General features: G+C 39.5%; 1 long non-coding RNA gene across 1 annotated transcript; it reads left to right on the top strand.

Moving 5' to 3' along the window:
- Positions 1-13,353: 13,353 nt before the first annotated feature.
- LOC143930299 (uncharacterized) lies at positions 13,354-68,560 on the top strand. The gene is made up of 3 exons (XR_013262748.1): positions 13,354-14,491; positions 17,548-17,608; positions 55,305-68,560. It is a non-coding gene; the product is annotated as an uncharacterized LOC143930299 (long non-coding RNA).
- The last annotated feature ends 3,529 nt before the right edge of the window (positions 68,561-72,089 follow it).

Here is a 72,089-nt window from a genome sequence, read left to right as displayed (position 1 = left end):
ACCAGGAGGCAGGTTAAAGCAGATCTTTACTGCATATGGACCAAATATGTAATTTAATTCATTTTAATATTCAACACAAACCCCCCCATTCTTCCGTGTCTCCATGCTTTATTTTCTTGAGAAATCACATTGAAAAACAACCACCTAGCATTTCCCGCCATTGCTATCTTGAGTAAGGGCGGATGATTCAAGTAGCATTTACTTCCTGAAATCTATAAGCCCTTAGCTCAAGTATGCATGCAGGAGGGAGCTTAGCTGAGAAAACCCCTCTGAAATATTTCATTATTCCCAGACCGCCATTACTGCGCATTACCGGCATTACTGTGCAGGCGCAAGATCCGGAGGTGCATGCTGGGTAGCCAGCTGCACCAAATGCCGGAAATGAAGAGAAGAGGACTTCAGATGACCACAGCTGACATGGAACTTGCCTGCTTCCGAGATCTAGTTACTATTCAAATATATTAACATAAACTAAAAGGACCACAAATAGGGCATGTTCTAAATGTTGCTGTATATGTGTAGACAAGTACAGGGAAGTTTAAAAAAAAAAAAAATTATTTGTTGGGCCTGGAACTCTGCTTTAAAGTGTTACTAAACCCACTACAGTAAAATCAGTCTGTATATCCAGTAAAGCATGATTGTTATACTGTGGAACCTAAGGGGTTAATCCTCTATTTTGTGTAAAAAAAAGTCTGTTTGATCCTGTCTTCCCTGTTCTTCACATTCTTCCAGTGGCTCTGACTCATCTCCGGATAGTACAGAGTCTAGGGGACAAACTGCACATGCTCAGTTTGGTGTGTATTACTAGAGAATATTTTTTTTCTTGGGAGGATGCATGTGATCAGTACAGAGCCAATCAGCACGGTCCAAACAGAGGTTTAGGGCTCCTACAGCCTCATAGGACAGCAGTATGAAATGCCTCCTACAAGACTGCTATATACTGCTGATGGGCAGAACAGTGGTGTAGAGGTAGCAGGAAAAAGGGTCACTGGTTTGAATCCCAACCATGCCACTACCTGCCTGCAGTTTCCATGTTATCCCTGTGCCTGCATGGGTTTCCTCCAGGTACTCCAATTTCCTCCCACACTCCAAAGACATGCTGATAAATTAATTGGCTTCTGTCTAAAGTGGCCCTACTATATGAATGTGAGTTAGGGACCTTAGATTGTAAGCTCCTTGAGGGCAGGGACTGATGTGAACATGCAATGTAAATAATAATGAGAAAAGGTATTTAGCAGTTTATATTTACTAAAATAATTGTATTTCCATGTACTGTGGGAGATCAGATATAGCGAATGCAGGGTCCTGGGTTTAATAACACTTTCATTCAGGCCTGAGCAAATGTATATAGCATAATCACTGATATGCAAAATTATAATATAAAGTTGTAGCATTTTTGAGTAGCCATAACCTCAGGTGGATACATAATGTTGAAGTGAGAAGCTCACTGAAAGGTTAAGAAATGTACAGTATGGGGCACAAGGCTGGGTTTGTTAGTGTTCTGTCACCAGAGAAGTTATGCCAGTGACGCTGCAGTTGAAGCGAGAGTAAACCCAGTTTCAAAAAACACTTACATTCCCGGCATGCTGGAAATGCTAACTTTCACATTGGTTGTGCTCTCAACCAAACTTTCAAACCATCCAATGGCTGGTGTCATAACTGATCACATGTGCAGCATTATGGCAGTTGAAGAATTATTAGAGGCCAAGATGGCAGCTTCCTTGACTGAAAACAATAGAAGGGTTTACTTCCACTTTAATGGGGTAACAAATGATTTTTGAGGGATTTGGCAAGGCATAGAAGGCAAAATGGGCAGCTTAGCATGCAGGTAGCACACAGTTGACTATTACAGTCTTTCTCCAGCTGGCACTATGCAAGTGTTCATGCACATGTATAGAGCTGCAGTGTTTGCTCAGGGATACTCTATAATTATATCTGCATTTCAGTGAAATGGACAATTTATGCAACTACTCCATACATCTTCATGAATGTATTGAACTATTTACATTCTATAAGATAAATGAATTGTGTTTATTTCTTATTGCCCAAAATAATTTATTATTTGACAGCTGGTCACTCTTTGAAATGCTGTCACCTCGCAAAACCACACCTCTATGACTAAGCAACAATGATGTTGTGAAACGTGTCAGTGGTTTGTCCTGCTTCTGTTGTCACATGAAAGTTTACTATTCATTAAAATAAAGGCTTTTATCGGAGTGCGGCTGTCCAGAATCCGTTTCTTCAATATTGCTCATGCTGAGCCTGTACATTACCTGGCTTCCACTGTGAGGAGGGCGTTGTCTTCAGTACACCACCTGGAGCGGTTCACCCTTTTGTTTTTTTGCACACCACTCTACTCGGACTAATACCTAGCCACCTGCGGCCTGCCATCACCTCTGCCCCCACCACCACGATTGGTGAGCCAGAGAATGAAATGGCCAGCAGCAGTTTATCATAGAGCTAACCATGGACCAGATGGTCCCTGGCCATCTCTATGAACTTGGAAGGCCAAGAGTAACGTCACTTCCGGTGCCAGCAGATGTAAGCACTGGCGTTTTTTTTTTTTTTTTTTGTATCTCAGGCTTTCCAGCCTAGAGGACCGATGGTAGGACTTATAGACCCCAGGTCTCTCTGTAAAGAGGACCTGTCATTCTCTATTCCTATTACAAGAGATGTTTACATTCCTTGTGATAGGTATAAAACTGATCAAAATAAAAAAAAATTAAAGGGAAAGTGTAAAAATTCGAAGCACGTGGGGGTGTTTACACGCAAAAGTGAACGCATATGTAGGTCGCATATCTAAATGGGGTTCAAACCACATATGCTGATATATCGCTGCAAACATTAGAGTGAGAAGAAAAGTTTTTTTCCCCCTAAGTGGACTTCATAGGCAACATATATTAAACAATATCAAAAAAGTATACAAACATTAGAGTGAGGGCAATAATTCTAGTACAAGATCTCCTCTGTAAACTGGTAACCTGTAGAAATTTTTAAAGCATCATCTATGGAGATTTTTGAGTACCGAAGTTTAGCGCCATTCTATTGCCCTGTACACACGGTCGGACATTCCGACCACAAAATCCAACGGATTTTGGCCGAAACTTGTCTTGCATACACACGGTCGCACAAAGTTGTCGGAAAATCCGATTATTCAGAATGCAGTGACGTAGAACGCGTATGATGGGTCTATAAAGAGGGCAGTAGCCAATAGCTTTTGTCTCGTAATTTATTCTGAGAATGCGTGGCACTTTGTCTGCACACGATCAGAATTTAAACGATCGGATTTTGTTGTCAGAAAATTTTAGATCCTGCTTTCAAACTTTGTGTGTCGGAAATTTCCGATGGAAAAAGTCAGGTAGAGCCCACACACGATCAGATTTTCTGACAAGATCCGATCTCACATTTTCCATTGGAAAGTCCGACCGTGTGTACGGGGCGTATGAGTGTGCGCAATTTTAAAGTGTGACACGTTAAGTATCTATTTACTTGGTGTAACATCATGTAGAAAAAAATTGGGCTAACTTTAATATTTTTTTTTTTTTTAATTCATGAAACATTTTTTTCCCCCCAAAATGCTGAGCAAATACCACGTGTCATAAAAAATTGCAGCGACCATCATTTTATTCCCCAGAGTCCCTGCTAAAACAACATATATGCTATTTGGGGGTTCTAATTCAGACATTGTACACTAATATTATTATTTTTTCCCCGATAAAAAATAGTCCTTTTTGTATTGCTGTCATAGTAAACTGTGCCAAACACTTTTCATTGCGGGCCTAATGTTTACTGATCAACGTTGAATAAATTAAGCCTCGTGCTTAATGCTTGTTTATTGTAAGTAATTGTTAATTCAATTGACTTGTACGTTTTCATCTAGAAAATGATTTAGGTCATAATAAAAGAGTTGGAATTAATAGATCGTTACATTTTAGCAAAGTCTCTTTCTGTAAATTGGAGTGAAAACATGTAAACAATTAATCAAGTCTGAAAAAGGCTCTTGTATAGAAATGATAAAATAAATAACTTTTATAATAATTATTTAAAGAGTAACTCAAGGGGAAAAAAAAAGGAAACTAGATACAGTAAATGTACTTAAACCACAACGCTTCTCTGATTTAGCTTTAATCTGAAATGTATTTAATCCATTGTAGCTTGAATTAGTGTTCTGCTCTCAGCAACCTGCCTCTCAAGCTTCATTTTGTCTGGGTGAAGCTGCAGTTGGCTCAGAAGAAAATATATACTGTAGACATGGGGCACTTATTTTCTCTTCCTCCTTCACCTTTTTTCTTTGCTTTGTAAAAGCTGCCTTGCCTACCTGGGCTCTCACACAACAATCCATTGACCTCCAGAAGATGTACCCCCCTTCATGACCAGGCCATGTTTTGCGACACGGCACTGCATTACAGTCCAAGGTATTTAGTAAGAGGCATGGCGAGTTTTTTGAAGTTTTAATTTTTTTGTCACAATATTTTGGAACATTAATAAATTAAAAAAATAAAATTTGCCATTTTTTTTTTAAATTACATACCAGTGCAGTACAGCGTAATGATATAACTAATGTGGTGGTGATCAGGCACACTGACTGGTGACTGTATGTAAAAAAAATGTAATACAATTTTTTTTTTATTACATTTTTTTTATTTTTTTTACAACTTAATTTTTTACATACAGTGAGCAGAACAATACAATGTTACCACAGAATAGGTATATGGGGAGGTGATCAAGATTTTTATTTTTTTATTTTTTACACACTACGATTGCTTATAACTGTGCATTTTGCAGTTACAAGCAACCATTTTTTTCTGAATGAAAACTATTCATTCAGTGTTTACTATTGTGATTAGCTGTGATTGACCACAGTTAAAGCGGAGGTCCACCCTAAAATGGACCTTCCGCTCATCGGATTCCTCCCCCCCTCCGGCGCCACAATTGGCACCTTTCAGGGGGGAGGGGGATTATCCAGGTAACTGCACCCACTTCCGGGCTAGCTCTCTGCGGAAAGGGGCGTACATTACGCCCCTTTCCGCAAGTGCCCGCCCCCTTCCGCAAGTGCCCCGCTGCCTGCTGGGAAACACACAGATCCCAGAGGCAGCGGGGACCGTCCTCATTGCGCAGCACGGCTCGCGCATGCGCAGTAGGGAACCGGGAAATGAAGCTGAAAGGCTCCATTTCCTGATTCCCATACCCAAGATGGCGGCGGCAGCACTCGAGTGTCAATCTAGAGATAGGCTTCGGGTGCCGACATCGCGGGCGCGCTGGACAGGTAAGTGTCACTATTTTAAAAGTCAGCAGCTGCAGTATTTGTAGCTGCTGACTTTTAAAAAAAAAAAAAAAACGCGGAGTCCCGGCGGACTCCCGCTTTAATCTCATGGAACAGATGGGCTGTGACTGGCCCTGTCTGTACCAAGTAATGACTGTGACCAATCACAGAGCTCAGCACAATAGTACACAAGGAAAGCCATGTAACAGAGATTTTCATTGTGTACAACTGTCATGTGATCTGCTGTGATTGGCCACAGCAATCACATGGTACCAGCAGTGGGCTGGTACAGTGGACAAGGTGGGTGACAGATTCTGCCGGAATGCGGCCAGTGGGGCACATGTGAGGGTGTACAGGTTTTTCGTTTTTACTTTTTTGTCTGAGTATAGATCTATGTTTGTCCCAAGCATGTCTGAATCCACTTACTGTTGACTGACTCACTACCTCTGCTGGAAGTTAATTCCAAGCATCAACTACCCTTTCAGTAAAATAATGCTTTCTAAGATTAGTTTTGAACTTTCCTCTCGCTAGTTTGAGGTCATGTTTCCGTGTTCTTGATTTTAACTTCATACTGAAAATACTGACCTCCTAAATCGAATTTACCCCTTTGATTTATTTAACCCGCCTGGTGGTATTCCCGAGTCTGTCTATTATATTATGATTTCATTTTTCAAACTTTATCATCCCCGGGATGTTTACTAGACTCTGGTTTGGACAGATTTAAGTGAGTTATTCCTAAGAATTACAGGCCTACCATACAAAACACCAAATTTTCATGCAAAATAATTGTACCACTTTCAGCACCTAAAATCAGAAATAATCGTACCGCCAGGGAGGATAAAAGCTTCAATCATGCCCCTGTCCCTTTCCCTTTTTTCCTCCAGACTGTAAATATTAAGTTCCTGAAGTCTCTCTTGATATGTTTCATCCCCCCAGACCTTTCACTATTTTTTGTTGCCCATCTCTGGACTCATTCTATCTTATCTATATCTTTCTGTAAGTGAAGTCTCCAGAACTGGGCACAGTATTCTAAATGAGGCCTAAATAGGGGAATCAGAACCTCCTTCTTGCTGGTGATCCCTCTAATGATGCAACCTAGAGTTCTATTTACTTAGAGTTGGTAGGAAGATGAAACAACCCTCAGCAGATAGCATAAAATAAGCTAAAACAAAATTTAGATCCAATTCATGATTACCAATCATTTTTTTTTAAATAATAATAGGAATGTAGACAATATATTTAACATTTTTTGGGTACTATTAATTACATTTAGAGGAAGATTCCTGAGAATGAGCAGTTTTCTTTCTTTTGCCAAAGTACAGTCTTGCACTGGGTGCCAAATTTATATATATATGCACTCACCAGCCACATTATTAGGTCCACTGCTAGTATTGGGTTGGACCCCTTTTGCCTTCAGATCTGCCTCAGATCAATTCTTCGTGCCATAGATTCAACAAGGTATTCCTCAGAGATTTTGGTTCATATTGACATGGTAGCTTTACAAAGTCGGCTGCATAAACATAATCTGAACCTCTCATTCCATTGCATCCCAAATGTGCTCTATTGGATTATGATCTGGTGAGTGTGGAGGCCATTGGAGTACAGTGACCTCATTGTCATGTTCAAGAAACCCCTTTGAGATTATTTGAGCTTTGTGACATGGTGCATTATTCTGCTGGAAGTAGCCATCAGAAGATGGGTACACTGGAATCATAAAGGGATGGACATGGTCATACTAAAGGGCCCAAAGTGTCCCAGGAAAATATCCCCCACACTATTGCACCACCACCACAAGCCTGAACTGTTGATACAAGGTAGGATGGATCCATGCTTTCATCTTGTTTACGCCAAATTCTGACTGTACCATCTGAATGTTGCAGCTGAAATTGAGACTCATCAGACCAGGCAACGCTTTTTCCAATCTTCTATTGTCCAATTTTGCTGAGCCTGTGTGTGAATTGTAGCCTCAGTTTCCAGTTCTATCATCTCAGACCAGGCTGCACATTCTCCTCTGAACGTTGATATCAAGAAGGCATTTTTGTCCACAGAACATCTGCTCACTGGATATTTTCTCTTTTTTGGACAATTCTCTGTAAACCCTAGGGATGGTTTTGTGTGAAAATCCAGTAGATCAGCAGTTTTTGAAATACTCTTTCTAACCGTAGCCTTAATGTAGTGCCAAACCTTCACCAAGCATAACCGTAGTCTTACATTTAGTCATAACCCTTGTCCAAGCCTTTACACTAGGCCCACCCCTACTCCTAACCCAAACCAAACCACAGGGGTAAAAATATACCCATGATTAGGGTTGAGCAGAGGTATTTCATAGAAAGTGATTTTGTCATTGAATTATCAGTCTTGCATTGGGTGAGATTTTGATCATATTTAGGGGTGCTTTTTTTGGAGGGGGAGGAAAAGAGGGGCGTAATTGGGGTAGTTTGTTTAATATAGCATTCTTTCGTGTTTTTTTTTAACTTTTTAATTACCGTATATACTCGAGTATAAGCCGAGATTTTCAGCCTCTTTTTTGAGGCTGAAAGTGCCCCCCTCGGCTTATACTCGAGTCATCGCTGTCTGCCCGCTCGATCAGCGTGTCGAGCAGACAGACAGCGGCCATTCTATTCAAAAGCCGCGCCTCCGGCTCCGCCTTCGCCTGTGATAGGCGGAACACTGAATTTCCCAGCAGCCTGTGTTCCGCCTATCACGGACATCGTATCATCCTCGTACTACGGACGAGGATGATACGACGTCTGTGATAGGCGGAACACAGGCTGCTGGGAAATTCAGTGTTCCGCCTATCACAGGCGAAGGCGGCGGCGCAGCTTTTGAACTTTACAATGGCCGCCGACGAAGAGGGCACGGGACGGCACGGCACGGGACGGGACGGGGGCAAGGCAAGGCACGACACGGGACGGATGCAAGGAGGCAAGGCACGGCACGGGACGGAGGCAAGGAGGCAAGGCACGGGACGGAGGCTCGGGACAAAGGTAGGCTGGACACACACACACACACACACACACACACACACACACACACACACACACACACACACATGGATGGAGACACACACAGGGATGGATGGATGGATGGATGGAGACACACACACACAGGGATGGATGGATGGATGGATGGAGACACACACACACAGGGATGGATGGATGGATGGATGGAGACACACACACACAGGGATGGATGGATGGATGGACACACACACACACAGGGATGGATGGACGGACACACAGGGATGGACGGACACACAGGGATGGACGGACACACAGGGATGGACGGACACACAGGGATGGACGGACACACACACAGGGATGGACAGGCATGTCTCACCCTCGGCTTATACACGAGTCAATAAGTTTGCCAGTTTTTTTGGGGGTAAATTGGGGGCCTCGGCTTATATTCGGGTCGGCCTATACTCGAGTATATACGGTAATTCGTATTTGGCAGTTATTTGCATACTCTTGCTTTAAAATGTAAACTACGGAGGCCAACACGGGCAGTTTTTAAGCAATGCCCAAGGAGGAAGGGTTATATACTAAGCCAACTATAAAGTATTTGTATCTTGGAAGTTTTTGACATACTGGAAAAGATTTACAATCTCTAGAGGGTTTTATTGTTTTATGAACCCCTGTTTAGTAGGATTGGTAAGGTATATAGCATATTTTTTTATGGAACTCTCAATGGACTGTATGTGAATCGATTCTTAACTATGGGTTCTTCCTACTGGGTGTCACTGTTGTGTGGAGTTTTGCCATATTAGAGCCAGTGTTCCCAGTAATGATTTCAGTGACCCATTGAAAATCTGCATCCAGCCCCATTTGTACTTGTGTTCTCCCCTTGCAAGGCTATATTTTAAAGTGAAATTTCAGTTTTCTTCTAAATAAAAAACAATAACCCATTTTATCTAAAACCAATACTTATTTTTAAAGAGCAGGGAAGGGTTACATATTTTTTTTTGCTTTGTTCTCACCTTTCACATTTACTTCCTATCGAGACACAACCTCGCAAAGTCTTAGTTTGCACAGAAAAAAAAGGACCTGACAGAGTCAATACCCCCTCCCCACCATAGCTTTTGCAGAATTTTAGCAGAACCCATTGCAGATTCGTGCCTTTCCCTGATTTGAATGTGATGTATGTGTAGGAGGAGAGTCTGCCTTTATTAGCTACACCTTACAGTTACTTACAATGGTTTATATATACACTGTATTACCAAAAGTATTGGGGCCCCTGCCTTTACACACACATAAAATTAAATGGCATCCCAGTCTTAGTCCGTAGGGTTCAATATTGAGTTGGCCCACCCTTTGCTGCTATAACAGCTTCAACTCTTCTGGGAAGGCTTTAGGTTTAGGAGTGTGTCTCTGGGAATTTTTCACCATTCTTCCAGAAGCACATTTGTGAGGTCAGACACTGATGATGGACGAGAAGACCCGGCTCACAGTCTCCGCTCTAATTCATCTCAAAGGTGATATATTGGGTTGAGGTCAGGACTCTTTGCAGGCCAGTCAAGTTAATCCACCCCAAACTCGCTCATCCATGTCTTTATGAACCTTGCTTTGTGAACTGGTCCAGATCATTTGGTGGAGGGGGGATTATGATGTGGGGTTGATTTTCAGGGGTTGGACTTGGTCCCTTAGTTCCAGTGAAGGGAACTTATAAGGTGTCAGCATGTCAAGACATTTTGGACAATTTCATGCTCTTAACTTTGTGGGGACAGTTTGGGGATGGCCCCTTCCTGTTCCAACATGACTGCGCGCGAGTAACATCACAGTAACCTTTAAGATATATCTTTGATGTATTTAATATATATGTAAAGGGGAATAAAAAAATTAAAACCATGCGCCGAAAGTTCAGAAGGAAAACATAGAAACTTAATTTGTTCCCTTACACATGGTTGGATGTTGCATACAAGCGCTGATTCTCTAAAGAACCGTAAGCTCCTTTTGTAAATTAAACAAAAATCTTAATTTTGGGCTATACATTTACTTAAACCCATACATGCCAAGTCATGAAATTAGGCACGCTGGTGATATTGAAAAATATAAAAGTACCTAAAAATCTCCATAAACAACACTTACAGCTCGTCAGTTTAGAGTTAAAGTGGTTTTAAAGTTACATTTTTTTTTACCTTAATGCATTACCTTTCATTAGCTTTTTGTCCCCCCCCCCCCCTTCTAAATGCTTACCTGAATCCTGTCCTGATCCAGTGCTGTGCACATCTACAGCAGCTCTCTCTCCCTAGTCTCACAGTGCAGATTGAGAGAAGTGGGAGCCATTGGCTTCTGCTGCTGTCAATCAAATCCTGTAAGCAGAGAGCGGGGCCATGCCATGCTATGCGTGTCTATGGACGCAACCAGCCCAGCTCAGGAGCCTACCTGCGTGTGCCCCCAAAGCAAGCAGCTTCCTTTAGGGGCACACTCAGGGAAGGAGGAGCTAAAAGCGTTGGTGGGGTCCACACAGCAGTTAAGTATAACATATTTTTTCATTTTAGGGGGAAAAAGAAGACTTTATTATTATTTTAACTATGAATTATGGCCCTGGAATTATTGCTCCCACTCAAATGTTCGCAGCGGTATTTCACATGTGTGGTACAATCATGGTCTACATACCCTACCCATGCGCATCCTGTGTGCGCATTTGTATTTGCAGGCATGTACAGGGCGACAGTGTTATATTTAATTTTTTTTTTCTTTTTGAATTATAACGTATATTTTGTTTTACTTTTTTTATTTTTGTTTTCTGTTAACCATTCCATTTCAATCTTTAATTTATCCTTATTGCTATCACAAAGGAGCTAACAAGCCCCCTTTGTGATTGCATTGAGCAGGTGATACGTCCTCTGTATAAAGCAATGTTGTCAACCAACCAGATTAAATTTTACTGACTCAATGCCCAAAATTCACTGGCACGGCCAAGTTTTAACTTGCATTTCCAAAAGTTACAAAATTACAATTTTGAGTGCAAATTTCAGTATTTGGGCTACAAACAAGTAAAATATGCAATTAGCAATATTATTTAAGGTAGATATTAAAGCAGAGGTCCACCCACTGCTGCTAAAAATTAAAAGCCAGCAGCTACACATACTGCAGCTGCTGGCTTTTAATAATAGAAAACTTACCTGTCCTGGAGTTCAGCGATGTCGGCACCACAGCTGATGTTTCCATCAGCCATTGCGGGTACGGAAAGCGGGCAACGTAGCCTTACGGCTTCATACCAGGAACCCCACTGCGCATGCGCGAGGCTCTGCTCCTCTCTCCTACTGGCCTGGTGACAGGAGGAAGAGGAGAGAACCGAGCAGTGATGTCAATAGCCGTGGCTGTGGCTCCCGGAAGTGGGAACAGGATACCTGTCAAAGACATATATCTTGTCCCCCTTTTCTCCCTTAAGGTGCCAAATATATCACCAGAGGGGGTGGAACTCTGCTTTGAGGCAAAAAACATATTTATTATTTTATTTTCGATAAGTAAGTAGCTCAGGGATGGGACTCAGGAGGGCAAGAAATTAGAATGGGCGGCACACACACATGAAATGAACTCTTATTGGCGGACTTTCCGCCAACAAAACCGTGAATTTTTGTTCGAAGGATGTTGGCTCCAACTTGTCATAAATGTTGGCCAACAATTATGAATGTGGGAACATGGTGACATACAAGACGTACAGCAAGCCAAGAAAAAGGAAGTTCAATAGCCAGTGTGGCTCCTTCTGCTTGATTCCAAGCATATGTCACACTTGTGTACACACGATTGGAAATTCGAGCAACAAAGATTTGTTGGCGGAAAATTTGAGAACCTGTTAGCCAACATTTGTTGGTGGAAAGTCTGACAACAAATGTTCGATGGAGCATAAACACAGTCAGGCTTTCAGCCAACAAGCTCACATCCAACATTCATTGGCGGAAAATCTGATTGTGTGTATGGGCATTACAGTGACACTGACAGCAGTGTGCAGAATCACAGATGATGATGACACCACACTGACATGGCAAGTCTCCTCCTGACTTACAGTGACAGTCTCTGTCCATGCAAAGTGGTTCCTTCAGTCTACTCCAGTCCAAACAGCACTAAGAGTTCTGCTTCCAGCTTGCCTTGTTCCTCTTCCGCAGACCCACACACGAGGCTCCAGCTGCTCGGGTGGCTGCCTTGAACCATAACATCAGACAATGCGCTCAGGCACCCCCTCTGCCAGACCTGCCCCCCACCAGCGTCACCCAAACATACTATAGCAGGCACTCGGATGGTCTCAGCCGGCATCACGGCTGCAACCTTTTTCCAGTCACTGGCATTTACTGGCAGGAGAAAAGTATCCTTTTTTACTGGCTGTCAGTAAAAATACTGACGGCTGCTATGGAGCATTATGGGTCTATTAGACCCCTAATGTTTCCCATGTGCTTTAATACAGATCTTGCTTGATTAGCTGCTTTCCTGGCTGTAGAGACAAGGGATGCCACACCACTTGCACTGTAAAAGCTACAGCAGCCATGAGCTGGTTTTGAATGCTTCACTCTGTGGACATACATAGTACGTCCAAAGAGGTGAAGTAGGTAAGTGAATTTCACTTTCTCACTGTAAGTTGCTTTTAGTTCAGTAATGGATGTAATTATATTGTATGAGATGGTAATGATTTTCGCTTTGATTACTAGCATGTTTTACTTATCTACTTTTTTTTGGTCTGTTAAACATACCATTGAAAGTGTTTTGTTACGTATGGTGAAAAAGTGCAAGAAAAATACTTGTTCATCCTTCCAGAAGTCTAGTGAACTCAAAAGTTCTTGTGTACTTAGCATTTTTCCTTGCTTTCTCTGTGGACATAAGAACCTCTTATGATTACAGTATAACGGATGGTTGTGACAGACCCAACCAGGACAGGGGCTTTTGGAGAGGACTGCAGGGTAGCCTTTCCCCTACTGACTATGAGCCCTGGCTTTTGAGGGGGCTCCATTGAGAGTTTTCAGGTCCATGTCTCCCTGAAGCACACAGACTCTGGGAATCCTTGCCTGGGATACAGATTTGGGACCTTTTGTGCCCAAACCAGCAATGACTGCTTTAGACTGTGAGACTCAGAGTAGATGTTAATATAATCAGCTCAAATTAACCTGATGCTGGGGTGTCTTGCTATAGTCTGTTTTCTAAGGTGTCTTTCTCCCATGGTATCATTTCCCCATTGTGGGTTTCCTAGGTGTGAATTCCCATTGTTAAGTGAGTGACCTATTATCTCTGCCTGTCTGCTAATGGTGATTATCTTGTGTCCACTTTACATTGTTACTGAACTATTGTGAGATGTTATATGCTTATCTTGATTAGCTTACTGTTTAATTAGATCACTGCTTATGTTTATGGTAGCTGTTCCTTAGATGTGCTGTTTACAGTTTGCATTGGTTAGGATAGTGGTCTCCAAAATGTGGCCCAGGAGCCGGATGCTGCCCTTTGCTTGCCTTTACCTGGCCCTTGGGGCACTTTTCCTCCCACTGATGCTAGACACTATTCCTTACAGTGACCCCAACAATGAGGCATAATTACTGCTACTGACGACAACAACAGGACACTATTTCTCCCATTGACACCAACGATGGGGCACTATTCCTCTCTCCAATGCTAAAATTGTACTGTTTACTTCCACTGACTCCAAGACAATTTCTACTCCCAATGGCCACAGGCCGGCCCCTCTAAAGTCTGAAGAACAGTCAACTGGCCCTTTGTTTAAAAAGTTCGGAGACCCCTGGGTTAGGATCTTGCATGATATATATTCTGTGTGAGTTTACAATAAACACTTCCAGTTTGCACCTAAGCTAGTATCGTCTAGTCCTTGGGTGCAATATTCATCTATAATACCTGGTTCCTGGCTCCAGACTGGAGGAAGCTAAATCTTGAAGGAGGCACCCAAGCTTGGTGCTTGATGGTTCATTACAAAGGTGTTCTATAGTCCTAACACACAACATGACAATATTGATCATCAATAGATACAGTACAGTGAGGGAGCTTTGTGAAGAGTGTAAAGAAAAAAAAAAGAAAACAAAAGCAGCCACCACATCTCAGAAATAGTAAGCTGCATTACATTTTTGTTCTTGGGTTCAGGTACACCATAACACTAAAACTTTTTTCCATCATCCCACTAGAGCGAAAGCCATAAACCTAGTGAAAGACCTACAGTGAAAGACCGACTTCAACTCATCCGCACAACGATAACTGGAGCAAACTAGGATTTTTGTTGGACTCTATTCAGGTGTGAAAATTGAATAGCGTTTTTTTTTTTCCCCTCATGAAACTGAATGCATTAATAACAGGATGGATTCATCCCTGGCATGAAAGTAGAGGTCATATTGAGGAAAATGACACCGAATGTCTAAAAATGTCATCTACTTTAAGAGATCCTGGGCACGATGCCAAGAGCAGCATTTAAGGCAGCCCTGAACGTATGCTCCAAAAATAACACGCCAGAGGATCTGGAGGGTGGAAATCTTGAAGTGACACCTTAAGCGGTGCAAGGTATCATTTGCGGCCTATCGTTTCTTAATAAACATATTCGTATGGCTTTAGGTTAATCAGCCAGGGGGTTCTGCTGTCTTAATCAAAATTCAGAAAATGATAGCACCCTTCCAATAAGCAATAAACTAGCCTGTCTTTTGCAGCAATAGCAAAGGCAGCTTTAAAGCTTTACCATCTAAGGTAAACTGGCTGAGTCGTCTTTTAAATGTAGAAAGACTTATCGAATATTCCCAATACAGTTTTCCAGTGCAACAAGGACCTCCTGGGTGCAAGTTTCAATAAGCCCCTTACATTAAATGGGACCAAGCAAAGGTTCATTGTACATAATCTTTTCTGATAAAGGGATCGCAGTCTGAAGACTATAGAACATTTACCGATAATCTCATTTTCTAATATTAAAAAAATGGAAACTATTTTGAAGAGGAAAAAACAAAAACAGAAGTGATGACTCAATAAGTAACTAATCCTTTTGGTAAATAAAGATGAACAACTCTTTAGGTTGAATTACAAACCTATCCCCTTGCCTTGAGAAACACTTATAGCAACTGCAGCACAAATGGTAAACTGATCCTTAAAGTGCAACTCTGTGCCAGACATTCATTTTAAAATAGGTATTTTTTTTTTATACATGCATGCAAACTGTAATCGAACTATACAATTTATGATATTATTTTATAATGTTATTTTTATTATTGTTCCATTTTTTTTTATTAGTAACTACTAATAATGTTTGTTATTGTTTGCAGTATACCATACATTTTACTTTTTATTTTATATTTTATTGCATATTTATATTCTTGTTTTATTTTTTATTCAGTTTTTTTTTTTTTTTTTTAAATAAATGCTAGGGATACTACACTACAATTAGGGTTACGCTACAGTTAGGGATACGCCACTACAATTTTACATAAAATATGATATATAAAGTGCAACTATGAGACCAATTAAAAGCTGCTCCCCAATTGTGTAGGAATGATCCTATACTGTGAATCATTTAAACAAAAAATCATTAGGGAGGGCTAAAAAAAAAAAAAACTTAAAGATTAACTTATACCAAATATCCAGTAGAGTGCAATAATTCAGGAGCCATACAGCAATATATATATATATTGCTGTATGGCTCCTGACTTACACATATATATATTAATATATTATACTATTATAATATAATATAATATAATATATATATATATATATATATATATATATATATATATATATATATATATATATATATATATATATATATATAATATTATTTATTTATTTATTTATTTTTATTTTATTTTTTTACTGTATAGCTTGTGCAATTATTGCACTTCACTAGAGCGTTTGTATTAGTTATTATTCAAGTTTGTTTTTTAGCACCCCCTTAATTTTTTTAGAAACGACCAAGCTTAAAAAAGAATGCACACTGGTAGCTTATTCACTTATTCTACACATTGGGGTTGATTTTCTAAAACTGTCAAAATGCAAAATCTGGTGCAGCTCTGCATGATAGCCAATCAGCTTCTAACTTCAGTTCAATTAAGCTTTGACAACAAAATCTGGAAGCTGATTGGTTTCTATGCAGAGCTGCACCAGATTCTGCACTCTACAATTTTAATAAATCGGTTCCATTTCCCCCCCAACGATTTTCTAATTCAATTTCCTTTAGATTTACTTTCAAATATGTAGTGCAAGGGCCTGCCTGATTGCATACAAATTGAAAGTGTTTAGGTTTGACCTCATATTATATGATTTTGGTAAATCCAAAGGAACATTGTAGAAGACAATTGTATAATGTATGGTCAGCCTTAGCTTGTATAAGCAGGTGAAATCTATTGATGACTTACAAATAGAAAATCATAATAATAATAGTCAGGGCAAGGCCGACAATTATTTTGTGTTTTTATAAGTATTTTTACATTTTTAAACTTTGTCAAATTATACATTGGAACAGAACACAATGACAAATAAAGAATGTCATTTGAAATAAAGTAGTGGCGCGCTAATATGCAGAATAATTGGATAATATAACTAATAATAATAAACCTACAACATCAGTTGAAGGAATTGTTTTTTGCTTTATTATTTGGACTTTTATTTTTATTTTTATTTAATTATATATTGCGCAAGTCAGCTGGAGTCTTATTTTGTAGATTGTCATATTGCAGCGCTGCCACACTTTTAATTTTTCGACAAATAAAAAATGCTATGATAGTACTGTAATAAAAAATACATTTAGAGATTATTATGCTGAGTAAGCCCAGAAACATTTATTAATTTTAAATAATTTAAATGATCAATTTAAAATAAAAACAAAACCAGTGATCTGATTTTTTTAGTGGTCTGTTTTTTTAAAGTTATTATTATTATTATTCAGGATTTATATAGCGCCAACACTTTGCTCAGCACTTTACAATATAAAGGGATACAGTATAATTGCTATATAATAAAATACAAGGGGGTCAAGAGTTCCCTTTAAAAAATTACACTTTAAACAACTCTGTACCTTAGTAAATTACTTTCTTATTTTAAATATTAAATCAGTTATCAGCTTATAAATTAATACAAAAATCAGTAAACTATCCATCTTTAAAAGTTGAAGAAAAAACAAATTGTTCAGCCAGCCAAGGTCTCTGAAGTGGTTAACGTTTTGATGAATTCCAACTGTACCATGTTGTATAAATGTTTTATAATACGAGACAAAATACAATCACTGTATTTAGGTGCTGTAAGTATGAGATCTCTCTGTATTAAGCTGTGAATATTCATGAACTCTTGTTTCTTTTGATATATCCGCTCGCCCAGGTACACTCGGGAATCTTCCACATCGGTGATGTGAAAATCGTTGATGCCTGAAGTTCAAAAGGTACGTCTTCACTTTACATTCCGTGTCGGTATAAAGAAATAAATAAGGAGGGCACACAGTACATGTAGCTCAACAAATAGCTATTGAATGCGCTAAAATGTTATATCGAGACCGGGATGCTGGAGGTTCACGTACAGACAAACTCTTGGGAGGGAAGAAAATTCCAACTGAAAAAAAAAAAAAGCAAAAAAAAAAAAAAAAGCACAAATCCCAGGTGAGCTTTGATTTAGCAAGATATACTATCTCTGTGTGTTAATGGGAAGAACAGAGCAAGGATTGGACTAAGGAAAATTAACCCTAAGTTATCCCATCATGCCCTGCAATTCAATTATATGTACTGGCAATATTTTCACAGTTTTTGTAAAAAACAATGCATTTTCTATATCCTATTGAAATGTTATGTATTTGTTTATATATTCATTTATTTCATTGTGTTGTTGATAGAATAGGCCTTTAATGTACATTGCAGGCCTCTGTACCATGACAAAGGTTGAGCCAAGTTAACAAAAAATACATCTCTCACTCACTTTTAATTTTATTGTTTTCCCATTCAGCATTTTAAAAATGCTTATACTAAATAGCAGAAGTATTTATTTTTATTTTTAGCTGATTTATACTACCAAGTTTCAGAGCCAAAAAAAAAAAAAAAAAGACTGATTATTGTCAGTGTTATGATGAATATTTTTCTTCTTTCATTTTATTTAATGAACACAATGGACCACGACTAAAAAGCAAGACAGCAAATTAAGATAAAATTCACAGCATTTTTGTAACAAAAATGACATATGATAATAAGAATTTAAAATTAATAATTATCCTATGGATTTTTGTTTTTTTATACTTAGAGTAAGAAGCAGACTTACCTGCTACATAGGTGACTTTGTTGACATTGATGCAGTATGGCAATTGTGAAGGTTACTGATCTACTAACACTGATGTAGAAATTTTACTCAGTGTAAAACAAATTGACATCGGCCTGTGTTTTCACCAACTGCCCAGATAGTTCAGGGGTATATATATATATATATATATATATATATATATATATATATATATATATATATATATATATTCTCCTGAATCTGATTGGGTATTGAATTTTGCAATGAACACCGGCTTAAAACTAATTTAAACTACTATAAAAACAAGACAAAAAAAATACTTTTATTATAATGAGATCCCAACTGTATTGTCTTTTATATATATGTTTTTCAGTAGTAGACATTCGTAGAGCACCACTGACATGAAAATATTGCTCATTCTATTTGTAAGTGATTAATATATTTAATGACAGTATTTAGTTTAGTTTTTCCTATTTTATTTAGCATGAATTTATGCATATAGTTAACCACAGATACTAATTGAAACAATTACCCTTTATTCATCTTATTCACATTTTTTTTTGTGTTTTTCTTATTTTTTTTCTCTTTTTTTTGTGTATAGCTGCTCAAACACCCTATTTATTGTATGTCCGAACACTGTCAATTTTGCAGGGCAGCTTTATCTGCATGTATACGTGGAGAAAGATATACATCAAGGCAATAATGAATTAATATAAATACACTATCATAGCAGGTACAGATGCATCCAGATAACAGAATAGAGTGGGGTTGATTTACTAAAGGCAAATAGACTGTACATTAAACAACAGCTTAGTGAATGAGGTGAAGGCCTGCTGACTTCCATCATCCAATCATGTGTAAGCAAAAATACTGTTTATTTTTATTTTCTTTGCACATGATTGGGTATTCCTTTTTTTTTTTTTAATCAGATAGAAATTTATTTAAACAATGTACAATGTTACACCTCATTCACTAAGCTCTGAGTACATTCCCTTGTAGAGTGAGCAGTGTATTTGCCTTTGGTAAATCAACCACAATATTATTATTATTTTTTAACAAAACTGGAGCAGTTGACCATATACACATGGCTGTTGGCAGGCAATTTCAACCACTTTCAACCAGCTGTCTGTTACAAAAATGACAAACCAATAAAAAAAAAAAAACCTATGGCCACCAGTTTCAGTTTTTTTCAAACTTTCAAAAAACATTATTGATGCTAGATGTGCTGTGAACAAGGCTTATCGCCGAAACGCGTCGGCACTGTCTGTGTACTCACTGGTATGGCAAAATAAAATACTTGAAGACTATGGAGTGGCCAGCTGTCTTTTCTCGATGACTGTCTTGTCTTTTGGTGCATGGGAGGACACCACAGCTTAGGCACCTAGATTGTGACTTCTAGTCTTTAACTAAACTCCACTGCTCTGAGCATCATTTTATTTGAATAATTGATGGTAGGTTACATGAATTGGCTTAGTTGTTTTTGTTAAAATTGTGCGAAATTCAAAAATTCTTGAGAAATGCAATGTGTGAATGGCCATTATAAGGTAGATAAAGTACGTCTGTTGGCTGCTGAGCAAAGACGGCTAGTTTCATATTATTAGAACATGATAAACTGAGGATGGGACCCTCCCCAACAGATGTGCATAATACCAAAGGCCTCTTCTGGGTCAGGCTCTTCTAATTACTGCAGTCCTAATTAAATGCTGGAAATGTGGTTTTGTGGGGAAGACCAAATTGGTTGGTTGGTTGGCTGAAAACGGTCGGTTCAGCAGGAACCATCTAATTGTCAGCCCATGTGTACAGCTCCTTATACGACAGAAGTCAATGGCTGCGAGTCCCGATCACTGTGTTCTGGGGGGACAGGGGGACACAATAGCTATACAATATACAATATGTTAATACAGCAATCTGTAAGGTTTTGTATTGTTCAGCCCGCTGGGTTGAACAAAAATACTTTTCAATTTCCCTTGCATATAATTTCATTGCTTGTGATGAAGTAAATGAACAAAGATTCACAAATATTTACCACTTTTCATGTAAATGAATGTTCTTTTTAACGTATGACCAGGCTCTACTCTGATAAATGAACCCAATTCAGTTCTCTGTGCAAATTTGAGCTTGAGCTATTGTGTTCTCTTTTTTTGCACAGCAGTTATAGTTTAAAGCACCACATGTGTGCTGGAAACAAAAATGTGAAATATTCATATATAATATTTCAAATTTAAATGAAATAAAGTAATTTGTATTTTTAGTTGTGATCATAATAATTTAAAAGAGAAAATGCAAAATTTCATACATTTCTTTTATTAAATGTGTGTATTTCCTCTATAAACTGACAGTCTGCAGCAGTCATAGGTTGTTCAGAATAGGGATGAGCAAATCTGCTCCCTCAAAACTGAAATTGTAGTGACCAATCTGCATACATCGGTTATTTGCTGAAAATTGCTGATTGGAATAATTGGGTAAACCATTATCTTCAGGGAACTGGTAACGTGGGCCTTTTGACCCATTGCAAGTTCAGCCCTGCACTACAGAGCCTGCAGAGGCCCAATTGCCTACTAAAGAGAAACCCAATAAGGAAGAATAGTACTTGTCATAAAATAATAGTAATAATTATAATAATAAAAGAACCTTAAAGCAGTGTACCTGTAAAAAAAAAAAATACTCTCCATACAGCTTGCCCTGCCAGAATGCCACTCCAATCTGTAGAATTCCTTTGCTGAGATCTTTAGCAAACCCAGCATTTATAGGATGTCTATCTCCTGGGTCCCCAGCATCTCTCACTTGTTCCTTCTGCTGACCTCCATGCTATTACTCTAACCTGCAATAATTGAAAGTCAAAGAGAGGAACCAATAAGAGCTGCAGGGACACCCAGGAGATCAACACTTCCAGAAGTACCAGTTTCTCTATGGATTTCAGCAGAAGAGTCTTACTGGATGAGCCAGTGCCCTAGCGGCACAGGAAAGGTGTGTACCTTGAGAGTCTTCTTTTTTTTATTTGATGACACTTTAATAAAGTTTGCATGCCCAATGAGTCAGGTTTACACTGTGATCAGTGGTGAGGTGCTATGAAATGGAGCAGGTCTTCCAGAGTGAACTAGTAAGGGTCCAATGGATCTCTTTACCCGTTTCTTATATGCCAAGATTCCTTCATCCTTGTTTCAGAAGCATGGGTGATCCCTCATCTAATGCCACTTAGTTCCTGCTGGGCTCCTCTTACAAAAACATACAGATGCATAGCTATACCAGCAGGGCTGGGGGTTCTCCAGGAACACAAGACCAACTGCAACATGTGTTGCCATATTTCTATGATCACAGGTTACCTTTAAAGATGGAGGAGGTTGGGAAGCCATTATAATCACTTTAGTGGTAGGGTTACATTGCTTATAGAAACATTCTGCCAGTCTTAAAGTGGTTGTAAAGGCTTAAGGTTTTTCACCTTAATGCATTCTATGCATTAAGATAAAAAGGCTTCTGTGTGCAGAAGTCCCCCTCAGCCCCCCTAACATGTACCTGAGGCCCCTCTCTGTCCAGCGATGTCCATTAATGTCTCCAAGATTCTCCCTCCTGATTTGCTGAGACACGGCAGCGGAGCCATTGGCTGCCTTCACTGTCAATCAAAGTCAGCTAGCCAATCAGGGGAGAGAGGGGGCGGGGCCGGGTCAGGGCTCTGTGTCTGAATGGACACACAGAGCTCTGACTCGGCTCAGGTGCCCCCATAGCAAGCTGCTTGCTATGGGGACACTGAACTGGGGGGAGGGGCCAGGATCACAGAACAGGGACCCGAGAAGAGGAGGATCCAGGCTGCTCTGTGCAAATACATTCTAACTAAACAGGTTTGTTATTTTTGTTATTTTTTTTTTTTTTATGTTTGTTATTTTTATAGGAAAAACAATGAGACTTTACAATCGCTTTAAGTTGAGACTCAGAAAGGGTTAATGAATATTTCCTGTAAGAACTATTTTTCCAGTCACTGTGTTCTGCGTCGAATTACCATTGGGAGATAAATCAGATTTCATCCATAGGGGATGACTGACATGTAAGGGTGAAGAGATATGTCTCTGGCCAGGGATTTAAAAGGCAAAAAAACATCTGCAGAACTTTGACATTTGATGTGTTCTGATATCATAACGTCTTGTCTATGAACAACCTTGTCACTTTGAAGGGTGCTGAGAAGGTAAATTAAATTATTAAGGACCTTCATCTATATGTACAGAAATGTTTACATTATAAATGGAGGTAGAGTGTAAGACGTATTTATAGAATGTTACATTCCATGAACAAAACCATTTTTTTTCTAGTTTTGGATAGAGTAGTGAACCGTTAGAACCTTTGTCAGGTTTTTATTGCTGTCTGCCCCCCCCCCCCCCCCGAACCTAAACAATGGCAGCTGTGAATAGGCCACTAAGCACATAAATATGGTATATGGCTATCTTGCTGCAATAAGTCTTACTTATGACTACTATAGTCACAAGAGATCATGCTAAAAAAAAAAAAAAAAAAAAAAAAAACATTTTCTAAAGCAAAAATCTTGTGGAATCTTCATGCCTCCATCTGAAAAGCACATGTGAAGATTTTTTGAATTTTAAAGCATAAAAAAGACTGAGTGGTCCATTGTGCTTGCTTTTTTTTTCTTTTTTTTTTTACACGATTTATTTTTATTTTTTTGACTATAGATCTATGTTTATCCCAAGCATGCTTGAAGTCATTTACTGTTGACTGGCTCACTACCTCTGCTAGAAGTTTATTCTAAGCATCAACTACTCTTATAGTAAAATAATACTTTCTAAGATTAGTTCTGGACTTTCCTCCAAGTAGTTTAAAGTCATGTTCATCATAGTTGAGCAGTCTAAGCAAAGCTTTGTCTGTTTCTGTGCTTTGTGTAATGCTAACCATTGATAAAGGACAGAGGTTGCAGGACCTGTAAGTGCCCTTTTGCTAAAATCTAGCAACTTGACCATGGAGTGCAAAGCAACAGGTTCACAGGTCCAACTGCTTATACTTACTGTCCCTTTCCATCCCTGCTGCTCTATCAGGCTGCTAAGACCAAAGAATTATACAGTAAAACCTTGGATTGTGAGAATAATTCGTTCAGGAAACATGCTTGTAATCCAAAGCAAATTTCCCCATAAGAAATAATGGAAACTCAGATGATTTGTTCCACAACCATTTATTTATAGGTTTTTCAATTTATAGTCAATAAAAAGATTATAGCAATGTGACCAGGTTGTGTAACCATAAAATGTCCATCCACAAATGGAAGCCTCCACAAGGGGATTAGAAGCAAAATCCATCAAGAGCTACAGAGTACAAAAAGAGAAGAGAAGCCCCATACACACTATCTGTTTTTCTGCTGAGTTTGTCCTTCAAATTTACCAAAACCATATAATATGAGGTCAAACCTTTGGAGTTTCAATTTGTATACAATCAGGCAGACCCTTGCACTACATGGTTTTGGTAAACCTGAAGGAAAAACTCAGCAGAAAAACTGGTAGTGTGTATGAGGCTTAAAGAGGAAGTAAACCCTGATGGGTTTACTTCCTCTTTGATTCCCTGCAAAGGTAAAGCATAATGGATTACTATGCATCGCATAGCAGTCCATTATGTGTCACTTACCTGACACAGGAGCCAGCGAAGTCACCGCTGTCCCCTGTAGTCCGGAGCATCCATCTTCTCGGTGGGTCTCGCTGCTCCGACGCTGTCATTCAGCGAAGCCGCGATGACGTCACTCCCGCGCATGTGCATGGGAGCCGCCACTCGCGGCATATGGCCGTTGACAGCGGCGCGCTCAGTGCGCATGCGCCGTAGACAGCGGTGCCCGTCTTTTGGCAAATATCTCCTAATCCGTGTAGGTTTAGGAGATATTTCTTGGACCTACAGGTAAGCCTTAATCTAGGCTTACCTGTAGGTCAAAGTTGGTTGTAAGGGTTGACAACCACTTTAAGAGTAGCGATATGGTTACATTAATGAAGGTTAAATATTTAGCAACTCACATGGTTGATGATTAAAACAGGCAATTTAAGTATGCAGGTATCCGGGGTAAAGCTGTCCGCATAGACCATCCTCCGCACCACCGGCTCTCACTGCTGTCAGTCTGCAACCATGAGCGGGAAGACTACCTTTCAGTAGAGCGATCTGAAAGCAAGGCTTGAAGCACTGGTGGAGCACAGCATGGAATGGATGTCCTTGATTGCGGTGCAGAGGATGGTCTATGTCAGTGGTTCTCAACTCCTGTCCTCAGGGCCCACTAACAGACCTGGTTTTATGTAGACTAGAATACTGCAATCACTGAGCAGCAAATTATATCGCATGTGATGTATTTCAGCTATCTTGCAAACCTGGTCTGTTAGTGGACACTAAGGACAGGGTTGATGACCACTGGTCTATGTGGGCAGCTTTACCCCGGATGCCTGCATAGTACTGTACTGAACTATAGTCAAAACTTTTTTTCATTTTGGATAAAGTAAGGGGGGGGGGGGGTTATAACCCCTGTGCATTTTTTTTTGTTTGCTGTCTGTGTCGTACTGGGGAGATTTATCTTCACTTCATGTCCAATAGCCAAAACAGGAAGTACCAGGAAATAAGGGAATCCCCCCAGGCCACCAGAACTAGTGTCCATATAAAAAAAAAAATCCTTTATTGCTTTTCTGTGAACAACCCAAAATTTGGGATTTTCTTTTAATCTTACAATCAATAATAATGTTTAACCACTTCAGCCCCAGAAGGATTTGCCCCCTTAATAACCAAGCCATTGTTTGCGATACGGCACTGCGTTGCTTTGACAATTGCGTGGTCGTTATACCCAAACAAAATTGACGTCCTTTTTTCCCCACAAATAGAGCTTTCTTTTGGTGGTAAATTGATCACCTCTGTGTTTTTTTTATTTTTTGCGCTATAAACAAACAAAATCGATAATTTTGAAAAAAACTTTTTTTTTCTTTTTACTTTTTGCTATAATACATATCCAAAAAAAAATAAAAAAAAATGTATTCATCAGTTTAGGCTGACATATATATTCTTCTACATATTTTTGGTAAAAAAAAATCACAATATTGATTGGTTATCGCATCTACAAACTATGGGATAGATTTAGGGATTTTTATTCATTTTTATTGTTTTTACTAGTAATGGCAGCGATCTGCGATTTTTAGCGGGACTGCGACATTGAGGCAGATATATCTAACCTCAAATGACACTTTTTGGGGGCAAGTGACATTATTATGATTATTATTATTATTATTGATCGGTGCTATGAAAATGCTCTGATTGATGTACAAATGCCACGGACAGGGAAGGGGTTAACACTAGGGGGCAATAAAGGGGTTAAGTGTGTTCCCTCAGCGTGTTCTAACTGTAGGGGAGGATGGACCAGCAGCGACATGACAGAGATCACTGTTCCCGATGACTGGGAACAGTAGATCTCTGTCATGTCTCCTGGCAGAACGGGGATCTGCTTGTTTACATAGGCAGATCCCCATTCTGCCTATGTACTAGGTGATTGCGGGTCGGCGGAGTCCGCCCGAACCGACAGCTAAAGAGATTGCGCAGGAGAGCCGACCTGCCGGCGTATAACGATGGCAGCTGGTCGGCAAGTGGTTAACAGGATAAATAGAGATGGTAAATCTCCCTAATGGGGGCACCTTTTTTTTAGCAGGTTTGGTCCAGTCAAGTGATTCAGCAGTTCCTGCTCCCCTGTGTAAGGGAGTGCTCAGCAACAGAAGTGAATTCCTGGATTTATGACATCACCCACAGGCTCCCATGGCTCAGCTGTTGTCGGCGCTCCCTCCTCCCCCCTGAAGCAGCAGCAGCTTACTGACACAGGTGAGCTGGAGCTGCAGGATCATGTGACCCAACTGAACTGGAGTAAAAATAGGTTCACCTGACGCTTTGGCCAATCTGGAAACAGGTTTCACGACCTGCCTTCTGATTGGCAGGGGGAAACTTTAGTGTGAAAATAGCAAGAATTAATTTGCTATCGTCACAAATCTGGGTGGGCTCGGAGTGCAATGCTCTGCGCTCCAAGGCCACCCTTTTTAAAGCCAATTAGAGCCTCTGGCTCTAATCAGGTGCTTAAAAAAAAAATACCCACCCGCATTGGAATCCATGATCCGGCGCTCTGATATGTAGATCAGGGGACGGATCCATGGATGGGGGGGGGGCACCCGTGTGCCCTTTATGGACGGGCCGCCATTAATGAAAATTCTTACTTACGATTTTCCAAAGAAAATTCTTTCGGAATGCAACCCATGTACAGTATGGCCGGCTTTAGGATTTCTTCCACCAAAAAGATCATTCACTTGACAAAATTCACAAGCAATGGTGCCAAAAATATCAAAATAATGCTTCCAGGTACATAAAAAGCACATGTGTATTATGTATTACCATTCAGTTATCCTAAGATGTTAAATCAGACATGCAAAAAAAAATCATTTTTTAAATGGAAAGCAGCCAACAATTCCAGCTGTAGAAATCGATTTTTCTGGAGACGTCTAAGAAAGATCTTTTTTATGATCAATTTTCGTCAAAAAAAACACTATCATGGTAATATTGTAGTCTGGTAACTGTACGTGGTTAATCCATATGATAAAAGTGTTCAGGTTATTACTTCTTTTTTTTTTTTTTTACACTCATTTATACTTTTTTCACTTTATATTTACACTTTGCTCATCAATAACATTAAGGCCAAATTATCCAGCAAAAGTGACAGTGCCAGGGATTGGCACAAACTATCACACTGCCTGGGGAGTCTGAGCAATTAGAGCATTTTTGTAAGATTTAAACACTGTGAATAAAATGTGAGCATTGTAAGCACCTCCGGCAGTGTTATCGTTTTTCTCATCCTCATCAACTTGGTCTGCATATAAATTTAGCTCCAATAATGAAAATGAGACGTGAAATAAACAATAATCCATGTACTCAGTACTATCTATACATATAATACTCCATACAGTTATTAAAATACAATATTTTTTCATTATACTGGTCCTTTAAAGCAGAACTAAACCCTCCTATAATTTTCAGCCAAGGAAGCTGCCATCTTGGCCTCTGTTTGATCTTCAACTGCCATGATGCTGCACATGTGATCAGGTATGGCGCCAACTATTTGCAATGCAAAATGGCATAGCTAAATGTACACAAAACCTATTGTGCAAACAGTGCTTGCCAAAATTGCATTAATAAATAAAAGTGTACACTGTGAACTACATAAACTTGGTGCAAACAAATAGATTTCAAATTATATATATATATATATATATATATATATATATATATATATATATATATATATATAGATATATATATTATTATTTATTTATATTTTATATATATATATATATATATAAATAAATAAAAAAATATATATATATCTCAAACAAGATGGGGGCTGATTTAGATAAACAGATCCTTGAAAACCTTAAGTGCTCAAAAAGTATTATATGATGTCCAAACAAGTGAATATATGTGAATAAAAATGTGTAAAAGAAACAAAGTCCCAAAAAATTCCTTTGAATAATCCAATAAAAATGGAAATTCCTCCTACGTGGATCATACAATGGAAAAAGTAGAACTATAGGCAAGACTTTTTTTTTTCTCATTTCAGAGTAAGGGAGGGTTATAACCCCTGTCAGATTCTTTTTTCTCCATCTGTGTCCCATTACAAAGATTTCCCTTCACTTCCTGTCCCTTAGCCACACAGGAAGTGAGAAGAAATCCCTGCAAATTAAGGGATTTTCTTGAGGACCTCCAGATCACCAGAACTAGTGTCCCCATTGGAAGATTTCTCCTCTATTACGTTTCTGGGGACAACCCATAATTTGGGGTTTTCTTTTACTTTCACTTTCAATAATAATGGTAAACAGGACAAATTCAGAGGGTGAATCTCTATAATGGGAGCACAGACAGCAATAAAAATTGGTTGGTGTTCTAATCCATCTCCACTCTATGCAAGACAAAACAATAAAAGTTTGCCTTTAGTTATACTTTAAGTGGGGATGTACACTCACCAGATGTTGTAGACCCCCCCCCCCCCAGCCTTATGACGGAAGGATCATATAAGGCTTATGGGGTCTCCCCGACCTCCTTGGGTCTTTTGAGCAAATCCTCCGATATCCTCCTCATCCAGGTAGGCCGTGACTTCAGACGGGATGTCACCAGTGGTATAGGTAAGAAAAAAAGAGAGGCCAGACTCCTCATAGTGTGGACAATAGGGGTAGTTTATTAAAAGCCTCAAATGGCTACAGCAAATAACAGATTAAAACAATCTATGGACCTCCTATGCGAACAACTGCAATGACAGTGGAGGCTGTGGAAAACCGCAAAACCCACACCAGATGCAAAATGGCAACCTGGAGATGTTTTGTACAGAAATGATGTACAGAACACCCCCAGGAAATGTAATTTCACAAATGATGTACAGAACACCCCCAAAATATGTAATTTCCTGTTTGTGTGATTGGCTCATTGATTTTCCCTAGTCTACACTAAGATACAAGTCAGATTTTCAGCATCCCCTGCAACAAATTTTTTATTTTTAGTGAGATACTTCCAAATGGAAATCAAGTCTAAAGGGATGCAAAACCTGCCAGGTTCCTTGTTAGGACCCTGCAGGTGCAGCAGCTGTTTATTCATTTTAAAATCACTCTGATTTACATTGATTTTGTACATGGACACAGACAAACATATTCTTCAGAGTAACAAAAAGGTGGGAACCTGCAACAAAGTTTGTTAAAATCCCTGCAATGTATATAGATCACCCAGAGGGGACTCTTTTTTTCTCAACAGAAGTGGAGTTACTCTTTAACCTTATAATTATTGGATTTAGATGGTTAAGATTGTGGGATGCATTTGATTATTCTCTTTTCAGAACATAGATTTCACTATATCAAATAGCCAATAATTATTGCAATATAGATGATTTAATAGTAATGTCAGGGGTCCCTCTGTATCATAGCAATATTCTACTGTCATTCTTTACTATTTGTTTAGCATTCTGTGCTAAAGTGTACTTTGCACTGTATTCTCCCTGCCAGAGTAACTGCCCAAAAAGTGATTTAAAACGATTGCTTCGGTCTTTGACTACGCATTTAATAAAAGCTCAGACAAAGAAACACTTACCAAGAGGATAAATCTGATTTATTCATACTGTTGATAAAATGAACACTTTTATCAGAACGTTTATGAAAAGTCATAGATCTACTGTATAGAGTGAGGATGAAAGAGTTAAAATGATCATCTGTCTACTGAATAGGAAAATATAACATTCTGGGAGGCTGGAAGGGAGATGCCATTGGGGAATAAACCATCGACGAGTACCATGACACCATAAAACAAGCATCATGTATAATGTCCAATGGAGTTGATTAACTAAAACTGGAGAGTGCCAAATCTGGTGGAGCTGTGCATGGTAGCCAATCAGCTTCTAACTTCAGCTTTTTCAATTAACCACTTTTTCCCACAAATAGAGCTTTCTTTTGGTGGTATTTGATCACCCCTGCGGTTTTTCTTTTTTGAGCTATAAACAAAAAAAAGAGCGACAATTTTGAAAAAAAAAAGCAATATTTTTTACTTTTTGCTATAATAAATATCCCCCAAAAATATATAAAAAACTAATTTTTTTTTATCAGTTTAGGCCGATATGTATTCTTCTACATATTTTTGGTAAAAAATCACAATAAGCATATATTAATTGGTTTGTGCAAAAGTTATAGCATCTACAAAATAGTGGATAGAGTTATAGCATTTTTATTATAATTTTTTTTTTATTAGTAATGGCGGTGATCTGTATTTTTTATCGTGACTGCGGCATTATGGCAGACACATCAGACACTTTTGACACCAATTTGAGACCATTGTCATTTATACAGCGATCAGCGGTATAAAAATGCATTACTGTGTAAAGCTGGCCATACACCTATAGATTATCTGCAGATTTTCTATGGTTGGATGGAAAAAGTGGGAGATTCCTCCATCCACACAGTTTAGCGAACATGGAGAAATCTGTTGCACTTTTTCCATCTAACCATAGAAAATCTGCAGATAAGCTATAGGTGTATGGCCAGCTTAAATGACAATGGCAGGAAAGGGGTTAAACACTAGGGGGCGGTCAAGGGGTTAAGTGTGTCCTAGGGAGGTGTTCTAAATGTGGGGGGATGGGCTTCCGTTGACATGACAGTGATCACTGCTCCCGATGACAGGGAGCAGTAGATACCTGTCATGTCGTTAGGCAGAATGGGGAAATGCCTTGTTTACAAAGGCATCTCCCCATTCTTACGCTCCGTGGCGCGATCGCTGGCGCCCGGCGGACATCGAGTCAGCGGGACCCATGGGCACGGTCACGGAGCACACGGTGGGCGCGCACGCCGCCCACCATGCCGTGAATTAAAGGGGACATACCTGTATGCCCATTTTCCCAGCTGTGCCATTGTGCAGAAATACATCTTCGCGCGCTGGTTGGCTAGTGGTTAAGCTTTGACAGAAAAAAAATACCTGGAAGCTGATTGGTTTTTATGCAGAGCTGCTCCATACTTTGCACTCTCCAATTTTAGTAAATCTACCCCAATGCTCGTTTCTTGGTATCATATATAATAATGAAAAGCAGATTAGCTGATGAGCTCTATTGCAGCATACACATAGGTTGTCTCCTCCCGCTCTATCCCATAGGACTCCCCACCACCCTGGTCAGAGCATTATTCTTAGCAAGAGAAAAACTGACCCAAGCTCAACCGCTATATAGTATTTTTTTTTTTTTTTGCTATATGGTATAGTTGGTGTGTAGAGTAGTCGGTGCTAGTAGTAGTAGGTAAGGTCACAAAGATCCATAGAAAGTACAGGTTGGCAACTCGACAGATTTTCCATAGAAAATAATATTTATTTAAGCATTACAGCAATATCATCCAAAAAGCTGATGCATTTTGGCCTTAGCATAATGCTTTTGATGAAGGCCGAAGAAACATTTTGGAGCAGCCACCCTCAGCCCCCCTCAGCCCTCCTAATACTTATCTGAATCCCATCTTGATCCAACAATGTTGCACGACAAGGCGGCCATCTTGTCCTCAAACGGAGGCTTTGCCATCCTTTTTAATACAATGGCAGCCATACTTGTGAGATGTTTGATTAGACTGCCGGGGATGGCTGTGCCCTTTCTGCTGTGGACAGTATATAGTTGCGTAGTGATGACATGGACTCCATGCCCCTGATGATGTAAACTCTGACAAAACGCATAGGGAGGAGCCTATGTCTGTGATTTTACCATGCATGCCAAATCTGTTTACAAGGGGACCAGTTCCTGGGAACTTTTGATTATTACATGCTGGATTTTATCTGGATTTTATCTGGATTTTATCTGGATTTCTTTGAGTCTTTAGCAGAATTTTCCTTCAATAAATTGTTATACAGTTTTACACCATGTGGACAATTTTTTTTTTCCCATGGGCTTTGTTATGGAGTGATCCTTTCCCTTCAGCTTAAACAGAGGAAGTTGATCAGATCTTCTGTGTATACACTCACATTTGTCTAGACTCTTATATTTTGGAGTTTAGATTTCTGGTAAGGAGGCATTTTATGGCGAGGTCCACCTGGGTGATTGGCTATCACAAATTACCTGTTCACCTAAGCATTTTTAAGCATTTTGATTGCTTATCATGGCATTTACTTTTGTTATTTATTGTTACACATGAGCCTTGGCTGTCCGGGACTCTCCGTCCTGATTGGCTGAGACACAGCAGTTGATGCCCTTTGCACCTGCTGCTGTCAATTAAAGTCACTGAGCCAACAAGGAGAGAGAGGGGCAGGGCAGAACCACATCTGAATGGACACACAGAGCAGAAGCTTGGCTGGGGTGCCCCCCATAACAAGCTTCTCGCTGTGGGGGCACTCAGCAGGAGGGAGGGGCCAGGAGTGCCAACGAGGGACCTGAGAAGAGGAGGATCTGTGCTTCTCTGTGCAAAACCACTGCATAGAGCAGGTAAGTATAACATGTTTTGTTATTTAAAAACAAAACAAAAACAAGACTTTAATATCACTTTAACCACTTGGGTACCGCGCTATTGCAAAATGACGGCAACAGCGCGGACCCACATTTCCGGGACTACGTCTATTGACGTAGTCCCGGATACGAGCGGCCTGCGCGCCCCCTGAGGGGCGCGCGCGGCGCGCTCTGTGATCGGCGAGTCCGTGAGACTCGCCTGATCACCGATCCGTGTAAGGGGTCGATCCCGACCCCTTATCACGTGATCAGCTGTCAGCCAATGACAGCTGATCATGTGATAAAACGGAGCCGGTAATCGGCTAGTATTCCTCCTCGCGCTGACAGCGCGAGGAGAAAAAAAAAAGCCGATCGCCGGCGGCCGTGTTCGGGACATCAGTCCCGATCACGGCCAGCAATTTAAGAGGACACCTGCCCCCTGCCAGTGCCCACCTGCCACCCGCAGTGCCATCCTGAAATAAAGTAAGTGCCCCCCTGTCAGTGCCACCCAGCAGTGCCCATAGTGCCCACAGTGCCACCCAGCAGTGCCCACAGTGCCACCCAGCAGTGCCCACAGTGCCACCCACAGTGCCACCCAGCAGTGCCACCCACAGTGCCACCCAAAATCTGCCTCAAAGGTGCTGCACCCCAGTGCCGCCCATCAGTGCCCAGCAGTGCCGCCCATCAGTGCCCAGCAGTGCCGCCCATCAGTGCCCAGCAGTGCCACCTATCAGAGCCACCTATCAGTGCCACCTATCAGTGCCCATCAGTCCCATCTATCTGTGGTACCTATCAGTGCCCATCCGTGCCACCCATCCGTGCCACTTATCCGTGCCACCCATCCGTGCCATCTTATCTGTGCCCATCTTTGCCCATCAGTGCCGCCTTATCTGTGCCCATCGGTGCCGCCTTATCTGTGCCTATTAGTGCCGCCTTAACTATGCCTATCAGTGCCCACCAGTGCAGCCTATCAGTGCCCACCAATGCAGCCCATCAGTGCCCACCAATGCAGCCCATCAGTGCCCACCAATGCAGCCTATCAGTGCCGCCTAATCAGCGCACTTCAATGAAGGAGAAAAATGACCCGTTTGCAAAATTTTATAACAAACTATTAAAACATGATTTTAATTTTTTATTTTTTTTGCATCTTTTTTTGTTTGTTTAGCAAAAAATAAAACTCCGAGCTGTAACTAAATACCACCAAAAGAAAGCTCTATTTGTGGGAAAAAAATGATAAAAATTTCATTTGGGTACAGTGTTGTATGACCGCGCAATTGTCATTCAAAGTGCATCAGCGCTGAAAGCTGAAAATTGGTCTGGGACTGAGGGGGGTTTAAGTGCCCAGTAAGCAAGTGGTTAAACATTAAACCACAGCCCCCTCCTAATTAATTACAAACATGGAGAACATGGAAGGATTTTTAAGAAAAGTAAAAGACACAAGCAATTTTTAAGCATTTTTTTAAGTTATGCTATGTTCATGGGAACTTGTAACAAATATAAAATCGGTGTTATCCCAATTTGGCTGCAAAAGTGGAAATACACTTTAAAGCTTGACATTTGTCTTCCCTTATACAATCTTGAGAATGATATTAGAAAAGCAATACAATTCGGCCTTAGTGGTATTCCCTTGGTACTCAAACAACCATAGGGCTGATTTAATAATGTGACAGAGAACCAATGGCAACAAGATCTTAGCAGGTTAGTTCAGTGAGAACTATGAATGTGATCTGTGGTTGCTATGGGTTACTGTTTTACAAGCCTGTTCTTTGCTGAAGCCATGCTATTAAATAAAGACCCTCGTCTGGAGGATTGTAATCTGGCAATATGCACTTTATTAATCTTTGGCAAGTGACATAGGATTGTTTTTGGCTGCTATCGAAATCCTATCCTCTGAGACAGCAGAATAGAGGCATTGCAAAGCTGAAATTCCCCCAATAAATCAGCATCTGACATATAGACAAGTAAAAAAAAAAAATGTTATACATGGAACAATAAAAGAATGAATGTAACGTGTGCTGGCTTTAGTTCAACATCATCTGCAGTCTCATCCCAGTGTTATTGTACATTATCTGTGAATGTGTGCTGAAATATTTCCAGCTCTCCCTATTTTTTAAAACCCAGGGATAAAGTAACTTTAAAAAATAAAAAATTAATTAAATATGTTATATCTATATATATATATATAAATATATATATATATATATATATATATATATATATATATATATATATATATATATATATATATATATAATATATTTATTAAATATATATATTTAACCACTTTCAGACCGGACCATTTTGCTGGCTTAAGACCAGACCATTATTTGCGTTTCGGCACTACATCGCTTTAACTGACAATTGCGCGGTCGTGCGACGTGGCTCCCAAATAAAATTAACGTCCTTTTTTTCCCACAAATAGAGCTTTCTTTTGGTGGTATTTGATCACCCCTGCGGTTTTTATTTTTTGCGCTATAAACAAAAATAGCGCGACAATTTTGAAAAAAAACGCATTATTTTTTACTTTTTGTTATAATAAATATCCCCAAAAAATATATAAAAACACAGTTTTTGCCCTCAGTTTAGGCCAATACGTATTCTACATATTTTTGGTAAAAAAAAAAAATCGCAATAAGCGATTATTGATTGGTTTGCGCAAAAGTTCTAGCGTTTACAAAATAGGGGATAGTTTTATGGCATTTTTATTATAATTTTTTTTTTTTACTAGTAATGGCGGCAATCAGCGATTTATATTTATATGATTTACTGAATGAATCAGTTTTAATCAGTAAAATGCTTGCATATAGCAATGTAATTCACTTCTATATGCAAAGATAATGTTAAAAACAATAAAAAAATCCTGATCACTTCCCCATATTACTACAATTTTACTATGGCAAAATTATATTGCTCTGGTCACAGTGTGTTAAAAAAAAAAAAAAGAGAGAAGAAAAAAAGTATAATAAAAATAAAAATAAAATAATAACTTTTTATTTTCAAACTGTCACCAGTCAATGTCCCTGATCACTGCCAAACCAGTTATATAAAGAGGCTGTACTGCACTGGTGACAGTATGTAAAAAAAAAAAAAAGGGGGAATTTTTTTTTTTTTTATAATTTTTTTTCCCAAAAATATGACAAAAAAATGACAACTTCAAAAAACCTGTCTTGACTCTTACTAAATACCTGTACTGTCCTGGCATTTTAGGACCCCAAGAAATGACAGTACAATTTTCAGATATATGTTTTCCTACAGACTAAATACTATACACTGATTTAAGATATTTTCACCAGAGATGTAGCAGAATACATTTTAGGCTAAACTTATGAAGAAAAATTATATATTTTCAAAATGTTATGGCGAAAACTAAAAAAAGCTTGTTTTGTTTTTAAAATCTTTAGTCTTTTTTTGTTTATTTAGCAAAAAAAGAAAAAAAAAACAGTGGTGGTTAAATACCACCAAAAGAAAGCTCTACTTGTGTGAACAAAATTTAGTTTGGGTACAGCGTTGCATGACTGCGCAATTGTCATTCAAAGTGTGAGAGTGTTGAAAGCTTGTCCTGGGCAGAAAGGGGGTAAAAGTGCCTGGTATTAAAGTGGTTAAAGAAAAAAAAAATATTATAACTATATATTAATGAATACAATACTGAAATATTTTTTTATTTTTATTTTTTGATCTGCCTGGAATTCAGTTTTTAGACAAATGAATCTTTATTATTTGCAGTCAACCAGCTCCAAGCTACTTTTCAATATAAAATATAAATATAATGTTAGTGCACTTTTAATACGCAAGCCACTATTGTTAGCCGTAGATAACTCTAAATTGATGTGGACAGGCAATATGACTATCAAACAACAGCAAAATGCAAATATTTTTCACTGGGTAAATCTTATAGAGAGCAGTCTGTACAGGAACAAGATAACAATTACTCTCCTTTACAATTTTAAATTTGCTGGCAATGTGTAGAAAAACATGTAAAAAAAAAAATCGGTACCACATCCGCAATACCATAATAATCCAAAAAAAAAAATCTAATCAGACTTTACTGGCACCACACAGGGATCTCCAATATATAAAATCACCACATTTTTTTTAGTAATAGAAATATAAAATGTAAGACTTAACCTTTTCAGGTTATTTAAAAAATGTGCAGAAAAAGTTACAAGTTCTGTCCTATTAAGTAAAATATTCAGCTGTGAATTTCAAAGTGCACTATCCATAGCATGCCATCTCAGTTTACTGCTGTCAGATCAGTAAAGGAAATATATTTGATTGGTAATATGTCGCCACTGCTTTTTTTATTGCTTTACATATTTCCTATTAAATACACCTATTTAATTATAATGCATTTTCAGTACAGTCAAAATTGATATTTTATCCATTATTTTTAATTAGAATTTTTTTTTTCAATAATTACTCTTCCAAATTTCAATAATTATGTTATCATAAAGATATCTAATTGTTCTTTTGGGTTCCAATCACACCTATGCAAATGGTAATGTGCACACATAGGACCAGCTACGTTGCAGGGAATTACATTTCTAATTTAAAATTAGGTTAGAATAGAATCATTTCTGTGAATTGGTTTCATTGCAAAATTACCATTTTTTTTTCTGAAACGGTTGATTTTGCTCACTGAACTGTATATGCAAAATGTGCTTGAAATAATAATAATAATAATAATAATAATAATAATAATAATTATAATAATAATAATAATAATAATAATAATAATAATAATAATAATAATAATAATAATAATAATTATAATTATTATTATTATTATTATTATTATATTAATATAATATATAATAATAATTTGGAGGCTGTGATTAAGTATATGTGTTTTGTTTTTGTTTTTATGTGTGTGTGATTAATTGTTATTGTGTACTATTGCTTATATTTATTTATTTTATTTTTAACCTATATATTTTTTCAGTTTTTTTTTTCTTTCTGTAAAAAAAAAAAAAAAAAGTTATAATTAGAATCCAGATTTTTGCACAAGAACAGATCCAGGGTAGTCCACAGAAGCTTCATTAAAAAAACAAACAAAAAAAAACCAAACACCCCCTTTAATTTTACCATCGCCAATGAATCAAATATATTTGTCCAAAATGGCAAAATTTTGCTGAAATTTTCCAATTTCCAGATATTTCACTCAGGCCCTTTTTCTAATGCAACTTCAACATCATTTGCAGTAAAAAAAAAAAAAGGAAGCATGTTTATAGGCCCTTAGTGGTCCTTTGTTTAATAGTGAATGTGATTACAATTTCTTGGCTTCGGAGATAAGCTCAGCTGAGGAGGCCACAAATGATTCAACATGGTCCACAATTTGATAGGGCTTTGTAGTGATATCTTACGGGTGATAATTATTGCTATTGATCGTTGGAAGTGCTTGTGATTACAGACATGTTTTAATTACAAGCTATTTTCCAGCTTGTTGGAAAATTTCAGACCGAAGGGAGTGCTCCACCATGCTGGCACTCTCAAATCCCAACACTTTCCGCAACAGAAAGATAAATCCTTGTTCATTGTTCTTTCTGTGGCCATTCTAATGTTAATCACTCATGAATTCAATGAATTGATCATGTCAATATTTCTCTTGAATCTGGCCAATATCAATATTTTATAATTTTTGCACACTATTTAGCCCCAATTTTACAATATCCAATAGAAGATCAAAATACTTTGGTTGATAAATTCCGCGGGTTGTGGCGATGAGCTGTCTTTCGGGAGATCATTGGGATAATTTGATTGCTTTCAAAAAAGAGGAGGCAATATTTCTCTAATTTGTTTTCAGCAGCCAGTGTTATCTGATTGATTTTTATTATTATAAATGACTAGATTGACCCTAGCCTTCCATTGCTAATGACCTAAACATTAGGATCCAACAACAGATTAATTAAATTATTGGATTCTATGGTTGATCACATAAAAATAAAAAAATGCATATATGTATGGTCAACGTCTACATTGTAGAGATACTACTGATGACCCATAGGGGTATATTTACTAAAGAAAAGCTTCACTTTGCAAAGAATACCCAATAACATGCAAGGAAAATGTAAAAAACAGCATTTTTGCTTGCATATGATTGGATGATGGAAGTCAGCAGAGCTTCTGCTCATCTACTAAGCTCTGGGGCAACTGCTCTTACAGAGTGCAACTGCACTTTGTAAAGTGCAAAGTCTATTTGTCTTTAGTAAGTCAACCCCATAGAAGCAAAACCAATTTGCAAGATTATTTATCAGGAAGCAAATCCTGCATATGTAATAAACAAATATAGCTGCCTCACATACATATACACTATATTACCAAAAGTATTGGGACAGCTGCCTTTACATGCACACGAACTTTAATGGCATCCCAGTCTTTGTCCATAGGGTTCAATATTGAGTTGACCCATCCTTTGCAGCTATAACAGCTTCAACTCTTCTGGGAAGGCTGTCCACAAGGTTTAGGAGTGTGTCCATGGGAATGTTTGACCATTCTTGTCAGCAGCAGCAGCTAGGCAGGCAGGGAAGGCTGGATCCCCTCTTGCTGCCTGCAAGTCATACACTGGTGAACTAGGTCAGGCAGCCCCCCTCTACTGACCTGAATAGCAGATGCAGTCTGGTGAAAGGAAGACAGCTCCAGGTTTTCCTCTTGTTGGTGATCTGCAGGCAATGCGAGGGCACAGTGCAGGGACACCTCCTCTCTGTCAGTGGCGGCTGGTGGGTCGATCAGTCAGCAGGCATAGTGGGGACACAGTGCGGGGACATCTCTCAGTGGCAGCTGGTGGGTCGGCCAGTCGTCTGGTCAGTGGGCACAGCGGAGACACAGTGTGGGCCGGGACACCTCCTCTCCAGACAGTGCAGAGTACTATTTTGAAATAGCTCCGCTTGGGCTGTGGGTTTATCACTGTCACACTGCCTATGTCCTAGGGTGCTGCCAATCTAGAACAAAGCACCCATAGTGATACTACGGGTGGAAGTATTCCAGTGCAATGGATTGCGGCACAAGGAAGGTTAAAACCCTGCAAATGAAGCGTCTCTTTGGCAATCTCGTGATTGCACATAGTGCACTGTGTCTGGCACCCAAACACAGTGCGCTTAAAGGACTTTTTTTTTTTGCATTTTTTTTTTTTTTGTGACTGCCTGGGGGGGTAAGGCACATAGAACACCCAACATTAGAGTTAATTTGTTCTTCCAAAGCAAATACACTTTTGTACACTGGTACTGACTAGTAATTCAGTGTTTCTCCTCTCCCTTGGTTACTCTTCATCAATGCGACCCCAGTGATAATGGAGAGGGGCAAGGAAGGGTCAAACAAGGATGCTGTGCAGGCGATCAACACCCTTCTTATCAACACTGATAACATCATTGGTTGTTAGGGCACCGGAGGCCGGAAGGTTGAAATGGTGCAAAATAAAAACCTGCGGCTTTGTGTTAGCCCCCGTACACACGGTCGGACATTCCGACAGAAACTGTCCAATCGGACTGCGTTGTCGGATAATCCGACTGTGTGTGGGCTTCATCGAACTTTTTCCGTCGGAATGTCCGACCAACAAAGTTTGAGAGCTGGATATAAAATTTTCAGACAACACGATCCGATAAGACTTTGTCCGATCGTTTGTAGAGAATTCCAATCGGACAAAGTGGCACGCATGCTCAGATCAAATTACGAGACCAAAGCTATTGGCTACTAGCCATCATAACGAGCAAACGCCATCACGTTGTCGAACGATAGGATTTTCCGACAACTTTGTCCGACCGTGTGTATGCAACACTAGTTTCGGACAAAATCCGTCGGAAAAGATCCGATGGATTTTGTGGTCGGAATGTCCGACCGTGTGTACAGAGGCTTACAGGCTTGATATACAGTACCTGCTGGCTTTTATACATTTTTGGGCAATTTTTAGGCATTTTGCCAAGGCACCCCTGAAGAAACCTCAAGGCACCCCAGGGTGCATGGGCAACCTGGTTGAAAAAGGCTGGTTTAGACCTCCTGCCAAGTTTAATTATTGACTGTATCCCAGCTAGGCAGATTAACCCCCTCTATTTGTCCTGGGGAAGGGAAATGTTCCCAGTGGGGCAAACACAGCTAAAATAACCTGATACAGATTAAAACTTTCCTAAACTATATCTAAAAAATGTCTCTACTTTAGGTTGTCTACATTCTATAGTCTTCCATTACGACTGTATGGTTCTGTTCTATCTGTAGTCATAATTTAAAACCAAGATCTCAGGGGGGCGTTCTCACATTAATCAATCTCCAGATGGCTTGATCTGATTTTTATCTGGCAGAATGACTGATGTTGATCCATGTGCATCAGACTGATAGATAATAATTGGTTACCATTTACTTACTGGTTAATTATTCTGGCTAAATTAGAAATCTGTGTAATCTAGGTCAAAAATACTAGAAGTTAAAAAGAGGAGCAAATGTCAACTACAGTATAGGCAGTAAGGGGACAACAAATGGTAATTTTTCCTGTTATAATAAGCCATATTATTTAAATATGGCAATGTGTGATTTGTTTTAAGCAAGATCTCAGTGTGTTCACCTAATGGAAGGGTATTGGAGTGAGAAATTCACACATAATGCAAAATCAGGTCCATGCTACGCTGTCTGTTCAGTTTTACTCTATATGCAGATCTCCCGGCTTGAGTATCTTTTAACACTTAGGTTCCCGTGAACATAGTAACCTTCCAATTCCATCTCATCGCCAGCATCTCACTTTATTCTTTATCCTAGCAATCCTTTATGCTTTTTGGTTTGGAAAAAGAGAAACATGAATAAATCATGCCTAACCATTTGCTGACCGGGCCTTTTGTCGTGTTAAGAAAAAAATCTGTATTTTTTGCTAGAAAATGACTTAGAACTCCCAAACATTATATGTATATATATATATATATATATATATATATATATATATATATATATATATATTTTTAGCAGACACCCTATAGAATAAAATGGCGGTTGTTGCAATATTTGATGTTACACTGTATTTGCGCAGCGGTCTTTCAAACACAATTTTTGGGGAAAAAATACACTTTAATGAATTTAAAAAAAAACAGTAAAGTTAGCCCGATATTTTTTGTATAATGTGAAAGATGATATTACGCCGAGTAAATAGATACCTAACATGTCATGCTTTAAAATTGCGCACACTCGTAGAATGGCGACAAACTACGGTACTTAAAATTCTCCATAGGCGATGCTTTAAATTTTTTTACAGGTTACCTGTTTAGAGTTACAGGTCTTGTGCTAGAATTATTGCCATCGCTCTAATGATCGCGGTGATACCTCACATGTTTGGTTTGAGCACTGTTTATCCGCATGTGATTTATGTATGCGGGCGTCCGCTTCTGCGCGCAAGCTCTGAGGGATGGGACGCTTTAAAGTTAACTTTTTATTTTTACACTGTCCCTTTTATTTTTTTTACATCACTTTTATTCCTATTACAAGGAATGTAAAAGGAATGTAATAATAGGAATGTAATAGGAATAAGAAATAGAAATAAGCATGACAGGTCCACTTTATTGAGAGATCTGGGGTCAAAAAGACACCAGATCTCCCATTTACCTTTAAAAGCAAAAGGAAATTTGAGTTTAAGATGAAAAAAATCCCTTTAAGCCCAAGAGGCGGAAGTGACGTCAGACGTCTCTCCGACGTCAGACGTCTCTCCGACGTCTGACGTCTCTCCGACGTCTGACGTCTCCGAGCCTCCAAAGGCTTGCGGCAAATGCGCTACTGGAACCAATTTTATATGAAAGCTGACCGCTTGACTGAAAAAAAGATCAGGGTTATGGCAGTTAATCAGTCGGCAAGGTCAATTCTATGTTCCACAGGGACAGACCGTATTTATATTGAATTGAAGCTATTTAAAATAGCTTCAATTAGTAGGACATAGACTGGGTGAGGGAGAAGCAGCAGAAACCAATACATTAGGTGTTCATGTGCTGACAAGGAGCAATGCTGATAGAAGGACAGAGCAGAGTGACAGAGAGATGAGCTCTTCTCCTTCACTGTCCACAGGTTGGGAATACAATTCCTATGGCTAAAACAGTTTTCTCATACTGTATATATCTCATCTGTGAATTTAGAAGTCTTTTTAGTCTTTTTATCTTACCTTGTGCAAAAATGTAATACATTTTACCTATATGTGCATTTACTAAATTTTTACATTGCTACTGAAAAGCATTTTAACCAAAATCAGTGCATCGTGGATTCATCTCATGCATTGTTTGCCCCAGGTCCAAACAAAAGTACGAACCTTTAGTTATGGGGCTGGAGGAAATAAACAATGGACTACAAATGTCATCACATCTGTGATCTGTTAAGATCTTTAAAGTGATTGTAAAGGCTCGCTTTTTATTTTATTTAAAATAACAAACATATCATACTTACCTGCACTGTGCAACTCATTTTGCACAGTGGCCCCCGAGCATCGACTTCTGGGGTTCGCCGGCGGCTCTCATGGCTCCTCCTCGCATCAGATAAGCTCCTAGGAGAAGCGATCTCCCGGGTGGTTACCTTGCGGGCACGCTCCCGAGTCCAGCATTCGGCGCCCATAGACATGAAAGCCGGACTCGGCCCCGCCCCCCCGGGGGCCCGCATCAATGCATTTGATTGACAGCAGCGGGAACCAATGGCTGTGCTTCTATCAATCTGTCCAATCAAAAGCTGGAACCCCCGCCGAGGGAAATACGGGGCTCAGGTAAGTAAAACGGGGGACGGGGGGGGGCTGGGGAGTCGGTGACTGCCAGAAGTTTTTTCCCCTTAATGCATAGGATACAACACCTTTAAATCCTTCTGCCATGGGGTAGATGGGGCCTGTAGTAACCCCATTCACAGATCTATATGAATCTTAAAAGCAGCTGTGTGTGGCTCCACTACATTAAAAAAGTAGGCCACTGTGGGGTTGATTTACTAAAACTGGAGAGTGCAAAAGTTGATGCAGCTGTGCATAGTAGCCAATCAGCTTCTAAATTCAGCTTGTTCAATTAAGCTTTGACAAAAACCTGGAAGAATATTGATTGGTTTCTATGCTGCACCAGATATCGCACTTCACAGTTTTCGAAAATCAACCCTTGTAGGAAGAAGAACCGCGATTCAAGTACATGCGCATGGAATCAGTTTGAGGGTGGAGGAATGCAACCATGTTTCATTTAACACCTTAAATGTGGGTGTAATGTGAAACACAGTAAAAAAGATGGAGTATGCTTTAAAGCCCCTCTGTGGGATGATAAAAATTACTCCTCCCCCCCTTTATAACATACTTGAAGCCATGATAACGTGACTTTACCGGCCCAAGTCTTCTCTTCTGTTTACTTCCTGCAAGGGTGCTTCTTTGTATGTCCATGTTTGTGAGACATGGATAATTCCTATTGTGTGGCTGATTGAGGAGAACTTTCAGGAGATAGAAGGGGACCATGTCATCACAGGGTAATGTCAGGGGACCGGTGGTCTCGTGCTACCGAGTCCCCTCCTCTTCTGTTTACTTTTTCACTGCCCATGAGACATGTACAATTACTATTGGATGGCTACCGGCAAGGTCCTCTCAGGAGAAAGAAAGGTACAACACCATCAAAGGGGGAAGGCAGGGGGCCTGTGGTCTCGAGCTACCGAGTCTTGTCCGCTTCTGTTTACTTTCTGGAAGAATCCTTCTTTGAGTTGACATGCCACTGCCCATATGACATATACAATTACTATTGGATGGCTACTGGTTAGGTCCTCTCAAGAGAAAGAGGGGTAAAAAAACAACAAAAGGGGATGGCAGGGGACCTGTAGTCTCAGGCTACAGAGTCTTCTCCTCTTCTGTTTACTTTCTGGAAGAATCCTTCTTTGAGTTGACTAGCCCCTGCCCGTGAGACAAATACTATTACTATTGGATGGCTAACAGCAGAAGAAAGAGAGCCAACCGCAGAAGAAAGAGAGATTCAACACCATCAAAGGGGAATGGCAAGGGACCTGTGGTCTCGGGCTGCCATTGTAGCGCTGGATCAGTGGTCCCCCACACAGTAACCACCTGGATTAGGGGCTTAGGTGAGTATATGTGCCTACACTAGGTAAGGAGGGGAAAGACTAGGAGAATGGGTTAGAGAGGCGTAGGAGGAAGGTGTGGTTCAAAGTTAGTTTTTGCCTGGAGTTTGGGTTTAATGTTTCAACCACTTAGTCAACATTACAAGCCCACAAGTAGTTTTTTTTGTAAGCATGCCAAATCATCATTTTAATAAGGCTCTCTTATGATCTACAAAGGTCTGGGGCAGCCTGAGGCAATTAACTGAAGTACACCTTGCTTGTTCCATATCAGCGTTCCCTAGAACCTGTGTAAATCATACATACCCCTCATTAAAAGCATTGAATTGACATCCTTGTTTGGAGCCAACTGTGGCACCTCAGCAAATGTCTATGCGGCTTTGGGTCTGCAGCTACCAAACTGCACGTTGGCCTGTGTTTCTCTAACAATGCAGCTCATTTACAAAGACATTTTTATGTGAGGGCCTTGTCAGGTGGCATTTTTATTGGCTCAGTAACCCAAAGGTAAAATATAAAGGCATGTATTTTCTCTCACTGGCCTGTTGTCACAAGCCGGGTCCCTCCCTTGTTAAGTTGATAAATAATTTTACTAGCGGGAATCTGCTGAATTTTATGCATGCTGTCTATTTTCCGCTCGTTGCAGATAAATTTCTCCACTCTGAGGGCACTAAAATCCCAAACACGCGGTATTTTCCCACTTTGTGGCCGCCAGTATAAAATATTTATTTCATCTTCTCTCTAATTTAATAAAAGACAGCAAATGCTTCACAATTAGTTTTGAATGAAGAGTTTTATCATGTACATTTTTATTCCTTGGATAATTTTCAGCGTCTTGTTTTTTTTATTGCCTCTTCTAAAGGTAGAAACACACGGGTATATAAGGATTCACGGCTTACTCTTCAGATGTTTTTTTTTTTTTTTACCTCTGTTTGTGCTGGTTTGTTTTTTATAGGTAACAAAAGTTTTTAACTCTTCACACAATCTCACAATTTGTGCACATTTTTTAAAGCTGAACTCCAGGTAAACAGCCAAATGCACAGGTAAATTACTTATATGAGAGTTTTTTTGCCAGCCAAAAGGATTTGTATGGGTACGTGAAGTGCCACATTGTAATGTACACCACTCCCTCCATCAGGGCTAGCAGAAGCAAACATACAGACTATGTGGACCCCAGTGATAATAGGGACTTGCTGCTGAATAGTGCTCTGCCAGTTCGGTGTTCAATAGTCACTGAAATCATTATGCTTATCTTTACTTCTGTTAGCCCTGATGAAGGGGTAGTGTGTTGCCCCCGAAACATGTTGGATTTATTTTTTTATTTTTTACACAAGTTATTTTAGAACTAACTCAACTATGGATCTGAACATTGTAGTATGCCACTTAAAGTATAAATAAATGCAAAATGTGTTTTTCGTTTTAGATAGAGGGGATTAGAACACCTGTCAGCCTTTATTGCTGCCTGAGTCCCCCCGTTAGTGAGATTCACTCTCTCAATTTTTTCTGTTTACAATTATTCTTGAAAGTGAAAGTATATCACAAATTTTGGGTTGTCCCCAGAAAAGTAATAAAAGGGGAAATCTTCCAATGGGGACACTAGTTCTGGTGGTCCCCAAGAGATTCCCTTAATGTGAAAGAATTTCCTCTCACTTCCTGTTTTGGCTATGGGACAGGAAGTGAAGGCAAATATCCCCAATGGGACAACGACACCAAAAAAGAAACAAAAAAAAAGTTTTGCCTATAGGTCTACTTTAACTTCTAAATGTACCCATCCCAATGACAGCCCAATGTTACTGTGGCAACCTTTTGGCATGTAGAAGCTGCCTAACTAACTTCATAGTTATATCATTAGTATACAGTTGGAAAAATATAAGTATGAAGCCATTAACCAATCCACATAGCCTTGTTAGGTCAATGGTGTCAAGAACAACCTCTCCCCTATATATACCTGTAGCTGTGAGATTAGGAATGGCCAGGCCATCCTTTCAGAAGATAGCAAGATTGAGGTAATACAGAGGCTGTCTTTACTAACTTTCACTTCCTTGGCTGTCATGCCTATCCATTCACTTCACTACTTTCTGAGTTACTGATCCAGAACATGGGTATGCCGATTAGAAGCTGTGAGTTTCCTGATCTGCTCGTCTTTTTTTCCAGGTCATCGCACACAGAAAAATATTCAAGTGACCCCTTCTATTGCCCATGCAGCCCCCCATGTACCTTTTCTCATTTCAGGGTTATTTAGTTTGATAAGGATTACAAAGATTACCGTTTTATCCCTTTTTTTCCCTACAAGTGCTGCTTATTTCCCATAGCCAATTCCTGTCCTTGAACATGCACTCCGGTGGTGACTATAAGAAACAAAGTGTTGTGCTAAAGAAATAATGCAATAAATGAAACATAAATGTGTGCGAACCCAAATAGCATGTGTGAGTTAACAACACACCATATAAATCATGATCATACTATTTTCATGTGCATATATACATAGAGACCTATACGAAATATGTATATAAGAGTCCTTTGAAGAATAATAATATAGTCCTTCAAAAAAGCCAATCAGAAGTCCCCTTCAGTGAATGAAAAGTGATAGGATGAGGATATCCTCAAATCTTCAATATATAAAAATGTGTACACCCTTGTGTCGACACCACTACCTGAGATGAATAGAGCCTTACCGGACGTCTTTGACCCCAACGGACATACGCCCGAAGGGTCAAGATAGGCTTTACTCGGAGACAGCTGTGGAGCTCTCTGGCCAACAGACAATGAAACTTGAAGCTGGATGATGAGAATCTCATACAAGGACAAATCCCACGGAACCGGTATACACCAATCGGAAAACAGGTCAAGCTCACCAGAAAGGACATATGGGATAGAAAAATGTGGCCAAATAGCGTAATTCCGTAAAAAATTCAATTTATTAAAAAAGATTATCGAACTTACATTTAAGCAGTTGATAAATCGCTTTCACATAAAAAATGGCAGCAGTGGAGTCCTTCCCTCCGGTGGTGACTGCATGGAATTTTTCTGGGCAGGCTTCCTGATGATGAGAACGGTTTTCCATTCTGTGGCCTGAGCATAGAGAAGGCCTGTGCATTGAGCTCAGGGATGGCCACATAGGGGACGATTTACTAAAACTGGTGCACACAAAGCCTAGCACACAGAGGCTGAATGTGAGGTGACATCGGCCTGTTCAATAAAAAATGTCTGACATTTTGCCCGTGTGTATGGCAGCTGATCCGAAGGAAGCCAACTGTGTGTATGGCAGCTGGTCCAACAGTAGCCAACTGTGTGGTTGGCTTCTGTGAGACGAGCATGCTGGAACACCAGCAGCTGACTAGCTCCTGATCAGTGCTTTCAGCCAATGGCTGAGAGCGCTGACCAGAGTGTTCTGGTGGGGGAGTCGCCCACCCTGTCAGAACACAAAAGAACAGCGGGGAGATCACTGCACTAACGTCAGATCGTTAGTACAGAGGCTCCGAACTAATAGTGTGTACCAGGCTTTAGGCTTTGACAATAAAACCTAGACGATGGTCACTATGCACAGCTGCATAAGATTCTGTGTGCACCAGTTTGTTTTGTTTTTTTTTAAACAAAGTAGTGTGCACCAGTTTTAGTAAATCTCCCCCTTAAAGTCTCCACCGGCATTGTCAAGGGAACAATTCAGGAGCTCAATCAGGAGATGGGGACAGAATGTTTTCACCCTAAAAGAAGAAGTGCCTAAACAAGGACTTTCATGGCAGGACCACCAGTTAATATTTAAACAAATGTTGAATATTTAAAATTCATTTTGAACATTAATATGTTAAAGCTTAAATTTTAGTGACTGGTTTACATCTACTTTAAAAACCATGTCCCATTAATTACGATGGTGGGTCGTGCATATTCTGCATTCATATCTGGAAAGCTGTGTAGTAATGCTCTTGAAACTACAGCAAGGTACTTTTTTTTTGGAGAGATCATTTACCGAGCAAGTTACAGAGCTGAGGATGTCAGGAAAGGTGGCAGAGTGAGAACAGGATACCATAACAAAGTTGAGGTTAAGGAAGCAGCACTGAAAAATATAGCCTCTTACTGTGCTTACAAGCTATGCTACCATGATCCCAGCTGACCCAGTGTATTACCTTCCCCAAGGATGAGACACTGATGAGTCTCTATATCCGAACAAGCATCCATCCCATCTGCTGTGACCTTGCTAGTGACACAAGATGCAGAATTAAAGCTCTTCAGTCTTCCAGAGGCCATCAGGTTATGACCTATTATATACTGTAGTGCCAATTTACTTTCCTAGCATAAAATAAGTAACAACTTTCCAAATTTAGCTCAGCATCTGACAACACCCTTGTTAGGGGTGAAGGTACTCTCCCATGGGAATTAAAGCATTGACTGTAATCATCTATTTTTTAGAGAAAGAATATTATTGAGAATACTAGTAATAGCTACACCATTAAAGAGGGATGTCACAAAAAAAAAAAGAAATAAAAGTCAGCAGCTACAAATACTGTAGCTGCTAACTTAAAATCAGCTGTTTACCTGTCCAAGGAGCTCAGTGGTGTCTTCCGGCATCCAATTCTCTCCCCCCTGTGGGTTCATGTGCCACCATCTTGGATTTGGGATCCAATTGGGACTTCCTGGCTCCCACATGCGCATGTGTGACTGGTCCTGCAGCCTCCTGGGACTTGTAACATGTCCCAGGAGGCTGTAGATGCAGACAGGGAATGGGACGAACAATGTAATTCTTGCCTACGTGAGAATTAAGGGAAAAAAAAATCTCCCACAATCCATGCGCTCAAAACCACTTGGATGGTACATCTGAAATTCAATGACAAATGTTAATTCATGCATAGTTGTTATCATTGTTCAGTACAAAAGCACTCATCTACTAATAATAAATTACATACGTATATAGAAACTCCATTGAACCCCAATGGGTGATTTAAATGGACACAAGTAATCCCTAGCACCAAACGATCATCAGCTATAGTCCAAGAAGCAATATAATGCAGTGCAGCAAGCTGAACAGGGACATCAGTTAGCTGGAAAGAGACCAAGTACAAAAAAGAAAGCCACTAAATGTAGTAAATAAAATAAAAACACAAATTTATTGATAAAAAAAAAAAAAAAAATCCCTGTGGTATTGCACACACATGCGGGAGATAGATAAAGCATAAAGCAGGTCCAGTATGTCAGAAAACATCTTCTCAGACTATGGAACCTGAGCTCAGATAAGCCCTGTAATCAGCCATGCTGTGAAAGACACAAGCACCTGAAGGATGAGTAGCTGCCAGCCTCTTTCAGTCTGATCTGCCATTGGTCAGGTGCTTGTAGGGATGCCATTCTCCCACCCTGACTCATGTGGGACTGATACCGAGCCACGTTCTGTGTGCCCATTGGCTCGAGATCAGGCCCAAGTATAATGAGGGAGGGAACTGGGGGGGAGAGGGTCCTGTGCACAGAAGGTTGTTTTACCTTAATGCAGAGAATGCATTAAGGTAAAAAAAAATTCTACCTTTACAACCACTTTAAGAATAGCCTGAATCAGGAAAATACCGTATATACTCGAGTATAGGCCGACCCGAATATAAGCCGAGGCCCCCAATTTACCCCCAAAAAAACTGGCAAACTTATTGACTCGTGTATAAGCCGAGGGTAAGACATGCCTGTCCATCCCTGTGTGTGTGTCCGTCCATCCCTGTGTGTCCGTCCATCCCTGTGTGTCCGTCCATCCCTGTGTGTCCGTCCATCCCTGTGTGTGTGTGTCTCCATCCATCCATCCATCCCTGTGTGTGTGTGTGTATCCGTGTGTGTGTGTGTGTGTGTGTGTGTGTGTGTGTGTGTGTGTGTGTGTGTCCAGCCTACCTGTGTCCTGAGCCTTTGTCCCGAGCCTCCGTCCCGTGCCGAGCCTCCTTGCCTCCGTGCCTCGCCGCCGTGCCTCGCCGCCGTGCCTTGCCTCCGGTCCCGTCCCGTCCCGTCCCGTGCCGTGCCGTCCTGTGCCTTGCCTCCGTCCCGTGCCCTCTTCGTTCGTCGGCGGCCATTGTAAAATTCAAAAGCTGCGCCGCCGCCTTCGCCTGTGATAGGCGGAACACTGAATTTCCCAGCAGCCTGTGTTCCGCCTATCACAGACGTCGTATCATCCTCGTCCGTAGTACGAGGATGATACGAAGTCCGTGATAGGCGGAACACAGGCTGCTGGGAAATTCAGTGTTCCGCCTATCACAGGCGAAGGGGGAGCCGGAGGCGCGGCTTTTGAATCAGAATGGCCGCTGTCTGTCTGCTCGACACGCTGATCGAGCGGGCAGACAGCGATGACTCGAGTATAAGCCGAGGGGGGCACTTTCAGCCTCAAAAAAGAGGCTGAAAATCTCGGCTTATACTCGAGTATATACGGTACTGCAGTATGGACATTAGATGGAGCTGACGAACACAGGAAATAAACACTTATTTACTATGATCATCAATGCCATCTAATGTGGACTTTTCCTGATTTATACTATTCTGATTAATGAATAACATCCAACCTAGAGAGAGAGTCCTGAGGAAGACCAGATTGTGCCTCGTCGAAACCTCAAAATAAAACCTGTATTGTGCATTGGGCATTCACCTTTCAAGAGCCGTGAGTGACACTCACTCTTTTGGATTACATGCAACCTAGAGATAAAATAAGCTGGTACCATTCAATGTTACCCACATTCTCACAGAACAAATATACATGCAGTATTATAGGATGAATAGTTCTTAAGTTTTAGTTTTTTTTATAAATGCACCCTTTGTGTTTTTTCAGTTTGTGAACAAACCCGAAAATTCTATGGTAGTTAAAGTATATCTATGTTTTTAAATTGAGATAGCACAGGGAATGGTTTGAACTTCTGTTCAGCTTTTTAACTTGCTTTCTGTGGCCCCAAGACATAACAAGAAGTGCTACCCACTACATCACTGTGAGGACATTTAGTTCCACCCCTGAGTAACCCAAGCCACCAGTGACCACACCCAAGTTCCCATAAAGCCACACCTATTTCAGACATGCCTCACCCTTCAGAAGCCGGCTGATTTTGAATGTCATGAGAAGAAGAAGTCTGGGGGTTTATATAAGGACATGTTGGTCCTATAATAATTCTACCATAGGACTAAGTTATTTATAGTAAAACTTGGACTACAGATTGAAGCAGGCTTCTTGAATGGTTTTGGCAGCATGTATATCTGTGAAAGAAAATCACCTTGAATGTAATTTTGGGTTTTTGTGGCTGTCTATAAAAGACATAACATAAGAGGGAAGCGTTCAATGGTGGCACAGTGGTGTAGTGGGTAGCACTCTCGCCTAGCAGTAAAAAGGTCACTGGTTTGAATCCCAACCACGACATTACCTGCCTGGAGTTTGCATGTTTTCCCTGTGCCTGCGTTGGTTTCCTCAGGTACTTCGGTTTCCTCCCACACTCCAAAGACATGCTGGTAAGTTAATTGGTTTCTGTCCAAAAAATTGGCCCTAGTATATGAATGTGAGTTGGGGACCTTGGATTGAGGGCTCCTTGAGGGTAGGGACTGATGTGAGTGTGTGATGTATGTGTGGAGCTCTGAGTAAATTGTCGGTGCTATATGGGTACCTTAAATATAAAATAATATAATAATGGGGCATCTTAATGAGACACAATGCACAGAGATAGGGACAATTGTAGACATGCACCCACACTCACTCAGGGTGGACTGTCTTTATTCAACCTTACTAACTATATAACTATGTAAGTCAAAGGAAATCTCCCTAGTATGAGAGGAAGTCCCGTCTTAGACCGTTGTCATCAAAACTGTTCTCCCCTTTCAAAGATTTCCCCTCTTTTTCTTGTCTTGTGATAATGTTCACCACCCTCTACATGAGCCTTATATTCCATTGCCTGTACACACTGGAGCAGACGAGGTAGGTTGCAAAGCAGAGAATCATGGGGGGTATTTACTATAATTGGAGAATGCAAAATCTGGGGTAGCTGTTCATGGTAGCCAATCAGCTTCTAACTTCAGCTTGTTCAAGTAAACCTGGTTCCTGTGCACAGCTGCACCAGATTTTGCACTCTCCACTTTTAGTAAATCCCCCCCTATGTGGCAAGATGCTATTATCATTCCGAGGGACACAGAGAAAATCTTGCTGAGTATGTCTGCTCTAATTTTTCTACAACCCATAGATAAATTAAATGGACTTTGCTTACTTTAGTGCAGTTGTTCCTGGATGTCATTACCAATTGAGTTCACCAATTGACTGTCATTGTTACCTAAAGTTGTTTTTTTATTTAACTGTAGAAAGTCAGAAATCAGAATAGCTGGATTGTCCTTGAGTATATATTTACACTGCAGCCTAGTCAGTTCACCTCTGTGGCATAGTAAGCATACAGGACACAGCTAGTGTGCCTCCAAAATCTAATCCTATTTATTAATGTTGTCACCTGCCATTGAACTCTTCCCTCTTACGTTATGTCTTTTATAGACAGCCACTAAAACCCAAAATTACATTCAAGGTGATTTTCTTTCACAGATATACATGCTGCCAAAACCTATCAAGAAGCCTGCTTCAATCTGTATTCCAAGTATTACTATAAATAACTTAGTCCTATGGCAGAATTATTATAGGACCAACATGTCCTTATATAAACCCCCAGACTTCTTCTCGTGACATTCAAAATCATCAGGCTCCTGAAGGGTGAGGCAAGTCCGAAATAGGTGTGGCTTTATGGGAACTTGGGTGTGATTACTGGTGGCTTGGGTTTCTCAGGGGTGGAACTAAATGTCCTTATTTGTTATTTTTATGTGGGAAAGGGTGTTTAGAATCCATTGCTGTTTTTCTATAAATAACTGATTTTGTTTTGTTGTCCTCAGTGTACATTACCTAACCTCTCAAATGAAAAGAATAACTAGTATTACTTTCTTGTGATCTTTTCAATGAAAGCCTATGTAATATGAACACTAAATATTTATTCTACAAGATAGTCTGTGATTTTTTTTTTGTTTTGTTTTGTTCCTTTAGCCAGGATTTTTAGCTTTCAAGAGTACCAAGATGGATGTCAAGAATAAAGATATACTGAATTTCCTCTTGTAAAACAGAGCTACATTATTTATGATTATGGAAGATGCACCTGAGCTGAGTGCAGCCAAACTTGGCTCAGAAAATGTCTTGGCCCTAAAACTCTTTGAAAATGAAACTATGAATTTAAATTTAGGCCAAGAGAACATAGCATAGTAAAGAGACATTGCATATTGCCTTTAAAGCATTACACTGCCTTTCTGGCAAGTTAGATGTGTCTAGATGTGGCAGTAAAACTCAACACTGTTAATAATATGAATCAGCTATCTGGTTTCTTAAAGTTGAACACCTTCCGTTATCAAAAACAGAGAATGCATTTATTTAATAAAAATAATTAGGGGCCCCTTTACAGTTATCCATTACAGTGGGTTGTGGTAGTATATGCGTTAGGGCTCTATCACATAGGCAGCCAAAAAAACAGAAGGTTGAGTCCCCCTAAATTCTACCATTACAGCTGGATGGGAGCTGTACACATGCCACGACTGATATGATTTGCTTCATGGCTGCAGCAATTTGAACCCAGGAAGCAAAATTTGACGGGTTGCACCACCTGTCAGGCATGTCTATTAAAGTCAATAGGAGGTGCCGTAACTTTTACCCAAAGGCTCATGGTTGTGGTGTGGTATTTTAATGCCTCCATTTAATAGAGGGAAATGTATGTTTGATTTTGACATGGAAAGCTCTTCATCCAAAGAAATGTGCAGGTAATGAAGTAGTTGCCTATTGCCCATTACATAGTATACCAGTAGAGTGTGAATGAAAAGCTTGAATACTGGCTGAGACGGAAAAATAGCTGCCTCATTTTTATGTACATGATAAGGACTTTTAAAGGAATCTGTTAATGTTGAAGTATCTACAAAAACAGACAGCTAATAGTGTGTTTTGTACGGTTTTGTACACGTTTGGAAAAGACAAATGGTTTTATACGCCCCCCTTGCTGTCTACAATGGGGTATTTAAAAAAAAAACAGTGGGCAGTGCTGTGGTCAACATTGTAGTTATGGTCTTTTGCATGCTGGTTCATGGCCACTGAAGCTGAATTTGTTGACTATTAGTGACATCACTGCCCTGAAACCAGCATGTAGCTGACAATTTGTAAAGGGATTTCACCTAAAAAGGCCAGGTTGTTACCGACATCCCAAAAAGTAGATTATACAAAGATAATGTACCCCCCAAGAATATGTGACTTTTGAGGCAACTTGATAAAGAAATCAAAATATATATCGAAAAAATTAACACAAATTATTGAAGTATTATTAAAAACTAGTAGGTGCATACATCCCCACATGGAACATAGAATTGAAAATAAAAACAATACAGTTGATGTGGTTGAGAATTGTTGGCCTCCTTTGTGTTTCGCCCGACGTGTTTCAGGATTTCAATAATAATCCCTTCATCAGGGTAATTTCTTTTAGGAGAAGTCAATACTTACTGTTACCACATTATCATTACAGCACAACCCACTGGCTTCTTGTGTTGCTTCTCCCATTTTCAGTCTGTGTACAGGACTGGAAGTGAGAGTACATGAGTAACAAAAGGCCAACACCATGTCAAATTCAGGTGCTTATACTACTTGAATTTTACATTTTAAATAAATTTAACGATGCAGAGCTGCATTATTGTTTGCCTTGAGATCCACTTTAAAAGTAATATATCTGTTTAATATATGTAATGTTTTTTCTCCTGATCATTGCTATAAGTTATTGATTTTTGCTTACCACTGCCATTGCTGCCAATTGAATGTTCCATATCACCAAATTGTGCCAGCTTTTGTTACAGAAACTGAAGTGCTACTTTTCATTTGCAGGTGAAGTAAAGTCGGGAAGCTTCCGTGAGAGCTCCCCTGCTCTGCTCCGCTGGTGACTTCAGACCCTCCTCATTTTAGCCTTTTCCACAGAGAGGACTGCTTCACTTCCCCAATGGACAGGCAACACCATGAAACCTCATCATTGTAAATACCATTGACTCTGGTGGGACTTTTGGCTTCAACACTTTTGGTTGCATGCTTTTCTTAGGATCTTTATAACGCTTTCTAACAATGGCCGCCCTAGGTATGAATTGCTTCCGGTCAATCACAATCCTCAATATGCAACAGGCTCTGGGAAGGAAATATCCGTCCTTCATCCTTTAAGCCAATGACTCTTTCAATGGATTCCGTCTTGACAATGAAGAGAAATGTGCTCAACATGTTTAAATCTGTCCTCAGGTGACTACACTCACAAGAACACAATGTGAACTCAAAATTCTGACTCCACAAATACCAATAATCCTCAGGATTCCAACATTTCTACATATCGATGATATTCCTTCTGTACTCAGCCAGCAAAAGGTCCCAGGATCTCAGTAACTCTACAAAAGGCACAGAAAGTCATTCTACTAAGTTCAACTAATCACCTTTTATATTTCAAAAGTGGACTAAAAGTAAGTAAACCATCAACGATGGTAGAACGTTCTAAAGACACTAAAAAGCAATGAAATCAACCTTGTATATACGGCTGTACAAAATTTCACTGTATATAAATGTAAAAGTAAACCACTTCCCTGCTGGGGGAGAATGAAAGTGTAATGGAGACCCCCCAGGGCAAGAAAGAGGGGGCCAAGCATGGTGCAGACGTCTCTGCTGATCATAATGTATTCATCCATGATGTTAGGAAAGAAACTTATACAGTTTAATGTATAGAGCTCAGCTCTCACCAGCATTTCATTTGCTTCCATTGAACAGTCATGGTATGTAAAAGTCAATAATTTAGTATATATCAATATATATATATTTTTTTGGTTTGCCAAAACTTTTATTCATCATGTAATTTAGGTACACAATTTTAGCTGTACAATTTGTGTTGACCTAGTCTGCTGCCCCACACTAGTGCCTGCATGCTTTTTCCACTGAACCAACCACTTCCTGATTTTCATTAGATAAGTAACTCAAAGGTTGCTCCACCCACTTTGACTTCCAGCTAAGTTGTCTCTAGAAACAAGTTCAAGACTCCATTTGAACCGTTGGTGCCTGATAAAACAACTCCTTATGTGCAATTTGTTCAGATCAGACGTCCAGTGGCAAACCAGTGAAACATATAATAGTTTTGCCAGCTGCACTCAAAAACATATTGTTGGTAGAGGATTAGATATTTTTTTCAGAGGCAACTTAGTTGGAAAAAAATCTGCAACTGGATATAAACTGGAAAGAAGGTATAAAAAAGAAAAGTGGGGAGCAACATAAATTATTTTGCTGCTGCTTCTGAACAGTGCAGGTGTAGGCATGTGCCTCCGTAGGCTTACTGGAAATCTACAGCTAGATAAGGCAATGCATAGAAGTGTTCACAGTCATTACTGTTTTATTTTCTATAGAATAATTTACACAATGGGAAAAAGGGTGGTCAGGAAAAAAAATATGCAGTAACCCATGGCAATCAGACATATATGGTGTTGAATCAATAAAGCGTGATCATTTTTCAAGGGGATTTTTCACTTAGCTTAGTGAATATGCTGACAGTTCACTTTGCAAAGAATATAGAATAAAAATACACATGTAAAGAGAAATAATAATAATAAAAAGTATTTTTGCTTGCACATGATCAGATAATAGACGTTAGCAAAACTCCAACTCATTCATTAATCTTAGGGGAAATTCCCTTTAAAGTGAAAATCTACTTTGCAAAGTGAACAGCCTATATTTGCCTTTAGTAAATCAACCCCTATATGCCTTTAATTACAAAAGAACAGAAAACAATTGCATATGCATGTACTGGAACACCGTTTTTATGCAAGACCCACAGCCCATTGCCCTGGTGACATCAAGTGCTTTGATGCTCCACCGAGAGACCTTTAATGCCTTGTCATTTTGTTTATTATGATGGCTGTATCCTAGAAGACTCCAACCTTGGTATATAAGCTGCTGGTGAGAAGCCAAGGCTTTCTAATGGGTACTTTTGCTCCCAGCTTAAACTAATACCAATTTAAAGTGAGAAAACTACCACATTAACATATATATGAAGCCATATCAAGAAATCTGATGCATTAGCCACCAGGGACTCCTTTTCTATGGCTATCTGCAGCCTCAGAATCTGGCTGGCGCTACCCCTCCCAGCCAGCTTATAGCAATATTAAAGGTTCTAAAGCAGTGAGCGAGACTTCACACGGCAGTAACTAGAAGTAAAAGAAAGGCTTGTTTCATTAAAGTATAACTAAAGGCAAAACGTTTTGTTTAGTTTTGGACAGAGTAAAGATGGACTAGAACACCTATTAGGTTTCCATTGCTCTCTGTGCCCCCTTTATGTAAATTCACCCTCTCTATATTTACCCTGTTTATCATTAAAAGTGAAAGTAAAAGAAAATCCCAAATTTTGAGTTGTCCCAGAAAAGTAATAAAGGGGAAATCTTCCAATGGGGACACTAGTTCTGGTGTCCGAAGGGTTTCCCTTAGTTTGCAGGGAAATGCCTCTCTCTTCCTGTTTTAGCTTTGGGACAGGAAGTGAAGGTAAACCTTCCCAATGAGACACAGATGACCGAAAAAAACAGCAGTTATAACCCTCTTTTAATCTGACCAAAATGGAAAAAAAAGTTTTGCCTATACAGTAGTTCTACTTTAAGGCATCTCCTGAATGCCATGCAGAAGGGACTAAATGAAGGATAGTGGTCTCACTCAAGGTCAGCAATAGGAGGAAAACAGTCCTGTGCAAAAATAAACCTTTTTTTGACAAATGAGAGTTTCAGGAGGAGATCAGAAAAAGTAAGCACCATTAACAGAATAAGCTCTTCAGTAAAGACATGTCAACAGTATTGGCTAAATGTGCAAGCAAAATGTTTTTACAGGGGCCCTCTCAGCCTCATCCAGTAATGGGACACAATTTTGCCTCCCTTACTAAGGGTTAGCATTTTTTCCTGAGCACCAGGGTCTAATTTATCTAAGTGCCAAAAGGAGCAACTGTTCTTCTGCTCTTAGCAACCTGACAGAGCCTTTATTTCAGTTTCTTATACTGCCTATAAAGAATAAAAGATAGTAGAGATGATTGAAACAGGAGAATGACTGAATCATTACTTTTTGATTCTCCTGATTATTTGCATATGGATTTGTCTGATCTGAAGAGAATAACACAAGTTAGCAATAATAGAGAATTGTGATTCATGAATTGTATGATTCTCTGCAGACTGAGCAAGACTCAGATGAATTAAAGTGATTCTGTCGCTAAAACTAAAATCTCAAAGTCTTCCCTGCAAAGTGAAACTTGACTTCTGGGAGTGTTGATTAATTTTCCCCCTACTGTGCTCTTTAGTTTCTCCCACTGACCTCTACATTGATACAGGGCACAGCAATGACATATTGACCGTCAGTTAGGACTATTGGGAGTAGTGAGGTACTGGGATCTGGCACTCCAAGAAGTGACAGTTTCTAAAGATTTCTTAAGTGGGTTATCAGTGCTGTGAGCAGCAACAGAAGTATGTTTTTAAGTATCCCTCTAGAGCAGCGTTTTTCAACCAGGGTGTCTTGAGGCTTCTTCAGGGGCGCCTTGGCAAAATGTCTAAAAATTGCCCCAAAAATTATATACAAGCCAGTATGTGGATGAAGGCTGCCTTTTAGTTACGCCAAGCCACATGTTTTCATTGTGCACCATTACAATCTTCTAGCTGTCAGAATCCTAATGACCAATGGCATCATCAGTTGATAAGGAGGATGTCCGTTGCCTGCAGAGCATCCTTGTTTGACCAACCGCTGCCCCTCTCCATCAGCAGTGGGGTCACATTAGCTGAGTGATGGAGAAACATTGGAATGCTAGTCAGTACCAGTTTGCAAAAGTGTATTTGCTTTGGAAGAATAAATCCACTCTTGGGTGTCCTACTTGGACTTGTGGATGGTGCTGCATTATGTAAAACTATTAGAATAGACTGTCCATCATTTTTAAAGAACACCTTGAGATTGTCCATAATTGACTGAAACAAGGTTGAAAAACACTGCTTTAGACAACACTTTGAGGTGTATGCTTTGGATATTGAGTTGCTTTAAAAATCAGCCCTATTTACAAATGTACCAATTTGCTTGATTTTTAAACCAAAGCACTGAAAAGGGATCTCAGTTACTGGGGGTAACAAGATCAGCTTTTCCTGTTGTCTTCCACTCTTATGGTCAGAATGTTTTTCTTCATGTTGATTCCTATTAAATAGTTTTCTCTTAGATGCCAAATCAAAAGGTTTCAATATTTTTGCACATGGCAAACATCAATCCAATCTTGCATTCATTACTACAGGAAAAATATTTATATACACATAAATGTCAAATATAGGCACGCCATAGGTAATTGATAAAACACTTTAGATGATGAAGTTGCTCATGCCAATTTATTTGAAATGTCTTAACTGATTACATGATTTATTTCACAACCAGGGACTATTAGTTTAGGGTTTTAGTATGCCCTTACACAGTCTCTGATGTGGCTCACTCATTAAGTTATAAATATATGTATAAAGAGCTTTGTAAGATATTTTTAATCATTGTCAATTTCAGACTTCACTGGTCAACATCGAAAACTGTCTTTCACCACACTGGTCATGATAGCAGAATTTTTTTGATACCACAGAATTTCAGGAAACATATACAATATAATAGTTCATCATAAACTGTGGTTTAACTTTAAGCAATACTTTACGTTTCATTCTTCTCTTTCTCCATCTCAACTACCTCAGCTAGACACTACACTCCCCATACTGAGCACCACACTTATAAATGGTGGTGCCCACTGCCCATCCACATCAACAAAAGATGAGCAAATGTCTTAAAATCCACCTTACCTGCCTAATTAGATTTATGGTGTGAACATTCACTGAAGCTTGCATAAATTCCAACTATGGGCTTTTATAGGGTTACTTTTTTTTTCCAATGGAAGAGCAAATAAAAATTCACTTGTTAGAACTCTGAGAACAAAACACAATATCGTTAGTATTTGTCACCTTGGTAAATTCGTAGCACTTATGATTTTAAGAGATTTTAAGAGATTCACAAGAAATTAACTTTCTGAGTGATGGAGACAATGATGCTCATTGGCTGACCACAGTAAGTGCTAGAGAAATTACTGTGGCCTAAAAATTATGGCTGTTTAACCTTTTGGGAATTTTTTTTTAAAAATGATTGCTAGCTGTGGCTTGACTACAAAAATGTTTGTAGGCCAATTACGTTTTGAGCGTTGGTGTGGGTTTGGGAGAGTTTGGGTCCACATTTTTATTGATATAGAGCAAGGTTCCTCCAGAGGTTGCTAGGGGTTCTTTGAACAATTATCAGTTTCTGTCTCTCAGATACAATCCCACTGACACCATTGATCTTTTTAGCTATCTGTAAAGGGGTAATTCTTTACAATGACCACAAGTGTAAGGAGAATTCTTCCTACTGACCACTGACCATCACACTAATGTATCATGGAGACAGTAATTTGTGGCAGGTATTCCCGGAGATCAGAAAGTTATTTCAAGGGGTCCTCTGTCTTGAAACATTTGAGAAAGGCTGATATAAAGTATCTTGATAAGCCTGTATATTCATCTCAATACTCTATATCAATATAAATTTGGACTAAAACTCCTTAAGTGTCATGAAGTTTTGTAGTGTGCTCCTCAACACTTACACCGAAGCTTCATAGCTACTGTATGTCCTCTTTTGAGACTATTAGAGAGGCAGCAGCCCAAGATCATAACAAGGTTTAGCCTACACTGCTCAATCACTGTTTGTCCATTCCAGGTTAAATCCAAAAGCACCAATATCCCACTTCTATCTGTCCAGCGTTATAACAGACCAGTTACTCTTTGAGAGAAGTGGGTGCTGAGTTATTTACATCTGTTTTACTGCTGACAGAACAAGCAACCAATAAACCCCAACATTTTCTATTTGTCCATTTGCTTGAAATAATGTAAGATAGCCTTCTGCTTTTTTTTGTAGCTATTACATACTGTGTGGGAAGTGCAGTTGTGTACGCCATCAAACAACACCCATTAGATGTTACATAATAACACAAAATATGGGTGGCGGCACTTCAGTGTTAGAGATAACCTTCTTTATTCCATTAGCCCTTGTATACACGGTCGGATATTCTGACTGTGTGGGGTCTGCATTGGACTGTTTCCATCGTAATATCCGACGGACCGACTTTTCCAACTTGCCAGTAAAATTTTCCGACAAAATGCTCCCATCGGACATGCTCCGATCATGTGTAGCCTACTCCGACGGACAAAGTGCCACACATGCTCAGATCAAATTCCTAGACCAAAGCTATTGGGTACTAGCCTGAACGTAGTCCCGTCGTAATGAAATAACATCATCACGTTATGTACAATCGGATTATCTGACAACTTAGTCTGACCGTGTGTATGCAACATCACTTCCGGACCTCTTCCGGAATTAATCTGTCGGAATTACTCCGACGGATTTGGTTGTTGGAATCTCCGACCGTGTGTACAAGAGCTTAAAAGGTCAACAGACCGATGAGATCTCTTATGTGGTTTAACAGTGATTAATCAGAGTGGCTGTTACCGATGATATGGCACTGAGTGAGACCACAGCAGTCTGTGGTTCACTGTGACTGTGACTTATGATGGATGGCAGTAGTTAGCAACAAGAGTCCAGCAGCAGCAGCACACTCAAAAATAGTTGCTTCTTTGCTCTTCCATTTTTTTTTTTTTTGTTTAATGGGAATGGTGTCTAATGATATAACCTATGGGAAAGGGCAGCATGGTACACAAGCGGATGGGAGGACTTACTTGTATTGTGGAAATTAACTAGCTATTAAAAATGGCTCAAGCCTTGCACATATCCACATGGGAAAATCAGCACAATATATGTTGGATCTGGTTTGTTTGCTCATTTCTACTATTTACCATGACTCATAGATCACTAATCGTGAAGGGCATTAAATCGCTTGTTTGTTTCTTTTTTAGTAAAAGGAATAATTCACCTCTACCATGAAATACAACATTTCATCTTGTAACAGGCCTCATTTATTAAAATATCTGTAAAAAGGACAATCTGAAACAGTCCGTATTTCCCAAATGAGACATTTTTGTTATTCCATTACTTTGTCCAGTTTAGATAAGTGACAGAAAAATGATTTGGGCAACACAGACTTTTTAAGATAAGCCAGTTTTAGGGCATCAGTACTAGTAAGGCAGAGTGGTGCTGTACTGAACTTCCAGTAAGCTGCTGGGCCACCTTCTTCTCATTAATGTTTTGGTGGTCAGTGGGGTAATTACCACTGTAGAGAGAGAGAGGAATGTCTAAACCAGAAAAATGGTGGCAAACTTTCTCAATGCTGGAGATAGACAATGGCACCTAGAATGATGGAGACTCGTACAATACAGCTAGATGTCAGCATGGCATCCATGTTCTGTTCCCAGGTCATCTCACTGTTCAGGAATGGATGTGAATCAACAAGGAAGCCTCAATGTGGTCTTATGTCACATTGTCACAGCTGGGTTCAGGGCACAGCAAGGCAACACTGTGGGCCTAAGAGTAGCCTAGTTACAAAAGTTTTGGAACCATATAAAAGCATTCAGGTTAAGATGCTGTTATACAGGAATGCCACTCCACTGTCAAATGTTTGCAGTGGGGGTGTATTGTCCTGTAAATTACTTATTAGTTTAGGGAATTATGTTTGAGGACCTTTATGAAAATGTTATGACAAAGTGTTTTAACCCAGAGCAACCAATCAGATCCTGCAATTTTATAGAGCAGGTTAGTAGCAAAATCAGATAGCTGAGTGGTTGATCTAGGTCCTAGCTCTTTTTCAAAAACAGTTGGGGTATGTATACACATGCATTCTTATTTCTGTTGAATGATTTAAAGTTGGCTGGTCAGAAAAAAAAACCTAAAGCCCTTACCTTCTCTTGTCTGTTATCCTTAATTGTGTTTTATTTATTTTTTTACAACTGCAGCATGCTGCAGCTTCGAACTTGATTTTTTTATTTTTATTATTTAAATCACAGTCAGTGAAAAATAGAATGTCATATTACAATGTCTTTTTTAAATTATGCAATTGATCAATGATAAAATTCTACATGAAATAAAGAAGGATTAAAAACACTACCTGGATTAAAGCCAGATTAAAGATTGAAGGATTAGAAAGGAAAAGAATCATCAATATAACCTTTCATCTTTTATTCATATTCTTCGGGACGTAATAATCACGCCAGTGTAAACATACCCTTACTGCGGAACTGTTTTCATAACTCCACTCTTTTTTCTGTGACGAGGACCACATGTTTGTCCACCTTGTATATTATACGATGTAAAGCTGTACTTATATAAACTTAATGTAAGTGATTTAGCTGTAAATGCAATAACAAGCCAATGCAAACATATACTATATAGCTGAATAGAGGCAGTACTAGCACTGTTATTGCACTACTGAGTAGGAGTAACCATGAAGGCATTAATATGTGTATGTACAAATAGCACCTCTTGTGTCATACTGAATTTGTCTTTATTAAATACAAACTTCTTTGAGCAGGTTGAACTATGTGACAGTTGAAACGTGGAGTGGAGCGGAATGCAGAATATCATAATTGGCTCTTGCCAATGGATTCGCTAAGTGTCATATTTTTACCAATCCAAAAGTTAATTATTAAATTAGAAAAAAAAAATTGCTGCCTCTGTATGCTTTAGTGGAATGTGATAGAGAATGTAAGATTTTTTTTTGGAATGAATCCACAATTAAAGGGACACTACAGATGAAAAAAAAATGGAAATGCAAAAACGAAAGAGCTTACTTAGTTGTGCTGACTAAACGTTTCCTGCACATCAGACCTCTGTCTGCAGACAGTTCATTGTGACTGTTGTACTTTTTGATATATTTCTGTCTTCCAACTAGGCTTATAAAAACTGGAAAGAGAAAGAGGTAGGTGTTGCCCATAGCCACCAATCAGATGATGTAACAGCTGGAGTTTGGTTGCAGTGGGCATCGCCTTCATTATGCATACAGCCAATAAAGAATAATAGTGTGAATGCCATAAATCTGAATTTTGTGGACTTAAGTGATATAATGTTTAATTTGACATAACAGCATTGGAATAATGTTTGAAATTGCTGGTTTCTTTGAGCCTGTGGAGATGCAGTGCAGAAGGCCCTCTGTATTTTTAAAGAAGAACGCTAAGTATCTAAACTATCCACAGTTGCAAAAAAGATGGTAAAACTTAAAGGGTCAGCTTATCTAAACGTGATATTTCAGGTATAGGTGGATGCTGATGTACTAGGTCTGCTCCTGGTTTCTTCTACATTTTGGATACTCCAACAGAGAGACCCATCCTATCATAATTCCTGACTCTATGTCCACCTGGAAGCTTTGGGTATTTCTCTTTTAATAATTTTTATTGCAAAGTTTTAAACATCATGTATATCAACATAGATATCAACAAGAGGATGCACCCTCCGAAGTGTTCAATGACCTTATTGTAATAATCCGAATGCATATATGGCAATAAAGGAAGACCTAACATACAGTCTCTATTTAATATAGGGGTCTTATGTCTAGGGTTAGGAGGCCCCCTGCATCAGGAGCCTATTGCAAAGCTTTATGGATGGGAAAAGTTATGAAGTAGTGTTCAGATCAACTGTATGTCCACATATCTCAATTACATGGAAAAGGAGGGAAACTTTAATTGCCAAGAATTGTTTCAGTGCCTCATAACACAATACATTAAGAAGCAATGTAAATTAAAGAGGCTTCATAGTCTCCCATTACCATCCAATTAAGAATTATTTAAAAAGCACAACAAAAAAAAATAACAAGAAGGACAAGGAAAGAAAGTGAGACAAAAGGCCTGAGTTGGTTGGGTATTTCTGGCCACCTTTGCATATTCCAGTTTCTGCTGCCACCTTCTCCAAAATATTACTCGTAAACAGAGTGGGAGCCCCTCATAATGACCATAGAAGGGTTGGGAAGGAGGGTGCTCTAACACAGATATCTTACCAGTAGAATCAACAATACCCAAGAGAAATATGGACCCCCAGCATCTATCCAAAGCTGATATATCACTTTTTGGTGGTCAGATTCTTCAATGATTTTAACAGCTCTTTATTTTAAAAAACAAAACCCCATTTTTGAGTGGAATTCTTCTTTAAATGGAAAATAAATGTGGCAGGATGTATTCAAAATATTGAGTCAGAACTATTTGGAGCCTTATGTACAGTCACAAAATATAACCATTACAAAGAGAAAAGTGGAAAAAAGACCAGTTTTCAGACCAACAATGAGTCATGTTTTGTTTTTCATAGACGCTAATAAATATCATATTTACTAGAAATCAGAGCTCAAAATATCGTTATATCTGTTAAAAAAACAATCTGAAAAAGTGGTCGCAGAAAAGAGGGTCTCCTCTGCTGTATAGTTACAGGCCCAGGGAATCACCAGTTCAAAGTGTTAAAGGGTCAGTCTACCAAAAAGGAATTATTTAGTAATAAGTGGAGCGTGGTGAGCTGAATCAGTTCCTGTCTTTTTATATGTTATCGGTACTCCAACATTGAGATCTAAATGCTATAATTCCCGACTCTATCCCTGTCCACCTGGGAGTATGAGATGTTCCCACCACCTTTGCATATTCTCGTAGCACCTGGTATAAAGATTAATATTAAAGATAAAGATATATAAATTCATATATAGTGGTCACAGAAGGTATAGAGGCCTAGGAACTCAGCACAGAGATTTCACCAACAGAGTCCCTGAGACATATAACTGTCAGGTCCACCAACTACCAAAAATTGACAGTTGTAGGTAGACTGACCCTTCAATGGTCGATACTTGTAACCCTATGTTTATATCATATTTTTCTTAACTCCACTCTGCACCAAAATTTGAACTTAAGTGAAAGTATCCTTTATTTATTATCTTTTGGCAAAAATTATTTAACTGATCGTAACCTTAATTTTAAAGGTTTTATATTTTTGATTTTCTATGTTTTAAACTAAATCTACATATATAAATTTCTGAAAAATCTGAAACGTTTCTTCTTTTCTCTCCATTCTTCCTTATGACTGGACAGCAGGGGTGTTGCTAGGTTTGAATATCAGAAAGAAAGGTCAACAAAATGTTCAAGATTGTAATTATCATGATGGTAGTGCAAGAGGTGACTATGGGACTATGGGACTTTTGGTCAAGCAAGGTGAAAGATCCCCAAACCCCCTTTGCCTCACTTTATATTGACTTATCACTAAATAAATGAGCCAAACAACTGAATTTATATGTAGTCCAGACACATGTAGCAGACTTCTGGGAAAGCGATTACATGCTTATTTAATTTATATAAAGACCAGAACATTGAAGTGGTCTTAACAGATCACTAACACATTGTGTTGTGTTTAATGTTGCTAGCTTGTTTCACTGTAAAATAGTGAACATTTCACCCTTAATATTGTCATTGAAGTTACAAAATATAGCTGTTTATATTCTGTGTATTTTCAAGTAACATTATAATTTGATATTGACTCTGATTACAGGCGCCTTAACTTTTATAAATTAATTTGGTTGAACTACTTTAAAATTATTTTAAATACATGCTGATTTACTCACTAAGCCAAAGTATGTGAAGTTCATTAGCCCACAGCAACCAATCAGTATTGATCTTCCACTGTTTTGACCTCAAACTGAAATTTGATTGGCTGCTGTTAGTCATTGAACTTTATATATACTATTACCTCTTGCACCTTATTTAATGGGCCTGTTAATCCACTGCAAGGTGAAATTTCAGGCCATTTCACTAAAATTATTTTAAAGCAAATACATGATTTGAGCAAATCGTATGACTCTGTCTAGCCTATGGGTAATAGGTTCAGTAAGAAAAGGGTCAGAAACTTATATCTGGGGAATATAAGCACTCGGTATGTGCTATTTGCAAACCTTATCTAGGATATCATGCACAAATTATCATCAATTATGCCTTTAATCCCACCAGCCTTTAAGTTAAACTATGCCCATGTTGCCAAAAATATAGTACTACTTACTTGCAAGCAAGTGCATTCTAAAAATGACATATGCCCATATAGATCACTTTTTCCATGAGACAAAGCAATGGTGTCCCAGGGAGTGCCCTCTAGGGAGGGAATCAGACAACATTTTCACTATGTCCCTGCCCCTCACGTGACTCTCCTGGACACTGGTGTAGTGATGCAGACCAAGGGTGAAATTGTAGTCATATAAAACCATGCAATTGCTATGGGGTTCAATGATTCATACAGGTTGCAGTGGCATTCGGGAGAATTGAATGTATATAAAGTTTGGAAGCCTCCGTAAAATTGCTGTAAAACAGTCAGTAGTCTACAGCAGTCTTCCGCCTGTGGTTCTCAACCTCAGTCCTCAAATACCCCCAATGGGCCATGTTTTGGGAACTTCCCTTAGATAAAATTGCTCTTATCAATACCATGTCATTGATATTGATTTAAATCAGCAGTTCAAAGTAAAGGAAAACCTGAAAACATGGCCCATTGGGGGTACTTTAGGAATGAGGTTGAGAAGCACTGGTGGAATTGCTTTGGAAACAGAGACTGGGGAGACAGAAGACCCCTTTATGGCTTTTCTACAGGGACCCATCAAACATAGTTACAGCATCAAAGGCTTTTTATCTGAATTTTTACCCCAGCACATTCAATAGCACAGTGGATGGGTTTTGGGATGTTGGGAGAGGCTTAAGGGTAAAATTAAGGCCAACATTCAAAGGCTGTCTAAGCTGGAGCATCTATTCTGAAATACTAATTTGGGGTAGACTTTACCTTTAAGTGGGGTATTTGATGATATCTCCCTCTACTGATTTGATTGAAGGCCCGATTTTGTATTTAATCAAGCAGAAATATTCTGACAACCTAGCAGCACCCCTGACAGTATGATAACCTAAACTTTGTGTGGTCCATTCTGCTTTACCCTACTGGGTTGTTCACAACATGGCTGTCCAGAGACAAGATGGTCTGATCATGGGCTATGGAGTAGCAACAAAGCAAAATACTGCATGCATGCACATATCTATCACACAGACATTCTTCTTCCAGTTACCTATGTATAGATTTTATGAATAAAATTGGCATTAAAATACATAGCTGTTTTCCTATTTTGTTGTCCAGTTTATTCCAAATGTGTGGTTTATTTCAATGTGTCTCTGTATCCACCAAGTGCATCTATAATGTATATTTCAATTGCATGAAACTGGTAAATCCTCAGAAGATTGCTGTTATTATTGATTTTGCACCTTTGTTAACGGCTTTACACCTTCACAGCAAAAAGACAGTATTTAAAAATAGCTTTTGCTGTGTTTCAATCATATTTGCAAACAAATTAATCCATGAATCATATCTTGAGCAGGAATGAACCAATGAATCAAACATGAAAATGAGAGTGACAGGCAAATCAAATAAAAAAAGGGAAAAAAAAAAAAGCAACAAACAGCGATGTGTCATATTAGATGCTATTTATTAATCAAGCTATTGTCACCTAGTGTAGTGACAAGATATTGTACATTGGTATGGAAATGGAAAATGTTACTGTATCATTCTTGTTTTGTCATATCACATACATATGCAATGCCAGGACAAGGTCCTTTAAGTAGCCAAGGCAAAAAGGCCAAAGTGAACTCCACCATGAACTGTTACCCCCCTTTCTACCAAATTGCTCAAGGCGGCTGCCCCTCTGCCTACCCCTTGGTCTGACCTTTCACAAAATGATCAGTCAAGTTCACCCAAAATGGGCATTTCAGTTTTCGGTGGTTGATGGCAAGTCACGTGCTGACCTCATATCATTTTAATGATGAGACATCCTCAAAAGAATACCCAGTTCTACACTGCCAATTACAAAGTCTAATGATGGTGACAATGTAGAATAAGCAGATAACTGGGAAGGTTATAGCCTTGAGGACACATAAACACAGATCCATGGAGAAAAAACTCTGCCAGGAGGGCCTTCAGAAGATGCATTTGATTTAACCCACAAGGAAAACTCCACTATTTTAAGGAGTTGACTTGTTGACCTTTTATCTAAAGCAAACTTTTTTTTAGGTTTTGGAAACAGTAGTGAAGAGTTAGAACTCCTGCAGGTTTCTTGTGTTGTTAGTGTCCCCTCTAGGGACGCTTGTGTTGTCTAGTGTCCCCTCTAGCTATGACTAGAACAGGAATAGAGGGGTTGCAGGAAAAATTGCTCAATTTCCCCATCAACACACTCAGTGTTGATGGGGGAATCCCTCCCGAGGAGCTGTTGTGTTCTCCTGGTGGGGGTGGGGGGGCATGGGGAGTCTTCCCAGCCGGAAGAACACAGAGATTACTGCTAGCGGCTATAGCCACTGACAATAATCGCATGGTAAAAATCCGACATGCTGATTGTACCCAAGTCGATCAGATTATGTACAATCAGCCTGCCCATAGATGGATCGAATCTCGGCCAGTTCCTGCTGAACCAGCCAAGATTCGATCCATCTATGGCTGGCTTAAAAGGGGATTTCATGTCACTTGGTTTTAACCATTACCTACTTTATCTGAAACTAAAAAGAAGCTTTTTAGATAACCTTTAAGTTTGCTTGTACAGCCCTTATATCAATGATATCAATTATTTATTACAAGAACTTATAAAGCACCAGCAATATATGCCGCGCTGTCCATACATCATGCATTCAAATCAGTCAGTGCCTTCAAAGAGCTTTCAATCTAAGTCTCTACCTTGCATTCATACAGGAGCCAATTAAACTACCAGCATGTCTTTTTGAGTGTGGGGTCAATCCACACAAGCACAGGGAGAACACACAGTCAACATGCAGGTATCCTGATTATTTTTTTTCTTATTTAAAAAAGAAAATAAAATTGTGCTACAAGACAGATGTGCTAACCACTAAGCTACTGTGATGCCCATATTTAAAGCGTTACTAAACCCAGGACCCTGCATTCAGTATATATGGCCTCCCACAGTACACAGAACATGGAAATTCAATTATTTCAGTAAATATAAACTGCTGAATATACAGCAAACTATAGCAGTCTATCAGTGTCTGGTTAAAGCTTGTAGGAGGAGTTTTCATTCTACTCTGACTGTCCTATGAGGCTGCAGGACCCCTGACCCTCTGACTGGACAGTGTTGATTGGCTCTGTGCTGATCACATGTACCCCCCCTCCAGAATAAAAATAAAAACTCTCTAGCAACACACACCAAACCAAGCATGTGCAGAGTGCCCCAAAGTCTCTGTCTTATCAGGAGACTGTGGAAGAAGGGAAAGATTAGAGCAGACAGGATCAAACAGCCTTTTTACACAATGTGGAGGATTAAACCCTTAAGTTCCACAGTGAGTATAACAATCATGCTTTATATACAGAATGGTTTTATTGTTGTGGGTTTAGTAACACTTTCATTATGTTTGTCTTCAGTGATCAAGGGGAGGAGTTGAAATAACATTCCTGACTCTCCCCTCTAAATCAGCATTGGCTCCCCACTTTGGTGGCTGGTTGATAGGAGTAGGGACAGTGGTGTTGATACTCCCGTCAGCCTATCAGCAGCAGTGCTGGAGAGAACATCAAGCAGTCTGGAGACCCTGCTCCTTTTAATGTACAGCTAAAGGCCTTTCTATGGCAGTCTAAACAAGTCACAAAAGCAGGAAATATGTTATATAGAAACCTCAGAAAATAAACTAAAACCTTCCATTACATTCCCTGACTGTGCCAAATCCTCCTTCATTTGTGTCTCACACTCTCCCCTCCCAGACACTGCGGCTCCCATTGGGAGGGTTTTAGCAACAGGCAGTGCTGTCAATCCAGAAAGAAATGGGCGGGACTGGGTGTGGTCAGGTGCTATTGACAAGCTACAGTATTAAATATGTTGACAGCCATGCCCCCTGTGAAGCAAGCAGGAACGGCCTACATGAAAGTGGCAACTCGGCACTGAATTCAGGGGCAGTGCAGCATTGTTGCCACCCCATCACAAGAAGCTGCATTGGGTGGACTTCATTGGCAGAACCAACAGGTCTGAAACCTTTCTGGGAACTGAAGGGCCAAAGTTATACTTTGGGCTGCACATAAGTAATATTGGCATCTCTTTACCACCTCCCTCAATTGATCAGCTACGGCAAGGTTGTCTAATGCCCTGTACACACATTTGGACTTTCCGATGGAAAATGTGCGATCGGATCGTGTTGTTGGAAAAGCCGATCATGTGTGGGCTCCATTAGACTTTTTTCCATCGGAATTTCCGACACACAAAGTTTGAGAGCTGGATCTAAAATTTTCCGACAACAAAATTTGATTGTTTAAATTCCGATCATGTGTAGACAATTCCGACTGACAAAGTGCCACGCATGCTCAGAATACATTACGAGGTGAAAGCTATTGGCTACTGCCCTCTTTATAGTCCTGTCATATGTGGTTTACGTCCGCTCGTTCTGAATGATCAGATTTTCCAACAACTTTGTGCCACCGTGTGTTTGCAAGACAAGTTTTGGCCAAAATCCATCGGAAAAAATTTGTATAACTTCTCATACAATTTTAGACATCAAAGTTGTATGACAAGTCGTTCCCCATGTTTTCCAATGATAACCATTCATATATGCGTGAATTACAGTAAGGGGCGGACTGACAACTCATGGGGCCCCCGGGCAATAGGAGATTATG

The sequence above is a fragment of the Lithobates pipiens genome, unplaced genomic scaffold (assembly GCF_037356315.1).
Source record: "Lithobates pipiens isolate NorthernLeopardFrog02 unplaced genomic scaffold, aLitPip1_a1.2 Scaffold_10, whole genome shotgun sequence".
Taxonomy (NCBI): Eukaryota; Metazoa; Chordata; class Amphibia; order Anura; family Ranidae; genus Lithobates; species Lithobates pipiens.
Note: the sequence above shows the minus strand (reverse complement) of the source record. Positions and strands in the feature narration are given on the sequence as shown.